This window comes from Pleurodeles waltl, chromosome 6 (assembly GCF_031143425.1).
Source record: "Pleurodeles waltl isolate 20211129_DDA chromosome 6, aPleWal1.hap1.20221129, whole genome shotgun sequence".
In the NCBI taxonomy this organism is placed as follows: Eukaryota; Metazoa; Chordata; class Amphibia; order Caudata; family Salamandridae; genus Pleurodeles; species Pleurodeles waltl.
Window position 1 is genome coordinate 65,558,696 of NC_090445.1, and position 72,089 is coordinate 65,630,784.

Below are 72,089 nucleotides of genomic sequence, written 5' to 3' on the forward strand. Positions count from 1 at the left end.
TAACATTGGGCCTGACTTAGATATTGGTGGATGAGTTACTCCGTCACAACAGTGACTGATATCCCGTCTGGCAAATTTTAAATCCCATAGGAGATAATAAAATGTAGGTTTTGGCAGGAGTAACCTCTCCACCAATATCTAAGTCAGACTCATTATGCCTTCTGCAATTGATAGTATACAAAATTACGGGGGTCATTCTGATTGAGGCGGGCGGCGGTAGCCGCCCGCCTCGCGGGAACCGCCATATGGCCGCTCCGCGGTCGAAAGACCGCGGAGGCCATTCAGGCTTTCCCGCTGGGCTGGCGGGCGACCGCCAGAAGGCCGCCCGCCAGCCCAGCGGGAAACCCCTCCCCACGAGGAAGCCGGCTCCGAATGGAGCCGGCGGAGTGGGTATGTGCGACGGGTGCAGTGGCACCTGTCGCGTATTTCAGTGTCTGCATAGCAGACACTGAAATACAAAGTGGGGCCCTCTTACGGGGGCCCCGCGGCACCCCCTACCGCCATCCTGTTCCTGGCGGGAGACCCGCCAGGAACAGGATGGCGGTAGGGGGTGTCAGAATCCCCATGGCGGCGGAGCGCGCTCCGCCGCCATGGAGGATTCACAAGGGCAGCGGAAAACCGGCGGGAGACCGCCGGTTTTCCGCATCTGACCGCGGCCGAACCGCCGCGGTCAGAATGCCCTGCGGGGCACCGCCGGCCTGTCGGCGGTGCTCCCGCCGACCCTGGCCCCGGCGGTCTCTGACCGCCGGGGTCAGAATGACCCCCTACATCTTTTTACAGCATGGGCAAAGTCAACTTAGATCTATTATGCAGTTGAGTTGGGCATTACAAGTACTAAGGGGCAGATTTAACTGCCTCTTTCACCACAGGAGTGTCACTGCTCCATATTTACAAAGAGGTGTAATGCCACATTTTCTAGCGTTATGCCTCCTTGTGAATATGGGCCCCCCTGATGTAGTTTTCTGCATCAGAGGAGCATGCAATGGGTGCCACAGTGGGCGTTCCACCCCAACACCCATTGCTTTTGACGCTGCCTCAGATTTATGAGTTGATGTAAACCTGAGGCAACGCCAAAAAGTAACACCACCGGTAGAAGAAGCAAAATGCCATGGATGATTGTTTATGTGCAGGAAGGTATCCCTTCCTGCACATAAACATTCTAGCCCCTCAACGCAGACACGATTGCACTATGGTGCAAAGATGTTTGCGTTGTCTCAGGCAGCCTAATTTAGCACCTGCGCAGGTGGAAGTGGAGGGCTGTGCTGTATTCTTGTATATACAGCGCATCCTTGCATTTCAATAGCAGCACAGTGCAGTGCTGCTATTTTTGCAGCAGCATTCCGCCACTTTGGCTGAGATCAGGGCCTAAATTCAAACTGCGTGCCCTGGAAGCACATGAATGCAACTGAATTGTTCTTGCCTTTTAATTTGACAAGTAAACAACAAATATTGGAAAAGAAAAATGCTGTATTCACAATGCTTAGCATAGAGCAGTTAGAACAATTGTGCCTTTCGCAGTAGCTGAAACATCATCAGCAGTATATCTAATGCATGGAGTCATGTCATGCCTTTTCCAGTATGCAGATGTGAAGCTTTAGGGGAGAGTTTTATTCACAGGCGTGGGAATTACTCTCTGATTACAAATATGTGAGTGGGAAAAAAGAGGATTTTCATTATGGAAAGGAATGCGAAACCTTTCTAGGCCACTCCATGACTTGTAAACAGGTGCCATTGCACGGAGTTTGTAACGCCTCTGTGGCAAATCTGACATGTTACTTGAAAGGAGTAGCAGTTCCCTTGATTTGGTCAGTGTTCCAGTTACCTTCAAATGGAAGTTACTTGATGTTGAATGATCAAGGCTGTTGCGGGATGAGAAAAGGTGTCTCCTGTGTGGTTTGTGTTTCTCAAATAGTGACCTTGTGTAATAATGTGCTCTTTCCTCCCGAGCATGAGATTAGGGTAGCTAGCTTGTAACCTTCCATTCCTACGTTTAATGTTAATTTTGACAAGCTGAGGGGCTGAAAGCACTACTGTTTCAGAAAAACCTGGTGCATTCATATACTGGAGAAACCTTTGAGGTGCAAGTTGCAAGGTTGTCCTCTGAAATAAAATCGCTTGTAAACACCAACCTTCCCTGACGGTTCAGTAAACTTGTGAGTCGCATCTTTAATATGTCTAACACCATGGGTGCTGTGCACTTTTTAAAAGTAATTGGGGCTGGTTTTTGCAGTACTTTCCAGACTGTTCTCAGAGTGATTCCATCTTTTATACACTCCTTGTTTTTGAGTGTACTTGCAGACATACAACTTGGGTTATTTGTAATTGGAGGTATTTTGGTGCTATTTTTGCTGCTTCGCAATGGATGTCCCAACTCAAGGCCAAATGGTGATGGAACTACATTACGTCCAGCTGAGTTGTGAACACATGTAACAGTACCTTGGAGTACTTTGCTGGAGGAACTAAATGAAAACTTGTCCTTGTCCTTTCAACCAGTATGGTTCTATTGTGTGCAGCCTATGTTCTGCTGTCTTTGGTGCCCTTTCAAATGTGCACTTGATGTCTCTTTTGCAACACAATTGATACAATATGTGGACATGCATCATTCTATTTCGATATGGATAATGAGGCTACAGGATTCCGTTATACTGGTTCTCCTACTGCGGGCACTGTACTGGATGCTTCAGCCTATGCGGTGGCTGAGGCTATTGACCATGTTTGTTCCTTTGACTTGGTCACCGAGTCTATTGTGGTTCTGTTGCCCGTGGGAGCAGGATCCATGCTGCATCCATTGACATTCATAACATGGATAACATCTTGGAAGCCTCTAGTGATTTTTAAATGTGTACTTAGTTTTAACGAACTTGTTTTGATTAATTTCATGTTTTTAAATAGCTCATTTCTAACACAGCTTGTTTGCTTTGCTGGTTGGAGTGAACATTTTATTACTATTATCCCTTTATTGTATGGTTCTATCAGGATCTGTCTTGCAAGGGGAGGGTGTAGTGAGGCCCTCTTGGACCCAAGTTGATCTCCATTTTTAGCTTCATTATAGATTTTACATTTTACATGTTTTAGCTACATCACCTTTCAGCAGTGGCATTTTACACACTATATTGTTCTAGAAATATATTGTATGAGTTGCGTTTTTTTAAGTTAGCCTTTCTTGACATATAATTGTAAATTCTGTTTGAGGCTAGGAATGCAGTACACAATATCTTAGGGGGTCATTACAACCCCGGCGGTCGGCATTAATTTGGGGGTAAGTACTGCCAACAGGCTGGCGGTAATTAATTTGCCTAGAGGGGCTAACCAAGAGAAGCACAGTGTTAAGTCCTTAGCCAATGTTAACAAAGCCTCCCAGCTAAGCACCCTGCCTAGCAAGTCGCCGCATGGTCAGTGTGACATCTATATGATGAACATACCCAAGTTGAGACATGGTTCAAGGGAACTAGAGGCTTCAATGAAGAATAAAGTAATTCACTGGATAAGGGGTGTGAAAAAATGTAGGTCTGTTATATGGGATGATTTCATAACTGCCCAGAGATTCACAAGTGTTTCCTCAGAAACTGACCTCATAGGGTTGCAGCTGAGCAGTCAGAGTTTAGTAAAGGGCCTTTTAGCTCTTGACACTTTTTCTCAAGTATCTCTTGTCCAGTCGATCCCCCTTCCAATGGCTAACCGGTTCTTCAGAGATAGACCTAATTTAAGATCTTCTCCCAAATCATGTATCACAAGACGGGGACTTATGAGTAGTCCAATTTCAACCTTAGATTGACGTAAAGCCCCATCAGTAGAGGTAGGGAAGGACGACATTTCTGCCATAAAGCCCTTAGAATTATGCGATCCAGATACCCTACCGCTGGGCACTGTGGGACTAGAGACAGGAGTAAGTTAAAACGTCCATGTAGAATGGAGGTATAGTGGAACTACTCCCCCCAAAAAGTGAATAGTGAGATTGTCCAATACTGGGGTCAGCAATGAATCTTCAATTAATCTTTTATCATGGAATGTGGCAGGTGTGTCATCTAAGATAACTAACCCAGAGTGGTGTAGTTTTATGGATCAACAACATATTATCTTTTTACAGGAGACAAGGGCCCCCTCCTTAATTCACCGAGCAGGATACTGGTCCTTTCAGAAGGCCGCACTTCCATCTCCATCTGGCAGAGCATCTGGGGGCTTATTAATTTGGCTTAAACATGATCTGTTTAACAAGGCAAAGGAGTTGCCCTCCCCCTCAAGGGATATATTAGCAGAGGAGGTCGTGTTCAGCGGCCCAAGGGGGCCAGTTCGCATAGTACTCGTAAGCATATATATTAGGCCTGGCCCGCAAAAGTCTCAGACCGGACAGATAAAAATGCTAATAGATTTTTTGAACTATTCGTCTGGGGGGCAGGGCTTACTTGTTGCAGGAGATTTTAATATGCAGTTGATCTGTGAGGTTGACTTTCAGCAAAATTCAGTTTACCCGCCCCTGGGACAGATCAGGTCCGGTCCTATTTGTAATAGGACCATCAGTGGTAGTAATAGACCTAGTGGAGGACTTGACAAAAGCAATGGGGCTTAGAATAGTCAATGGGAACACAAAATCAGATACCCCTGCGTCGTCTACGTATAGGAAAGGCTCATACAAGAGCCGCCTAGACTATGTTTTAGTTGAATATTTTCTTTGGAATTCTCTCATTGACATGGCATTTCTTCCACGTGATGAAGGCGATCAGTTAGCTCTCTGTACATCTTTTTCAATTTCCCCATTTAAATGTAGTTTACTTTTCAAGTGGGTGAAGGGTAGCGCACTAGTTGCGACAAATGATTATAAAAATGTAAGGTGGAAAATGGTGGCTGATGATGTGCACTTTCAGGCCTCAATATATAAAGTGGTGAAATCAACGCTTTCCCCTATGAAGCATATCGACTTGGTACCGGTTGACTTAATTAATTTACATAATATTATGGTCAACCAGCTAAGGCCCCTCTTTCAGGTAACCAGGAGGCGGGTAGAAACTACGGCCGGACCTTTGAGGTGGTATACTAGCTCTTGTCGATTGGCTAAATCACGGCTTTTGGAAGCACTGAAGGCAGGGAGTTCTGGTGCGATAAGTGCCTCCAGGTCTGCATATAAAGCAGAACTGAAAAACGCAAAAAAAGAGTGGGAATCCAATCAATGGAAGGCTTTGGTAGATGCTTTAAAAGCAAAGGACTCAAAATTGTTCTGGAAGTTGGTGGCAGACAAAGGTCACTCTGACAACGTGGAGACATACCCAGTAATTCAACTACCACTTTGGGTATCATATTTTGGAGCAGTATATAATGTGGCTCAAAGTAGTAGTCTTACTGTCCTGTCACCCCTTGAGGGGCCCTTCCATCCACCTTTTTTTGGGCTAGCTAGTGCACCTAAATTCGATCTGGCTCCATTTTCCTTAAAAGAAACAACGTTGGCACTACAAACGCTAAGCAAAGGGTAGGCCCCAGGGATAGACGGTATTCCAGGTGACTTGTATCTGTCCCGACCTAGAACCTGGTCCCTATATTTAAACACACTTAGCAATGAGATTTTGAGAGGCGGTGGGCTTCCTTCCACATGACAAGGAGCTATTATAATTCCCGTTTTTAAAAAGGGCGCTAGGGAACTTCCTTCCAATTACAGGCCAATAAGTTTAATTGATATCAGCCATAAAGTTTTTTGCAAGCAAATTTTGGCTAGATTGCAGGTGTGGATTGAGGACTCATATATCCTCTCTGGCCTCCAGACAGGTTTTAGGAAGGGCGTGAGTACTATCGACCAGGCATTTAGGTTCAACCTCCTTTGTTGGAAACATCTGACATTAAATAAGGGCTACTTGTATGTGGCCTTCATTGACCTCAAAGCTGCGTTTGATATGGTCCCAAGGGATTTACTGTGGAACACCCTTGAATCCTATAAGTTAGACAGCGAGTTGTTGAAATTGCTTAGGTATCTCCATGAGGGCACTTATGCCCAGGTACACTGGTCCCAAGGTGGAGATTTGACAGAAACTATACCAATTGACAGGGGGGTCAGACAGGGGTGCGTTCTGGTCCGCACGCTGTTCAATCTCTATATTAATGATGTGGTTGACCAGCTGATGCACTGCAATCATGACGCCCCAAAGGTTAGCAGGGGCTTCTGTCCCTATTTTAATGTTTGCAGACGATACCTTACTGATTTCACGAACTCCAATGGGCCTTCAAAACGAACTTGAAGCCTTTTTTAAATTTTGTGTAAAGAGGGGCCTAGAGATAAATTTTTCTAAGACTAAATTTATGGCTTTTAATCCTCATAAGTCTTTTAGGGGGAAAATGACTCTAGCAGGCCAACCGATAGAGCGAGTTAAGCAATTTGATTATTTGGGGATTAGGATATCTGATGACCAACGGTGGTCGGCACAGATTGAGAAGAGTGTGTCCACCCTACGACAGAGGACAACTGTGCTAGCTAGAAAAATTGCCAGCACCACGGAAGGAGAAATTTCACCTGCTATCACAGTATACAAGGCAGCCCCCGTGGCTGCTTCAATCTATGGCGCTGAATTATGGGGGCACTGTAATTCTAGCTGCTTGATGAAGGTGGAAAATCGCTTCATGCGTAATTTTCTGCGCTTACCGACAAGTACTCAACTCACACCCCTAAGACTGGACTTATCCCTAAATGAGATCCATAATGAGGCCGCCTTAAGACCCCTTATGTATTGGGTCCCCCTCTGGACATCCGAATACTTGTCCCTCTATCAAACAGCAGTTGCTGAACTCTTAGCGGACCGTGGTGTGGTAAAAATTCCCTGGTTTAAATAGATACGTGCCAACTAATCAAAATGGACAAGGTGTGGAAAGACCCCCATAGTTTAACGAAGGAAGTAAAGGCACGGATAAGGCGGTGTTACTGGGAGTTCATTTTGAGCCAACTTTGGTCCAAAAAGGACCATGGTAGCAGGATGCTACAGTTCTTGGACCACAAGTGTAGTCCCAAGTTTGAGGCTTTTATGGACAATATCAATCCCCCTTTGCCAATTCATTATTTATTAAATTCAGACTAGGGGTATTGCCTCTTAACACATTTACTGTAAGATGGTGCAAGGAGGCTCAAAAATCGAGATTCTGCCACTTCTGTCCTGAGCAATCTGAGACATTGGCCCATTTTATGTTTTTTTGTCCTAGATATTTGGTGCCCAGGAAGAAGTGGATAATCCCCTTATGTAGATCAATGGGGATAAGGAAACATAATATATCCTTGCAAATTCTTACTAGTGACACAAGAGACAAGGTGGTCTTTGCCGTTGCCAAGTACCTACAAAATGCTTGGGCCATAAGAATCAGAGAATACACTGCTGACCGATTGGATTAGCTATAATTACCCTAGGCTGCAGTTGACTACCATGGGCATGAAACCACAAAGGCTTGTTTGTTAAAGAAAAAGGAAATTTGGCCTTAGTTTTTGCATTGTTGCTATAACTATATGTGTATCAACAGCTTATTTTCTATCGTAGGAAGAGGTAGACTATTTTATGGAATCAATTTTAGGCAGGGTTCCAGGTCTATAAAATGAGACAGTTGTCCTGTAATTGTTCTAACAAATGAGTTTTTAAATTTTAATTCAGCATAACTATTTGTTTCTCTTTTTAATGTTCTTGTGGAATTTGTGTTTTTTTATCATTTATAATCTTATTGTATGGTATTGTTTGTTATTTATTGTATACTTTTATGGCTTTCAGCCGAAATAAAGTTATTTATTGAAGTCGGGATCTCTGATGGGAGAGGGGAGTGGGGGTGTTGTGTGTATGTGGGGAGGTGTGTGTGTATGTTTTGGTATGCGTGCATGCGGATGCGAGTCACATAGGATGCATGCATGAATGAGTGATTGTGAGTGTTGTGAATGCATGTGTGTGACAAGGTATGTTGGTGTGTGTTGCGGTGTGTGGGTATGTATGTGTGCATGCATGGGTGGTGGTGGGTCTGCATGTGTGCATGTGTGTATATGGGTGCACGTGTGGGTGTGTATATGTGCGAGGGGGCAGGAGTGGGAGGGGGAGGGTGGTATGAGGACTCTGGGGAGAGGGTGGGGGCTGGGGGAGACCCCTATGAGTGCCACGGAAGGGATTACCTGGCACTGATAGCGCCTACCGCCATGGTTTTCACGAAAACCATGGCAGTAGGCCGGGTTGTAATCCTGAGGTTGGGATTGTGATGGCCACCGGACTGGAGACCGAAGTCTCCAGCCCAGCAGCCACTACCACCCTGGCGGTCGGTGTGTTAAAGTGGTGGTTTTGGATGGCGGTAACCGCCATGGTCCAACTCACATTTTATTTTACTGCCGGCCTGTTGACGGTATTACCGCCGCTTTTTCACCGACCGCCAGGGTTGTAATGAGGACCTATATCTCCCTGACTCAGCCAAAAATCCGAACCCAGGCCATTAACTCCTCCACGTCCACTGGGCCAAGTGAGTTACTCTGCTGCCAAGAAGGGTAGCCAATGCTTTCTCACACTGTACAGGCATTTAACAGGGCTTGGCTCAGTTCCTGAGAAAGGAAGAGCTGGGGAGGAAATATGCATGTGCTAATTAACTCTTCACACCGCATCATGTTTGGCAAGCCCACAGAAACAAAGAAGAAGGCCAGACCAGAATGGTTTCCCCTTTGTAGGTCTACTGGGAAAGGATCAGGCAGCTGTGTCAACTGGGGACAGGGCTTAAGCTCTCCGGGAAGGTTATTCCATAGTCAACTTGATGCTGCTATGTTGAAATATACCAGAATTCTATGCAGGAAGGTTGATGCAGGGGTGGCACCCTAGGATTAGGCAAAAATAGACTGTCACTTAAAAACTCCTGAGCAAAGGAGAGACACTTGGGAAGACATTGGACTTGGGGCTGCAATGCATGACCTGCTGGAAGGAAGAAGATCCCTGCATGTCTGCACAGATGGACTTTGGGACTTCAGCTGGCACTCAGGATTTGGATGGATCTCTCCAGACCCAGTGGCTACTGGCCCCCATATTGCCCTGAGGAGATAGGGGAATGGATCTGTTGAGGGACTGGGGGCGGTTCCTCTGGGTCTACTGTTGACTTCATACTGATTTTGCTGCTGGGCACAGATGTCCTACATTATAAACAATGCCATGGGACCTGGCGAGGACAGCAGGGAGGGTGTTCTGCTTGTTGGCTGTGGAGCAGCTGTGGAAGATGTTCTGCAAGCAGGAGAGGGCATCAGGAGCCCAAATCTGGAGAGCCTTAATGATCAAACAAAAATGTAGAGGCCAGGAAGCATGATGAAAAAGCTCCTGGGTCTAGAGCTGGTCCACACAACTCAAAAACAAAAAATAAGGTAAATCAGCCCTAAGGAACCAGAACAAACAGAATCTGAATCTTAGTCTCCCAAGGGGACCAGGCTGGAAACCAGTGCATAGTGCTTTGATGTGATTTCTACCTGATGGTCGTTGTAACTTCCTTTCATTAAATTTTGATGGGGAGTGGGTGTTAGTAGGGTTCCCTCCATGAGCAGCTCTTGGTCCCAGAGACCCCTTCCATGGGAGCCTGTCAGACTCCAGTTGTCAAGGGCGAACTCATCCCTTATAAAGCCAGTAGGCCTGAAAATTAATAATTGAACTCTATGCATGGACATCAATTAGAGATTACCATGGTTCACAGTACATTTGCATTCCCAGCACAGGCCTTGCAATCCCTGGCTCTGAGCTATCATGTTACACCAGAAAACAAAATGAAAATAAAACACAGCTCTTAAAGAGATATGCTTATGTTCTTTCAATAAACAACTCTTCTTCAGCCAGTTAATATGTAGCTAGAGGCATCTGAAGAGGATACGCGTGTTGGGAACGTGTGGGGCTTATTAGCCCCTTACTCAGTGCTTAATTTGTGCTATCGGTTTCTGGTGTTCGGCACCGGTACTTAATTGTCAGCCCCATTGCTTGTGACAGTCTGCCACATGGTAGTGTTGTCTGCATAATTTATATATATATATATATATATATATATATATATATAGGCTCTGAGAGCCTTGAATAGTTGAATAGTTTGAATTGTCTCACATGTAGGACTCTGATGGTTAATAGTTGTGTTGGCAGTGTCATTGGCAGCAGGGCCGGGTTTAGGGCGGTGCGAATGGTGCGGCTACACTGGGTGCTGACCTGGATTGGGGGGCACTGACCTCAGGGGGGCGCTCTGTTTAGCAATAACTTAGAAACTTGCGATTGAAAAGCACCTAATGAAAAGTTTCTTGTGCTTTCAGGAGGCAAATTAAAATGTCAAGATACCTCTGTTCCTGCTAGGGAGAGAGATGGGAGTTTTGTCTAGTGGCAGCTTTGACTCATCATAAAGTAGTGTATAGGGTCAACATGCATGTTGCAAAGAATGTAACTATGTTTTATGTGGCTAGCTGAGTGGATTAGTAAAGCCAGCCTATACAACAGCTTTTAAAATAAATGAAATGTGTGTGAAAGTGCGGCTATGGAGGGATGACAGTCACATTTGCCAGTTAGTAGTGAGTGAATCTGAGGAGCTGGTCATGGGGGAAGGGGTGACAAAAAAGACTTTCGCACAGGGTGCTAAAGCTGGCTCTGATTGGCAGCACTGGCAGGGGCAATAGGCCCTGGCACTTATTTTGTTACAAATTAAGCACCGTCCTTACTTTTCACCTAGCCTCCCTCATGCCTCCTATTGGGTACTGATGGTCTAAGAGGGAAACGGCAGAAGGATCAAGGATTCATAGGAGACCTAGGTAAGGAGCCCCAGACTTTTCTGGTAAATCTTATTGTTTGCTTAAAAGTGTTTTGTACTGCTACCCGTGCCTGTTTACTGTAGGCTCTCTGCGTTTCAGGCAGCTTGGCCTTTTTAAAGTGTCATTTTTTAGCAGTGACTGTTTGAAATTTCCCTTCTAGTTTGTGGCACAAGTCTGCATAAAGCCCCCCTCCTTTCAAGTAAAAAGGCTACACACACCTCAGTGGCTGACCATAGTGTGTTTAGGAGACTGCTTAATCTGTTTCTGTGATTTCGATTGTGTTTAGAAACTGTCTGCATCACTTGTTTTTGCCTTGAAAAGTCAAATTTCTGAGTGCGCAACAAGCAGTATTTCAGTGTTTATTTACAATCTCTCGCTTACCTGGAAAGTAGACTCTGCTATCTTGGACGTGTGGATTCAGCCTGTTCTGTATCCAAGGAGATTCTGAATAGAGCAGCAGCTCCCTTTTCCCTTCCCACAGGGGCTTGCTGGTTGGCTCTCTGAGACCCAGGCAACCTGAGCCCTCCTCTCACACCTACCCTGGCCCTTTAAGTTTGTCGAGGGAACCCCAAGACAGCCACATGCATTTTGTGAGCCCAGCTTTTTCCCTACGCCCTAATGCAGCCCAGTGAACAAGGATTCCTAGGAAACCTAGGTAAGGAGCCCCAGACTTTTCTGGGAAATCTTATTATTTGTTTAAAAGTGTATTGTACTGTTAGAAGTGTCTGTTTACTGTAGGCTCACTGTGTTTCAATCAATCAATTGATCTTTATTTCGGCCAATTTGGCCCTAAAAGATGTACACAAAAAACACACGTATGAACATATAAAACCATAAAGGAAAAGTAAACAGGAAACACATCAAATAAAAGACCATACAATTAAAATAAAAACTTAAAGTTAGATAGGAGCCTGCAACTTTAAAATACGGGTGCGAATATGCCAGACATTGGTAAGGAATTTGGCTAGTGCAAACACAATTGGACCTGAAACATCAGTTTTTAAAATTCTGTACACCGGGAGGTACTCCCTAAAACCAAGGTTTCTAATAAGTGGTAGGAGCCAATATTTCCTGGCGGCCTTGTAAGTTGGACAAAACAAGACCACATGCAGATCGCTTTCCTCTGCTCCCACACATGTCGGACATAGCTTGGTGGATGGCAGTGTTGACCAGGAGCAGGTGTAAGATCGCAGAGGCAATGTGCCATATCTCCATTGGAGAAATATCTTCCTGGCCAGCACAGGAGACATAGCATCCAGAACCCTCTCCAGGCGGTATGAGTCCTTGCTTTGCGCGAATACAGATGTTAATGACCCCTCATTCTTGCAGTCTAGGGCCATAGCTAATTTCTGCTCGTGGTAAGCACTGACCAAAGCTCTTCGTGGGATCCTTAGTGAGGCGTTAGCTGGATCCAACCACAGGTCAGGGAGGCCCAATCCCATACAGGACTTTTTTATATATTTTATCCACGGGATCTGTAAAGCTTTAGGGTGGGTTAAAAACTCCCTCAGTTCCGCCCTATAAGAAGAGAGTTCTTCGGTGCTCCATAGCCTTCGCCAGAAGACTATGGGTCTGAGACCTAATTCATCTGCTATTGGTCTCAGACCCAGATCCATCCTCAGGGGGAGGAGCGGAGTACTGGACGGGAGTGCTACTATCTGTCTAATGAAGTTGTTCTCAGTTATAGACAAACTGCGGGAAACTGTGTGACCCCACAGTTCCGCCCCGTACATCAGAGCTCCTCTAGCCTGTGCCTTGTATATCTGGATAAGCGGCCCCAGCGGTCGATATGTGGAGCTTCTCATCAACCGAGCAATGCCGCCAGTGGTCTGCACTAATTTAAGATTGACCCTAGTCTGGTGAGTTCCCCAAGACATGGTTTCATTCAACGTTACACCTAGATATTCAAAGGTGGAGACTCTCTCTAAACGTAAAGCTCCCAGTAAGGGGTTCGGGCGTGATCTTGGGGTTGGGTTCATAACCATAAACTTGGTTTTATTAGCATTTATTTCCAACCCCCTATCTGTGCAAAAAGCCACAAGAGAATCAAGGATCCTCTGTATCCCCATGGGAGTTTTGGACAGCAGCAGGGTGTCATCTGCAAACATGATTGCAGGCACCCTGCTGCCATTCAATTTTGGGGCATCAGTGTATTCAGTTCCATTGAGGTGGGCGATTACCCCGTTGACGAAGAGGCAGAACAGGGTCGGTGCCAATACACAGCCCTGTCTAACCCCCCTGTCAACGGGGAATCTGTCCGTTAATTCCCCGTGTTTCCCGCACCTGACCCGGGCGTAGTTATTATGGTGCAATCTCTTTAAAGTTATCAGGATGTCTGGGGGGACCCCCATCTCAGCCAGAACACTCCAGAGTTTCCCTCTGGGCACGAGGTCAAACGCAGCCCTCAGGTCCACAAATATAGTGTATAAACTACCCCCTTCCACTATTGCTGCCCTCCAATAGATAACGTTCAGACGAAAAACCTGATCCACTGTAGAAACTCCCTTTCTAAATCCCGCCTGATACGGACTGAGGGCACCCGTTTCTTCCACCCAGTCCTGAAGCCGATTCAGCAGTATCCTGCCAAACAGCTTCTGTGACACGTCAATTAAACTGATTGGTCTGTAGTTGGCAGGGAGCAGGGGCGAGCCCTTTTTAAATATAGGAACCACCTCTGCCCCCAGCCAAGTACTCGGAATTTCCATGCCACACAAAACTCCATTAAACACTGCAGCCAGATAGGGGGCCCAAACACCGGGCTCCTGCTTGAACAGGTCCCCGGGCAGGCCGTCCAATCCTGGCGCCTTTCCAGCTTTAAGTCCCATTAGTGCTACCTTCACCTCCCCCACTGTTATCAAGTCCCCGCCATACTCTACCAGTCCAGTACCGAAATCAATCTTAGTTTCTCCCTGCTCGGAACTGTAGAGAGACTGGAAGTGTGCCTGCCACACCCCTGCTGCAATATTTGGTTCTATTGCCGAATGGAGATTCCCCGACCCCCCGTTTACTACTCTCCAAAACATTCGGTGGTCTCTTGTTGCGAGGGAGGAGGTAAGCTCCTCCCACTGGTTCTCCTCCCATTCGGTTTTAGCATGGATGACCAGTTTTTTATAAGCCCGTCTACTTTCTCGCAGCTTCTCTCTATCTGTTCCCTCCTTGATGCATCTGAGGAGTTCTCCCTTTGCCTTCCTGCAGACTGCATTGTACCATAAGGAGTTATGTTGTTGGATCCTCTTCTGATTCTGGACCCTGGTAAAAAGCTCAGAGGCCGCTCCCTTTATAAGGTCCTCATGAGCCTGATATAATTTCTCATGATGGACTATATTGCCCACATCGTTGGCTAGCTCTCCCACTTTTTCCAAAATGGGGATTAAACCTGCGTAGAGCTTTGAAAGTTTCACTTGGCTCGTAGCTAGTTTATCCCACCTGATTCTTCTCCTGTTATTGTCTAATAGTAGTTCAGGTTTAGACCCCCCCATGGTTGTTATGGAGGCCTTTGGCCCAGGATGGCTAAGATCGAGTTCAAGGGCGTTATGGTCACTATCCAGTCTCTCCACCACCCTAAAGTCCAGGATAGAAGACCAGTTCACTATCTGTACAAGAGCATAGTCCAAGCGGGACTCTCTTCCCACTCTGTTGTACGTGGTTTTGCTTGGTACATCAGACTTAATACGTCCATTGCAGGCTCTAATTCCATGCTTTAGGGTGAGAGCAGTAATCTGCAAAGCCACAGGCGTCCATGCCTTTGGAGAAGGTGCTACAAAAGGGGGTACTGACCACCTGAACTCTTCTTCCATGGGAAATCCCTCTACGAGACCGATCAACGGCTCGAATTGGGAATTTAAATCCCCTCCCACTATGTAAGGGATATCTCTTGGCATTTCCGCTAAATATACTGAAAGCTCCTCTATAGTGGGGGATTCACGCGAAGCTCCCACTGGCCTGGAGTAAATATTTATCAGGGCAAGTTTCGCTAGGTTCGGCCAGGCTAATAAAACCACTAGGATATCATCTGATGGCACCGGTAGGCGTGAAGCCTGACATCCTAAGTGGGAAGCCACCCAAGTTGTGAGTCCACCAGAGGGGCGGCCCTTACCCTCCCACCTAGCCGAGATGGAAAATGACTCGTAACCTTGATGGTTATAATCTTCCCTTGCCCAAGTCTCTTGGAACATGCAAACATCCCCGGACTCAATGTAAGTTATCCAATCTTGGGTGCCCAGTTTGCTGGCTAAACCAGCCACATTCCACCAAATTAGTCTCATGTGCGCTGGAGAAGCCACAGAACAGATTGCAGGGATGGAGTGGGGGGAAGAGCCAGTACCAAAGCCAGAAACTACACCAATTACTCTAACAGGGTCATTTTCAGAAGTGGATTCAGCCAGATCAGGCAGTTTGCTGGGACCATTATCCAAGGTCACAGGATTTAAGTTCGGGTTTGGAGGCAGTCAGTCCACACCATCCAGACCATTCAGACAGTTAAACCGATTATGGTCCAAAAAGGGAGTCTCCGAAGGTCGATAAACTGGACGTGGAGCATATCCCCTATATCTAGATCTTCGTTCCACCCTTGTCCAGTTACCTTGTGACAAGTCATGGTGCAAGAAAATAGGAGGGAAAAAGAAAGAAACTGGCAAAGTCTGTATGGTAGAATCCAGTGATCTATTTGACCCAGCACAAATGTATAGTACTGTTCCAGGGTCTCGAAAAGACACAATGATACAGTCCCCTGCTATTGATTTCCCCGACTTCCCCAACCATGGTACCCTTCTTACCATAATGATCTCATTATTGAGGTGAGCTGGAAGAGGTCTATTCCAATTCAACCATTTAATGGTTTTCCTCTTGAGTGAGTGATAGTTCTCATTTTCACCCAATTCTAGAGAGGGAACACCAGCCAACACCACCATGAGGCTGTTAGCCTCTGGTGGTAGGTCGGGTCCTCGTGGTCTAGGGGCAGGCTTACCAGGGAGTATACGTTGGAGTGCTGGGCCATCTGTCTCTGATGGTAGGATGGTAGAATTAGTAGGTAAAATTGGAACTGGGATAGCCATAAGTGGCTGTAAAGGAGGGGTGGCAGTAGTGCCCAGGGGAGGCCCCGTGTGGATCGGTGGGTTTTGTATATTGGGGAAGGTTCCTATTGGTAGAATGGACTCAGTGGTTCTACTCTGTTTGTTGTGCAAAATTTTTAGGGTGGTTAAAGTTGCCTCCAGAGTGGTCAGCCTGAATTCTATTTTCTGCAAGCTCTCGCTAATGGGCAACAAGAGTGATCTAATTAAAGATTCAATGCTCCCCAAAGAACTGTGTTTCAGACAGCTTGGCATTTTGAAAGTGCTGTCTTTTACCTGTGACTGTTTGAAATTTCCATTCTAGTTTGTGGCAAAAGACTGTATAAAGCCCCCTCCCCAGCTTGTTTAAGTAAAAAGGCTACATACACCTCAGTGGCTAACCAGACTATGTTTAGGAGACTGCTTAATCTGTTTCTGTGATTTAAATTGTATTTAGAAGCTGTCTGCATCACCTGTTTTTGCTTTGAAAAAGACAAATTTCTGAGTGCATGACAAGCAGTATTTCAGTGTTTTTTTACAATCCCTCCCTTACCTGGGAAGTAGACTCTGCTAGCTTGGAAGTGTGGATTCAGCCTGTCTGTATCCAAGGAGATTCTGAACAGAGCAGCAGCTCCCTCCTCCCTTCCCACGGAGGCTTGGGCTTCAGTTAACTTGGCCCTTATATAAGTTTCTATTGGTTGCTGCATATGGTGTTGTGATAGGTTGTTGGGGGTGGTATTTCTAATGGCTTAAGGATTAGGGTTGGGTTTGTGATTGGTACTAGGGTTGAGATTCCTATTGGTTCGTGTTTTTGTGGTTGGGCTTGTGATTGGTACTAGGATTGAGATTTGTATTGGTACAAAACCGCCGAGGGACCGCCGTGCTGAAGACCGCCAGTGCAGGCGGTTTTCCGCTCGGCGCATTATGACTGCTGGCAGCTCTCCGTCCTTTTCCAGACGGAGAGCCGCCAGCAGCCATACTGGTGGTTGGCGGGGAAGTGGAGGTTGCTCCACCTCCACTGCCACGTCAACAGAACACCGCCCACCGAATCATGTTCTGTGATTAGGCGTGGCGGTGTTCTGTTGACGGGGTGCTGGCGGCGGAGCAGCCCCCATGGATCCTGTCCCCTCCCGGAGGATCAACGGACCAGGTAAGTTGATCGTCCGTTAGGGGAGGGGGTCGTTGTGTGTTGTGTGCGTGCATGGGGGTGTGCGTGTGAGTATGTAGAGGAGGTGTGTGAGTGCATGTATGCATGCGGGGGGTGTTGTGTGGATGGGAAATGTGTGCGGGTCGGTCTGTGTGCATGTCTGTTTGTATGTGTGTGGGTATGTGTTGTTGTAGTGTATGTGTGCGTGTAGGGGTGTGTGTCTGTGCATGTTGGGGGTGGGGAGGGGGTGTGTGTCTGTGCATGTTGGGGTTGGGGTGGGGAGGGGGGTCCTGCCACCTTTAGGGGGTGGCAGGGGGTGAGGGGAGTGGGGGGAGGATTTGGGGTGGGGGAGGGGGGTGAATGATACCCCTATCAGTGCCAGGGAAGGCAATAATTATTTTAACTTTTACATAAAGATGTGGTTATTCATGACTGCAAGGCCATGGTGTGTGATGATTACTGACTCCTATTGATTACTAATATTATTGATTGTTATTGATTATTGATCTGCATGTACGGAATATATGGTGGGAAAACCTCTAAGCGATTCAAAAGGTTCATCGACCTTTTCGCGTCTCCTTGTAAGTTTATTTATTAAGGTCCGATGCGCTAACAATACCTTCAATTGCATTCTGGCTAGTGGCATAGCGTGGATGCCACGGGCTGCGGTCCAAGCAAGAAATCTTTGTCAGCTTTTGAGGTAAGTATATGCAACAATTATGAGGGTGTTCAGAGGGCCCAGTGCCACTGCACCTGCTGCACCAATGTTAGCTGCGCCACCGATGCTGTCCTTTTATTGAAGCACACATTTAGTGGAAACAACAAATAAACCTGGGTGGAAAGATGACTGAGGTGGTGTTTTCATTGTGCAGCAGATGCCTGTCTTAGCCATGAGAAAGGGCAACATGAAGCAAATCCATGTACGGGGACCCCTGATAGCCTCCTCTTTTGACTTTTCACCTCCTGCTATGTGCGCCCTGTGATATGCTGTAAGATGTTGATTTTGCATTATTAGTTATAGCACTGGAGTATGGTGTATAGATACTACAAAATATTTCCAGTGGATTTCAGAGCGTCTGATTCCTTTAAAATGTTTTTTTATATGAACCTTGCTCAAACAATTATTTCTATAACATAATACCCATAGGCCCTGTTGGCAAAGGTAAACTGGTTGTTAACTTAGGTTTATGACCGAATTTCCTTTCAATACGGAGGGTTTCACAAAGTGATTCCTGGAAGGCGTGAGCCCGTTTACGGAAAGGAGATCTCTACCACTCCCTGCCGTGCTTGTGCCTACCGTGCAAATCGACTGAAAGGGTGGGAAAAGGGCTATTTTAAGGCATACTTTACCTTGAAACACTCAAAAACATTGAATTTTGTTCGCATTCTCTTACTACGATCAAACATGTTTCCATCCTAGAAATGGGATGGGTGTTAAATCAAGGAGAACTGATCAACCTCGCATTCTAAGCGCTGTCAAGGAAGGGGTTTTTTAACTGGTAAAAAAGTTTCCACTCAGAAAAAACACAAAAAAGTGCATTTGCAATAGGGACTGCATTCCCACTGAACAGAGTTTTCCATCACGGAGAACTCTGTACTACGGGGATGAAAACAAAATTTAGGAATCACGATGGTCAATGGAATCCAGGTGGAAACAATGCACTAGGTGAACTGATTTCTGTCGGAATTGCTGAATTCAGAAACGTGTAATACATTTCCCTGGCCCCCCCAGTACTACTTTTTCATGAATAGGAAGGACCCCATGTGTTTGCTTAGAAATATTAATTTTTCAGTGTCTTTCATAAAGGTGCATTATTGTTCCAAAAGTTATGTTAGCCTTTTCGATAAGTGCATTCGCACGTTTTTTAGTTTTGCATCAACCTCATGTTAAAGTACTCCTTGTTTTCTGATATTTTCTCTTGAAGTCGTTTCTGGGGTCCTTTTAACTGGGAATGGTGTGTGTGTAGGTTGAGCTTTAGATTATGTGACCACATATTCATTTAAAGTTGGACCATTATTCTGCAGCGGAACTCACGTTGTCCAGTTATGAGGTTTTCTCAGTTCTGCATGAGTAGAAAATGTGTGAGCATGATACTCATAAAATATTCTGTGATTAACCTAGAACATAGTTTTGTGGCAGTTTAAAGGACCATGTCCAAAGGGGGTGGAGATAGTTTGTGATGAGAGCATGTCCCATACTTCCTCCTGTTTCCTAGTCTGTCACACGTGAAGTAAAAAGCCTATACCCTCCTTCATTTGCTGGTTGAATGTCTGGAAAATAGCCCATTTTAAAATAAAAAGGAATCATTTAAGCTTTTATTGGAGCACATCATTAGAAAAAAATAAAAACTGTAACTTTTAAGTTTATGTGACATGAACATGTGTTTGGTGAGGTAGCTCATTGGGCTAATGTTGAAAGAGCTGAATTAAAAGTCAGCAGTTCTAACACACTAGGTGCATTCAGCTTTTCATCCTTTATTATCTTCCTTACCATGATACCCACACAAACAATATCCAAAGGAGCTCAAATCTGATAATGTTAGGAAACAAATGGTTGATACTTCAGTGTGTTTTTATCATATTCTGAGCAACATTGTTAGCTCTCATTAGAAATGTGTCCATGCTGTATCGTGACCTCTAGCAGTGCTCAAAAGACTCAAGCACCGTGAATGGAATGATGCAAGGATATTCAGCACTTCTAGCAAAGTAGTCAATTCGCCAAAGGAGCCCTCCCTTTCAGCATCAGAAAAGGCAATGATTCTGTTTACTTTCTTGTGATATGTGCCACTCTAAATCCGTGCCTCCTCTTACTGAAGCACAGACCCCTTTTACAACTTTGTTGTCAGTTATGTAATACCTCAGGATGTCCATTCCAGGGAAGTGTTTCACATATGCTAAAACCAAGTGCCTTCAGGCTCATGGTCTGTTTCTATTTTCCTGAACATGAAGTTCCACTGCCTCACCCAACTAAAGGATACACATGCAGGCTCTGGGATACACATTTCCCCTGCCAAGGCTCAATCTTAGTGCAGCACTATCTCACTGACATTCAGGCCCATCTACTGTTCTAGTCTCAGTAACTGTCTAGCCTCACCTTTAGTACAGGTGCATCCTCAAAGATGTGTAACCCCCTGCCAAGACAGCTGCGAGCACAGCTGCATTCTCAGGTACATGCAGATTTCCTTCCTGAATCACAGAGAAGTAATGTGATACAAACCTAAGGGGTCTGTAGAGATGCATTAACAATGTGTGATGGAAAGAATAGGACCCAGCTACATCCAGGATGAAGATCAAGCCTAGCATTATGGGGGTCATTATGAACTTGGCGGTCGATACCACCATGCTGGCGGTGGCGGAAATTTCCCGCACCGGCATGGCGGTCTTGACCGCAACATAGAGGGGACCGCCACAGGGGGCCCTCCAAAACTGCCAGGCTACTGCCGCCAGGCTGCCTGACGATGACAGAATTCTTCATCCGATAGGGCATAAAGAACCCCTGTTCCACCAGCCATTCCTTGGCGGTTTCACCCTCCAGGAAAAGGCTGGCAGAAGGGGTGCTCCATGGCCCTCCTGGGGGCCCCTGCACTGTCCATTCACTTGCCATGGGCAGTGCAGGGGCCCCCGTGTACAGCCCTATCACGCAGGTCACTGCCCAATTTAAGGGCAGTGATTTGCCCGACAGGTGCTGCTGCACCCGCAGCACTGAGGCATTGAAGATGGCTCCATGTGGAGCCGTCTGCAATGTCCAGGCCCGGCATTGTGCTGGGCCGGTGGGCGGAACTACTGTTTCCGCCCGCCGGCCCAGCGGAATGTTGTTTCCTGCCATGTTCATAATGAGGGCCTATGTTTTGAGGCCAGAGAGGGAACAGAGGAGATCACTGCAGTTTGCTTTGTGTACTCTACAACTGATGGATTCAAATCAGAGCCTGGCCTGCTCAACTTTTCTTCTAATGGGGTCATTAATGTAACAGCTAGGTTAATTGAGAATAAACTACTCTTCAAGCACAATGAGGTCACAGTTTCCTTTGCCTGCTATTTCCCTGAGAATTTGTTGTCTTGCTGCCTTGAGGCCTGTGAGAGGTCTTATTTTACCATGACATTATGATATCCACCACCCTCGTGCCAACCATTCAAAGCAAATCTACTACCCAATGACATGCCCACACAGCCCCTGCTGCTGCCTTACCCTTACTTGCCCTTTTACAGCCCTTTTCCCACCTGAATTCAGCCCCACACATGCCTGGTGAGAGTCCTCTGCCTGGTGAGAGTCCTTTTCCCATCTATCTCATGCCTCATACGCCCCTGGTGCAGCTCTCTGTGCCACCTCTTGATCCAGCCCTCTACCCATCTGGCTGTGCCTCATATGCCTCCTATAGTGGCAAAATTCCTATTGCCATCTCAAGCGTGAGGGAAAGAATCCGTGGTCCCATGATATATGTTTAAATCTTCCTGTAGAAATAAATAGAGAGATGAAAATGGATAGAGAAATTCTAGTTTAAAAAAATCCTTTCTACTCACGTTTTCCTCACTGTGGACGCATTTCTAGCCCAGATGCCACTGTTGTTCACAACTTAATTCTTGATATAGAATGGGTATGAGATAAAAATGCAAAAGAGAACTGTATTTTTATCTCATGTTCTCCCTATGTGTGGCGCAGTTTGAGAGACTTTAAATTACACTGATTCAATTCATCCATTGTTTCCATCATACCAGATCTGAGTGACAGTAGTGAAATGGTTTTCAACTGTGTTGCCTATATTTGCCAGACACCCTGTGTGAGCTGCAATTAGAAACTTTGATAATGTTGTGACTGGGAACCTAGAGTCACATGAACAATTTATGTAATACAAGTCTATTGTAAACTTCAAAGCGCTTGATTGTGCTCTGTGGTGTGGTGTGTTTGTATCACAATACACCTGCCACTGAGTGTCCGTAAGAGGAAGGAGCTGGGTAGAGTAGCTCTCTATAAGCTGCTCAGGGCAGGAGGCCTCTCTACCAATGAGCACGGTTCTTGATTTATTTAGGCCCATATTTATACTTTTTGACGCTAAACTGCGCTAACGCAGTTTAGCGTCAAAAAATTTAGCGCCGTCTAACGCCATTCTGAAGCGCCATGCGGGTGCCGTATTTATGGAATGGCGTTAGCCGGCGCAAGCAGACCGGCGCTGCCTGGTGTGCGTGGAAAAAAACCACGTAGACCAGGCAGCGCCGGCGTTGGGCAAAAATGACGTTAGGGCGTCTTAAAATGGGGCAAGTCAGGTTGAGGCAAAAAAATCGCCTCAACCCGATTTGCGCCATTTTTTTACGACGCCCAGACGCCATTTCATGACTCCTGTCTTAGTAAAGACAGGAGTCATGCCCCCTTGCCCAATGGCCATGCCCAGGGGACTTGTGTCCCCTGGGCATGGTCATTGGGCATAGTGGCATGTAGGGGGGCACAAATAAGGCCCCCCTATGCCACCCAAAAAAAAAAAAAATATATAAAAAATTATACTTACCTGAACTTACCTGAATGTCCCTGGGGTGGGTCCCTCCATCCTTGGGTGTCCTCCTGGGGTGGGCAGGGGTGGCAGGGGGGGGTCCCTGGGGGCAGGGGAGGGCACCTGTGGGCTCATTTTGAGCCCACAGGCCCCTTAACGCCTACCCTGACCCAGGCGTTAAATAGTGGCGCAAATGTGGGGTTTTTTGACCCGCCAACTCCCGGGCGTGATTTTTGCCCGGGAGTATAAATACGACGCATTTGCGTCGCCGTCATTTTTTTAGACGGGAACGCCTTCCTTGCATCTCATTAACGCAAGGAAGGCGTTCACGCAAAAAAATGACGCTATTTGCCAATACTTTGGCGCTAGACGCGTCTAACGCCAAAGTATAAATATGGCGTTAGTTTTGCGCCGAATTTGCGTCGAAAAAAACGACGCAAATTCGGCGCAAACGGAGTATAAATACGGGCCTTAGAGTTTTGTGTCATCTTAAACTCCTTTGTTTTATGGTGAAAAGTCTAACCATAGAGCAGACTCCACAGAATTTCCTCCACCTTAGTAATATTATTGTGCAGCAATTACAGCCCCTGACAAACCTCAACAGCAACATAGCTAATATCTTTTTAGATCGAGCATAAGCCCTCTTGTATACTTCTGTGAGCTTACTGCCCATTCATTTGTTGTTTCAGTGTCATTTAAAATCCCTGCTTGCTTGTGGTCAGTCATGCCTCTTTGTTCCTCCTTTTTTAGTTTGAGAGCAGGGACTAACTACTGTATAACTAGGCTTTGTTGAATTAATCTATTCTTTGAGAGACTTTTTTTCTTGGTTTCATGCACTTGTTTGATGAAGCTTCCCTTTTCATTTGTAAAGCATTCTTTCTCTGACCTTAGCTCCAGCTCTGAAAACAAGACTGTAAATCATGCTGTTATCTGACCAAGATCAAATGCCAGAGGGCACCTGTTTGTGCCCCAACCTCTTCATCACTGCTTGCCCCTCCTAACATATCAAAGTATGGCGTGGCTTTTTTTAATTTTTTCCTTAACATTTGCAGGATGTTTAGTATCCTGCTGAGAGGGAGACTGGAACCCAGTACCCCAGTTTAAAAGTCAGCCGCTCTAGCTGTTAAGCCACAACTACGGGACTGATTCTAGCAGCCAGCTTATTGATTTGAGACTAACTCTGCTGCGATGGCCACAATAAATATAAATAATTCTGAAGAGGCTCCTCGTACTCAGGATCGCCATTGGGCAAGCCAATTTCCATAAGTAATTTTAAATATATATCTGTTTATCTAATTAGTTATTTTATCCCATTCAAAACCTCTTATTTTACTCACTTAGGAAGTTGTTATTTCTCAAGGCGGAACCATTGGTTTAGCAATTTTATTTGTTTTAGCTTTTTGACTGTAGCTGCTCCGGTCCAGGGTAGGCTTTCCTGTCACTAAATCTACATTAACAAGAGACTTTACTGTGGTGACACGTGCTTTTTACCGTGCCAACCCTTTCCAGCAGGGCGTGTGATCTTGTGGGTGTATATCATGAAGGGTAAACTTTCACGAACGAAAAGGCAGTTTTGAAGTAAATTATGCATGGCACCATGCAGGGGACCCCGCTACTCCGGAGCATGGCAGCTTTTGAACGTTCCCTGGAACGCATCCTGAGGTTTTCAGACCTGCATGTTAGTTTCATGGACGCTTCCTTTGAGATTTGCGAAAGTCGCTACTTTCGCTTGCATTGACTGTTGTAAAACGTGTACTTTAAGGTCAGCATAACAGCTCATTAAGCGTCTTAATGTTGATATGTACTTTTTCGTGCCATGGAGGTTAGTACTAAAAGCCGGCTTTTTAATCAAAATTATGCTGACAAATTTGTCTCTCATCCAGAACTATGAATGTGTTTTTTCTTTAGTTTTGCTCACTTTTTTAATTCAAGCCAACGTTATGAAACACATTCATCTCATGGATTTCTAGGTGAAGGTACACGTGCTTTAGGTATGAATGTGCCACGTAGTGGAGAACCATTGCACATCTTAATATTCTATAAAGCGAGGTGAGTGCCGTCGCTCTTTTTGTTCTTACCTTATGCCTTCGAATACTGTCTGCTTTTAAAACCAAAGTCAGTGCATCCAGCCGGAATGCTGGTACCATTGGGTTAACATGATGATTGTATATGCTTTATTAATCTCTCCTTATTGCAATTATGACCATGGTTCAGGCCAACGTAACATCCTTACTACACTATGACTGTTTGAACACTTGATATGTTTGGGTGACCCTTGAAGTTTATTTTTCTTGTTACTCCTCCGTGGCTGCCTTGTGTCTTGTTTGGGAATTGTGTTAGCCAGCCAGTAACTCCGATGGTGGGGTGGTGAAAGTGGTATTCTAGTGGAATTAACATGGCAGATTTAAATTAGGATGCTAAATGGCAACTGTTGGAAATGGCCTTTCTGCAGGGTTACCCCTAAACTTTTTGCCTTCCTCCTCCTATTTTTCTGACCTCATTTTTGCTTTCTCTAGGACTCTGCGCACTTTACCACTGCTAATCAGTGCTAAAGTGCATATGCTTTCTTGCTAAAACATAGTGATATTGGCTCATACCCAATTGGCTTATTTAATTTACTTGTAAGTCCCTAGTCAAGTGCACTACATCTGCCCAGGGCCTGTAAATTAAATGCTACTAGTGGGCTGCAGCACTGGTTGTGCCACCCACATAAGTAGCCCCCTAACCATGTCTCAGGCCTGCCATTGCAGGGCCTGTGTGTGCTGTTTCACTGCAACTTCGACATGGCATTTAGAAGTAGTTACCAAGCCTTAAACTCCCCTTTTTCTACATATAAATCACTCCTAAGGTAGGCCCTAGGTAGTCCAGAAACCAGGGTGCTATGTAGGTAAAAGGCAGGACATGAACATGTGTGTTCTATATGTCCTGGTAGTGTAACACTCCTAAGTTCGTTTTACAGTGCTGTGAGGCCTGCTCCTTTCATAGGAAAGCATTAGGGCTACCCTCATATACTGTTTGAGTGGTAGATTCTGATCGGAAAGGAGTAGCCAGGTCATATTTAGTATGGCCAGAATGGTAATAGAAAATCCTGCTTACTGGTGAAGTTGGATTTTATATTACTATTTTTAAAATGCTATTTTTAGAAAGTGAGCATTTCTCTACACTCAAATCCTTCTGTACCTTACAATCCACGTCTGGCTAGCTTTAGTTGACAGCTCCCTTGTGCATTCACTCAGACAACCCCAAACACTGGATACTCAGTCGCACTTACACACATCTGCATAATGAATGGGTCTTTCTGGGCTAGAGGGTGGAGGGCCTGACACTTACATGTGAAACGACTGTGTCCTGCCCTCACACAATGGACTGCCACACCCCCTATTGGGACCCTGGCAGAAAGGATGGACCTGAAAGGGGTCCTTGTGCACTTCTAAGCCACTCTTTGAAGTCTCCCCCACTTCAAAGGCACATTTGGGTATTTAAGCAGGGTCCCTGACCCTACCAATGAAGACACTTCTGAAGTAAGACACTTCCTGGGAAAGAAACTCTGCACTAGAACCTGCAACCTGCCAGGAAGAACTGCCTGGCTGCCCAAAGGGCTCACCTGTCTGCTTTTTTGCAAAGGACTGCTGCCCTGCTGTTACCCTGCTGCCTTGCTTTCCTCTGGCTGTGCTGAGAAGTGCTCTCCAAGGGCTTGGATAGAGCTTGCCTCCTGTTCCTTGAAGTCTCAGGGCCAAAAAGAGTTCATCGCTGCAAAGAACTCCTTGTGCAGCGAAAATTGAATGCACAGCTTTCAAGAAACGATGCATAGTCTGCATCATGATGAGAAAATCACTGCACGCCAAACCGGATCGACGCAGCATGACTTCCCAAGTGGAGATCGATGCAGCACCAGTGTTGCGACCGGAACTTCGACGCACGGCCCACTGGATCGATGCATAGCCATGCTGGTACGACGCTGCCCGACTTCCTGAGAAGAATCGACGCAGTGCCTGCCGTGCAACAGAAATTTCCCTGCATCACCCACCTTATCGATGTGGCTCCTGTGACTTCCTCCTGCATGCCCAGGATTTCTTCGCATTATCCCCGGGGTGTCCAAAAACCCCGCAACCCGAAGAGGATTCAAGACAACGCGCCTGAAATCAACACAAAGCCTTCCCTGAGTGGAAAATCATTGACACATCATCTGTGTGCGCCCAGATAAACCAACGCACACCTCCCCGTTCTCCATGCATCTCCTTCTCTGTGGTCCCTTGCAGAGAATTTATTTGAATGCAAACCAGGTAGTTTGTGCTTGCAAGAGACACTTGTTGCTTTTTAAAGACTAAAGACTCTTTTTTTTATAATTTTCTAAATGCTATTTCAATGTGTACTTATTGAAACTTGATTGTTTTGACCTGCATTTAACCAGATACATATCCTACATTTTTCTAAACACTGTGTGGTGTATTTTTGTGGTGTTATACTGTGTTATTGCATGATTTATTGCACAAATGCTTTACACATTGCCTTCTAAGTTAAGGCTGACTGCTCAGTGCCGCGCTACCAGAGGGTGGGCACAGGATAATTTGGATTGTGTGTGACTTACCCTGACTAGAGAGAGGGTGCTTGCTTGGACAGGGGGTAACCTGACTACCCCATTTCTAACCGCAACATTATAATTTTTTGCTGCAGAAAAAGGAAAAAGACTAAATGGGAGTGATTTAGTAATATGCAGGGCCCCTGGATTTCTATGCCAGGAATGTATCAAATTATAAGGCAGGGTTGACCAATTTATGTGGCAAGAAAATCCAATTAGGCATTTATAGCACCAATAGCTCTAACTCTTGCAAATGCGAGACCTATTGCATTGCAAATGCTTATTTTATATATGTACCTCTAAACATTTAAAACCAATGAACCACTGTCTCGCAGTTAAGGATAAGCTGAACGGCATAATTTTATATGCTGTTACCTGTTAAAGGAAAAAAATGATATTTTGCTGTGTTTTACCACCATTCAAGCCACGCCACTGAACCCACTTCTGGTGTCATCGCCCTCCGCACATCTGGGTGCACTGCTGTGTCTAACTAATGCTGGTGCAACATTCTGTTCATGAGGGAGGGAGCTCAAACAACACTTCCTCCTCATTTACAAACCCTATGGAAAGCATCTGGTTTTCCTACTTAAAGGTTCCAGGCAACTTTCAGACATGCTGTTAATAGAGGCTGCAAACTCAACAGGAATTTGGAGGCCTCCAGTGACCTTTCAGGGAAATATAACACTAGAAGTAGTGCATACAGAGCAGTTTCTGTCTCAACAATCCAGAAAGCACTTTCGCCCTCAAAAGGAGCATGGAAAGCACATTGTAAATGACCATACAATATTAAGCAACAAAATAAGGAAGATTGCTTAATGTTTTATCACAACTCCCTGTTGGCTCCCTTACAGACCGTGATGATGTGTTCATTCTTCTACATTCCGCATTCAGTGTTCTAGGTAATAGACACATGAAATGTAGAGCTATGAAGGATGTCGACTGTTCTAAGAGAGGCAGTTTCTGTGAGGGGCTGTTAAAGACTGTGGCCAATAAAATTCTCTCTTGACTTAAACTTCTTGTGTGGTGTGCTGTGTATTTCCACACTGCTACACAAACTTGTCACAAACACATATTTTTAGAGCAAGGATTTGGCTGCTCCTACTTACAAAACGCAGGGCTTTCGGTTATGTGTCACTTTTATTGATTTTTTCAGACACCTTACTAAGCACCGGTAGCACGTTAAAAGTGGTCACTGAAAATCCTGGGCTACTTTCTCTTTAAAGACAATCCTACCTTTCTTATTTACAAAATGCTGCTAGTAATACTCCATATGGGTGAATTAATGTATTGATAAGGTCAGTGTGAAATCTGAGCACTGCATTTCCATTCCTAATGGGACACCCAGTGGACTAATATGCCTGCTGTGTGTAACTGCTGGTGTAGATTGTGATGATGTGGACCTTTATGGAATAATATGGGTATTGAAAACCAGGAGACAGAACATTCTTGATTCCAGCACTGGCATATCAGGGTCTAGACCAGAGGTCTTCAAACTGGGGGGCGGGCCCCCCTAGGGGGGCCTGAAGTGATCCCAGGGGGGCCCCAGACTCTGGCCAAAATAAATATTATACAGATAACAGGCCTTTGTTTTAAGCAGAAGCATGTTATTGCAGTTTTAAAAAGGTAACAGTACTTAACTGCAATGTTTAAATAGGGTTAGACATATTTAAACATTGCCATGTTTATAAAATAATTGTGAAAAATTCTGAAGGGGGGGGCCCAATGATTTTTATTTTTGAACTGGGGGGGCGCGGCATTGCAAAGTTTGGAGACCTCTGGTCTAGACTGACATGCAATAGCACTGCTGTGTGCAGATTCATTGGACTCAGGCTATTCAACAGAGCTGCTATGGCAGAGATGTGTGTGGGAAACAGGAGTAGTAGGCATTCTGCAGACAAGGCCTGAGCTGCACTAGTAAAGGTGTGAGTTACAGCACTTAAAATAGCAGGGATCTGTGGTAGAATTAAGGTACAAAGAAAACTGTGTTTGGATATCTACCTGGAATCCTGAGGGTGCTTCGAGGAAGGATCAATGTGCCCAGCTGTGTGCAGCTCCCATTGTTGGCAGAAGACTGAGGGGCTAATTTAAAAGCCCCTTGAGCCCCAGTAGCATCACTTTTTTGTGACACTGCTGCTGCGCAAGCAGCTCCCTACAGTGCCCCACAAATACGTCTGGTATAATGTATGCAAGGTGGGCATTTCCACGTTAAAAGTCACTTAGAACTGTCGCAGTGAATACATTTCCCTGTGCCATTCTGCACCTTCACAGGGTCACTTTTTTAACGCCTGCTCAGAGCAGGCGTCAAAGTGAGACTGGGCTTTGTAACATGGGACCCTCCTCGCATTACTGGATTGGGGTCAGATTATCAATGCTATTCCAGCACTCTGCCACTTTTGCACCAATAGATGCGTGAGAATTTCTGGTGCATCTGTAGAATTGTACACCATGGAGCGCGGTATCATAAATACAGCACTACCATGGCATCGTTAAGGGGTCTGGGGCTGGTGCCAGGAAACTGGTACATCAATGCTGATGTGCCAGTTTCTTGTAAATGAGGCCCGAGTGCTTCAGTCTATTGCTTGCAAAACTTACAGAGTTTTTGCAGCAATGCTACGGAGCATGATGAAGGTGCATAGGTAGAGCTGTGTGTGAGCATGGTATTGTGAATTATCAGTAGTGCAGCAGGATTGTCAGCCAGGTGGGGTTTGGGAGCTAATTTAGGTGGCACCTCTTGCATACCACTGACATCTATTCCCCTTTGGTCTAATTATAGATACTGGGTCAGTCCCACTGCCATTAGACAGACTTTTCCCTTGCCATCAGAGCTTGATGAAGGTGGCCATGATCATACTACGCTACCATAACTCATGGACTGCTTTCTCCGTTTACTCTAGGACCAGTGCTTGATGTCCAGTTCAGGGACCCACACCACAGTGACTTCTGTTTCGCCCTGTTGTATTCTGGAAAGACCCAAAACCTCTTTGCATATGCCTATCTGGGGAATTGTGATTCTGGCACTGAAATTGGTATATACCTTGGGTATTGTATGCAGGTGTCGAAAAGTGTGCTTAACTGAATCATCAATGAAACTTGTAAGTTGTCACATTAAGCAAACCAATAAGTCAAGCCCTGGTATATCTGGCCGCTGGCTAGAAAACAAACTATTCAGCATACTAGGGGCAGTGCCAAGTAATATTTCAGCAGGATTGGGATACTGTTCGAATAGTTATGCCTTACTCCCGTTTATAAAGGATGAAGAAGGAGAGCCCACGAGAGAGAGAGAGATCTGCTTTTCAAGGTTTAAGGCACTGGTTGCAATGATTTCTAGTCCACTGACTAAAGAAAGCCTATGGAGTGAAGCATTTTCTAAGGGAGGCGTAATGTAAGAGTCCTGCTCAATAGGCGAGTAGTAGCGCAGGCTCCATCACAATTTCTTCCATTATAGCTGCCCGTTTTGTATCTGCGTTGTGTGATTGGGACAGCTTGTGCTGCTGCTGCCTTTCCTTTGTCTGTTCTGGGATAATGAAGGACGCCTTCTGCCATACAGCCCAGACTGTGTGCCTGAGGACAGCTCCTGGCTGCATTGTGCATAGACATTTGGGGCTTTTTCTGGGCTGTCATTGGATATCGGCTGACTGCATATGATATCTGCCCATGGGAATGTAACGTCTTCATCTCTAACATATCATGGTAGCAGTCCTAATTAGTTTAGGCTTGGTTACTATAACAGAAATACCTTCCTTAACCACTTTTTTTGAATATGATTAATATTAAATTTGTTTAATTGTGCAGAGAGTTTAGTTTTAATTCAATGGTACCACGCCCTGTGATGTCATCAGGATCCAAGTCACAAACATCACATTCTGTATTGCACCAAGCCTGATGTTGTGTGATGTCACTTCCCGTGATGTCAGTGGGTCAAAGGGCAAGCGATGTCACTTCCGCTACCCCTAACATTTTGATGAATAGACGTCCATGACTCTAAGGTCTTGTGTCTGTGCATAGCAATAGGAGTACTGTAAGTTACGATTACAGCAACTGTTCTGGGGTATCACCGAAGATATTTCCATCTGCCTATTTACAGATGGTTGTAAACTAATGCATAGTATTTAGTAGTCAGTGTATAGTAATGTACTTTTTGTAAGAAAAAGCGCTGACTAAACAATGATTATTTCAGTGTGGTTGTCTACCAGCGAGCTGAAGCACTAGTCCCCACCACTTCCCATGAGTAGGCCCTGTTGTACTCAGCTTCCCTACCTTGAGAGAGTCACGTACTACAATGGGGTATTTGGTTCCCAGGAAGGAGAAAGTTGCAGACGTATAGATTGTGAAGGACGCAAATCCTATGCCACTAACAACCCAATTTCTTATAATGGTCTATTATAGATCTCAAAATTACACTGAATCAATACATATAGAATTATTTAGCTCACAGTTGCGTTTTCAACAGAAAGCAATTATTTTTGTCTTGGATTTTTAAAGTTCTAAATATGAACCAGGCCTGTTTGCTTTGCCAATGTTTATTGTTGTGGGCATCAAATATTATTATGGCATAGTTATTGCAGATTTAATTAATCACTAATTCTCTAAATGATGTGTCATAACTGTGCCAACGAAGGTTTTGCCGCCATAGGAGTGGTAAATTATTGTGCCTCCACTCACCCCCTAACTCCACCCTTCATTTCACAGGACATCCACCACTATAGTTCCTATGTCCCTTCATTTCATTCTTGAAGGTTCTTGTTTTTTCCCCCTTTCTCCTTTTTACTGTTTTCTCTCCGTCTTTCCCCCTTTGTGTTTTTTTTCTATAGCTCTGGATCAATGTCTGGTTAGGAAAAATATGTAAAAACAACAAGTGATGGACGGAATGCTGAACATTGTCAAACATTCACCCCCAGTCACAGATCTGGGTTTAATCCATCGTTTTTTTGCTGCCCATGCCATTCCAGTTTGAACCTAGCCATATGCAAATCAGTCTTGACCCTGTTCCCCATGGGAACAGTCCAGCCCGAACTGCTAGGCCAGGTCTTCCCTGGACTGGAAACAAGCATCCTGGGACCGGTTTCGGGGTTTCACCCCTCATCAGCCAGGCTAGCCTGAATCCAGTGGCATGGGAAGCACGGGACCCACGTCTGGGCATACCCTTCCCACGTAGGGCGAAAAATGCAAAAACAACAAGTGATGGACGGAATGCTGAACATTGTCAAACATTCACCCCCAGTCACAGATCTGGGTTTAATCCATCGTTTTTTTGCTGCCCATGCCATTCCAGTTTGAACCTAGCCATATGCAAATCAGTCTTGACCCTGTTCCCCATGGGAACAGTCCAGCCCGAACTGCTAGGCCAGGTCTTCCCTGGACTGGAAACAAGCATCCTGGGACCGGTTTCAGGGTTTCACCCCTCATCAGCCAGGCTAGCTTGAATCCAGTGGCATGGGAAGCACGGGACCCACGTCTGGGCATACCCTTCCCACGTAAGGCGAAAAATGCAAAAACAACAAGTGATGGACGGAATGCTGAACATTGTCAAACATTCACCCCCAGTCACAGATCTGGGTTTAATCCATCGTTTTTTTGCTGCCCATGCCATTCCAGTTTGAACCTAGCCATATGCAAATCAGTCTTGACCCTGTTCCCCATGGGAACAGTCCAGCCCGAACTGCTAGGCCAGGTCTTCCCTGGACTGGAAACAAGCATCCTGGGACCGGTTTCGGGGTTTCACCCCTCATCAGCCAGGCTAGCTTGAATCCAGTGGCATGGGAAGCACGGGACCCACGTCTGGGCATACCCTTCCCACGTAGGGCGAAAAATGCAAAAACAACAAGTGATGGACGGAATGCTGAACATTGTCAAACATTCACCCCCAGTCACAGATCTGGGTTTAATCCATCGTTTTTTTGCTGCCCATGCCATTCCAGTTTGAACCTAGCCATATGCAAATCAGTCTTGACCCTGTTCCCCATGGGAACAGTCCAGCCCGAACTGCTAGGCCAGGTCTTCCCTGGACTGGAAACAAGCATCCTGGGACCGGTTTCGGGGTTTCACCCCTCATCAGCCAGGCTAGCTTGAATCCAGTGGCATGGGAAGCACGGGACCCACGTCTGGGCATACCCTTCCCACGTAGGGCGAAAAATGCAAAAACAACAAGTGATGAACGGAATGCTGAACATTGTCAAACATTCACCCCCAGTCACAGATCTGGGTTTAATCCATCGTTTTTTTGCTGCCCATGCCATTCCAGTTTGAACCTAGCCATATGCAAATCAGTCTTGACCCTGTTCCCCATGGGAACAGTCCAGCCCGAACTGCTAGGCCAGGTCTTCCCTGGACTGGAAACAAGCATCCTGGGACCGGTTTCGGGGTTTCACCCCTCATCAGCCAGGCTAGCTTGAATCCAGTGGCATGGGAAGCACGGGACCCACGTCTGGGCATACCCTTCCCACGTAGGGCGAAAAATGCAAAAACAACAAGTGATGGACGGAATGCTGAACATTGTCAAACATTCACCCCCAGTCACAGATCTGGGTTTAATCCATCGTTTTTTTGCTGCCCATGCCATTCCAGTTTGAACCTAGCCATATGCAAATCAGTCTTGACCCTGTTCCCCATGGGAACAGTCCAGCCCGAACTGCTAGGCCAGGTCTTCCCTGGACTGGAAACAAGCATCCTGGGACCGGTTTCGGGGTTTCACCCCTCATCAGCCAGGCTAGCTTGAATCCAGTGGCATGGGAAGCACGGGACCCACGTCTGGGCATACCCTTCCCACGTAGGGCGAAAAATGCAAAAACAACAAGTGATGGACGGAATGCTGAACATTGTCAAACATTCACCCCCAGTCACAGATCTGGGTTTAATCCATCGTTTTTTTGCTGCCCATGCCATTCCAGTTTGAACCTAGCCATATGCAAATCAGTCTTGACCCTGTTCCCCATGGGAACAGTCCAGCCCGAACTGCTAGGCCAGGTCTTCCCTGGACTGGAAACAAGCATCCTGGGACCGGTTTCGGGGTTTCACCCCTCATCAGCCAGGCTAGCTTGAATCCAGTGGCATGGGAAGCACGGGACCCACGTCTGGGCATACCCTTCCCACGTAGGGCGAAAAATGCAAAAACAACAAGTGATGGACGGAATGCTGAACATTGTCAAACATTCACCCCCAGTCACAGATCTGGGTTTAATCCATCGTTTTTTTGCTGCCCATGCCATTCCAGTTTGAACCTAGCCATATCCAAATCAGTCTTGACCCTGTTCCCCATGGGAACAGTCCAGCCCGAACTGCTAGGCCAGGTCTTCCCTGGACTGGAAACAAGCATCCTGGGACCGGTTTCGGGGTTTCACCCCTCATCAGCCAGGCTAGCTTGAATCCAGTGGCATGGGAAGCACGGGACCCACGTCTGGGCATACCCTTCCCACGTAGGGCGAAAAATGCAAAAACAACAAGTGATGGACGGAATGCTGAACATTGTCAAACATTCACCCCCAGTCACAGATCTGGGTTTAATCCATCGTTTTTTTACTGCCCATGCCATTCCAGTTTGAACCTAGCCATATGCAAATCAGTCTTGACCCTGTTCCCCATGGGAACAGTCCAGCCCGAACTGCTAGGCCAGGTCTTCCCTGGACTGGAAACAAGCATCCTGGGACCGGTTTCGGGGTTTCACCCCTCATCAGCCAGGCTAGCTTGAATCCAGTGGCATGGGAAGCACGGGACCCACGTCTGGGCATACCCTTCCCACGTAGGGCGAAAAATGCAAAAACAACAAGTGATGGACGGAATGCTGAACATTGTCAAACATTCACCCCCAGTCACAGATCTGGGTTTAATCCATCGTTTGTTTGCTGCCCATGCCATTCCAGTTTGAACCTAGCCATATGCAAATCAGTCTTGACCCTGTTCCCCATGGGAGCAGTCCAGCCCGAACTGCTAGGCCAGGTCTTCCCTGGACTGGAAACAAGCATCCTGGGACCGGTTTCGGGGTTTCACCCCTCATCAGCCAGGCTAGCTTGAATCCAGTGGCATGGGAAGCACGGGACCCACGTCTGGGCATACCCTTCCCACGTAGGGCGAAAAATGCAAAAACAACAAGTGATGGACGGAATGCTGAACATTGTCAAACATTCACTCCCAGTCACAGATCTGGGTTTAATCCATCGTTTTTTTGCTGCCCATGCCATTCCAGTTTGAACCTAGCCATATGCAAATCAGTCTTGACCCTGTTCCCCATGGGAACAGTCCAGCCCGAACTGCTAGGCCAGGTCTTCCCTGGACTGGAAACAAGCATCCTGGGACCGGTTTCGGGGTTTCACCCCTCATCAGCCAGGCTAGCTTGAATCCAGTGGCATGGGAAGCACGGGACCCACGTCTGGGCATACCCTTCCCACGTAGGGCGAAAAATGCAAAAACAACAAGTGATGGACGGAATGCTGAACATTGTCAAACATTCACCCCCAGTCACAGATCTGGGTTTAATCCATCGTTTTTTTGCTGCCCATGCCATTCCAGTTTGAACCTAGCCATATGCAAATCAGTCTTGACCCTGTTCCCCATGGGAACAGTCCAGCCCGAACTGCTAGGCCAGGTCTTCCCTGGACTGGAAACAAGCATCCTGGGACCGGTTTCGGGGTTTCACCCCTCATCAGCCAGGCTAGCTTGAATCCAGTGGCATGGGAAGCACGGGACCCACGTCTGGGCATACCCTTCCCACGTAGGGCGAAAAATGCAAAAACAACAAGTGATGGACGGAATGCTGAACATTGTCAAACATTCACCCCCAGTCACAGATCTGGGTTTAATCCATCGTTTTTTTGCTGCCCATGCCATTCCAGTTTGAACCTAGCCATATGCAAATCAGTCTTGACCCTGTTCCCCATGGGAACAGTCCAGCCCGAACTGCTAGGCCAGGTCTTCCCTGGACTGGAAACAAGCATCCTGGGACCGGTTTCAGGGTTTCACCCCTCATCAGCCAGGCTAGCTTGAATCCAGTGGCATGGGAAGCACGGGACCCACGTCTGGGCATACCCTTCCCACGTAGGGCGAAAAATGCAAAAACAACAAGTGATGGACGGAATGCTGAACATTGTCAAACATTCACCCCCAGTCACAGATCTGGGTTTAATCCATCGTTTTTTTGCTGCCCATGCCATTCCAGTTTGAACCTAGCCATATGCAAATCAGTCTTGACCCTGTTCCCCATGGGAACAGTCCAGCCCGAACTGCTAGGCCAGGTCTTCCCTGGACTGGAAACAAGCATCCTGGGACCGGTTTCGGGGTTTCACCCCTCATCAGCCAGGCTAGCTTGAATCCAGTGGCATGGGAAGCACGGGACCCACGTCTGGGCATACCCTTCCCACGTAGGGCGAAAAATGCAAAAACAACAAGTGATGGACGGAATGCTGAACATTGTCAAACATTCACCCCCAGTCACAGATCTGGGTTTAATCCATCGTTTTTTTGCTGCCCATGCCATTCCAGTTTGAACCTAGCCATATGCAAATCAGTCTTGACCCTGTTCCCCATGGGAACAGTCCAGCCCGAACTGCTAGGCCAGGTCTTCCCTGGACTGGAAACAAGCATCCTGGGACCGGTTTCGGGGTTTCACCCCTCATCAGCCAGGCTAGCTTGAATCCAGTGGCATGGGAAGCACGGGACCCACGTCTGGGCATACCCTTCCCACGTAGGGCGAAAAATGCAAAAACAACAATGCAAAAACAACAAGTGATGGACGGAATGCTGAACATTGTCAAACATTCACCCCCAGTCACAGATCTGGGTTTAATCCATCGTTTTTTTGCTGCCCATGCCATTCCAGTTTGAACCTAGCCATATGCAAATCAGTCTTGACCCTGTTCCCCATGGGAACAGTCCAGCCCGAACTGCTAGGCCAGGTCTTCCCTGGACTGGAAACAAGCATCCTGGGACCGGTTTCGGGGTTTCACCCCTCATCAGCCAGGCTAGCTTGAATCCAGTGGCATGGGAAGCACGGGACCCACGTCTGGGCATACCCTTCCCACGTAGGGCGAAAAATGCAAAAACAACAAGTGATGGACGGAATGCTGAACATTGTCAAACATTCACCCCCAGTCACAGATCTGGGTTTAATCCATCGTTTTTTTGCTGCCCATGCCATTCCAGTTTGAACCTAGCCATATGCAAATCAGTCTTGACCCTGTTCCCCATGGGAACAGTCCAGCCCGAACTGCTAGGCCAGGTCTTCCCTGGCCTGGAAACAAGCATCCTGGGACCGGTTTCGGGGTTTCACCCCTCATCAGCCAGGCTAGCTTGAATCCAGTGGCATGGGAAGCACGGGACCCACGTCTGGGCATACCCTTCCCACGTAGGGCGAAAAATGCAAAAACAACAAGTGATGGACGGAATGCTGAACATTGTCAAACATTCACCCCCAGTCACAGATCTGGGTTTAATCCTTCGTTTTTTTGCTGCCCATGCCATTCCAGTTTGAACCTAGCCATATCCAAATCAGTCTTGACCCTGTTCCCCATGGGAACAGTCCAGCCCGAACTGCTAGGCCAGGTCTTCCCTGGACTGGAAACAAGCATCCTGGGACCGGTTTCGGGGTTTCACCCCTCATCAGCCAGGCTAGCTTGAATCCAGTGGCATGGGAAGCACGGGACCCACGTCTGGGCATACCCTTCCCACGTAGGGCGAAAAATGCAAAAACAACAAGTGATGGACGGAATGCTGAACATTGTCAAACATTCACCCCCAGTCACAGATCTGGGTTTAATCCATCGTTTTTTTACTGCCCATGCCATTCCAGTTTGAACCTAGCCATATGCAAATCAGTCTTGACCCTGTTCCCCATGGGAACAGTCCAGCCCGAACTGCTAGGCCAGGTCTTCCCTGGACTGGAAACAAGCATCCTGGGACCGGTTTCGGGGTTTCACCCCTCATCAGCCAGGCTAGCTTGAATCCAGTGGCATGGGAAGCACGGGACCCACGTCTGGGCATACCCTTCCCACGTAGGGCGAAAAATGCAAAAACAACAAGTGATGGACGGAATGCTGAACATTGTCAAACATTCACCCCCAGTCACAGATCTGGGTTTAATCCATCGTTTTTTTGCTGCCCATGCCATTCCAGTTTGAACCTAGCCATATGCAAATCAGTCTTGACCCTGTTCCCCATGGGAGCAGTCCAGCCCGAACTGCTAGGCCAGGTCTTCCCTGGACTGGAAACAAGCATCCTGGGACCGGTTTCGGGGTTTCACCCCTCATCAGCCAGGCTAGCTTGAATCCAGTGGCATGGGAAGCACGGGACCCACGTCTGGGCATACCCTTCCCACGTAGGGCGAAAAATGCAAAAACAACAAGTGATGGACGGAATGCTGAACATTGTCAAACATTCACTCCCAGTCACAGATCTGGGTTTAATCCATCGTTTTTTTGCTGCCCATGCCATTCCAGTTTGAACCTAGCCATATGCAAATCAGTCTTGACCCTGTTCCCCATGGGAACAGTCCAGCCCGAACTGCTAGGCCAGGTCTTCCCTGGACTGGAAACAAGCATCCTGGGACCGGTTTCGGGGTTTCACCCCTCATCAGCCAGGCTAGCTTGAATCCAGTGGCATGGGAAGCACGGGACCCACGTCTGGGCATACCCTTCCCACGTAGGGCGAAAAATGCAAAAACAACAAGTGATGGACGGAATGCTGAACATTGTCAAACATTCACCCCCAGTCACAGATCTGGGTTTAATCCATCGTTTTTTTGCTGCCCATGCCATTCCAGTTTGAACCTAGCCATATGCAAATCAGTCTTGACCCTGTTCCCCATGGGAACAGTCCAGCCCGAACTGCTAGGCCAGGTCTTCCCTGGACTGGAAACAAGCATCCTGGGACCGGTTTCGGGGTTTCACCCCTCATCAGCCAGGCTAGCTTGAATCCAGTGGCATGGGAAGCACGGGACCCACGTCTGGGCATACCCTTCCCACGTAGGGCGAAAAATGCAAAAACAACAAGTGATGGACGGAATGCTGAACATTGTCAAACATTCACCCCCAGTCACAGATCTGGGTTTAATCCATCGTTTTTTTGCTGCCCATGCCATTCCAGTTTGAACCTAGCCATATGCAAATCAGTCTTGACCCTGTTCCCCATGGGAACAGTCCAGCCCGAACTGCTAGGCCAGGTCTTCCCTGGCCTGGAAACAAGCATCCTGGGACCGGTTTCGGGGTTTCACCCCTCATCAGCCAGGCTAGCTTGAATCCAGTGGCATGGGAAGCACGGGACCCACGTCTGGGCATACCCTTCCCACGTAGGGCGAAAAATGCAAAAACAACAAGTGATGGACGGAATGCTGAACATTGTCAAACATTCACCCCCAGTCACAGATCTGGGTTTAATCCTTCGTTTTTTTGCTGCCCATGCCATTCCAGTTTGAACCTAGCCATATCCAAATCAGTCTTGACCCTGTTCCCCATGGGAACAGTCCAGCCCGAACTGCTAGGCCAGGTCTTCCCTGGACTGGAAACAAGCATCCTGGGACCGGTTTCGGGGTTTCACCCCTCATCAGCCAGGCTAGCTTGAATCCAGTGGCATGGGAAGCACGGGACCCACGTCTGGGCATACCCTTCCCACGTAGGGCGAAAAATGCAAAAACAACAAGTGATGGACGGAATGCTGAACATTGTCAAACATTCACCCCCAGTCACAGATCTGGGTTTAATCCATCGTTTTTTTACTGCCCATGCCATTCCAGTTTGAACCTAGCCATATGCAAATCAGTCTTGACCCTGTTCCCCATGGGAACAGTCCAGCCCGAACTGCTAGGCCAGGTCTTCCCTGGACTGGAAACAAGCATCCTGGGACCGGTTTCGGGGTTTCACCCCTCATCAGCCAGGCTAGCTTGAATCCAGTGGCATGGGAAGCACGGGACCCACGTCTGGGCATACCCTTCCCACGTAGGGCGAAAAATGCAAAAACAACAAGTGATGGACGGAATGCTGAACATTGTCAAACATTCACCCCCAGTCACAGATCTGGGTTTAATCCATCGTTTTTTTGCTGCCCATGCCATTCCAGTTTGAACCTAGCCATATGCAAATCAGTCTTGACCCTGTTCCCCATGGGAGCAGTCCAGCCCGAACTGCTAGGCCAGGTCTTCCCTGGACTGGAAACAAGCATCCTGGGACCGGTTTCGGGGTTTCACCCCTCATCAGCCAGGCTAGCTTGAATCCAGTGGCATGGGAAGCACGGGACCCACGTCTGGGCATACCCTTCCCACGTAGGGCGAAAAATGCAAAAACAACAAGTGATGGACGGAATGCTGAACATTGTCAAACATTCACTCCCAGTCACAGATCTGGGTTTAATCCATCGTTTTTTTGCTGCCCATGCCATTCCAGTTTGAACCTAGCCATATGCAAATCAGTCTTGACCCTGTTCCCCATGGGAACAGTCCAGCCCGAACTGCTAGGCCAGGTCTTCCCTGGACTGGAAACAAGCATCCTGGGACCGGTTTCGGGGTTTCACCCCTCATCAGCCAGGCTAGCTTGAATCCAGTGGCATGGGAAGCACGGGACCCACGTCTGGGCATACCCTTCCCACGTAGGGCGAAAAATGCAAAAACAACAAGTGATGGACGGAATGCTGAACATTGTCAAACATTCACCCCCAGTCACAGATCTGGGTTTAATCCATCGTTTTTTTGCTGCCCATGCCATTCCAGTTTGAACCTAGCCATATGCAAATCAGTCTTGACCCTGTTCCCCATGGGAACAGTCCAGCCCGAACTGCTAGGCCAGGTCTTCCCTGGACTGGAAACAAGCATCCTGGGACCGGTTTCGGGGTTTCACCCCTCATCAGCCAGGCTAGCTTGAATCCAGTGGCATGGGAAGCACGGGACCCACGTCTGGGCATACCCTTCCCACGTAGGGCGAAAAATGCAAAAACAACAAGTGATGGACGGAATGCTGAACATTGTCAAACATTCACCCCCAGTCACAGATCTGGGTTTAATCCATCGTTTTTTTGCTGCCCATGCCATTCCAGTTTGAACCTAGCCATATGCAAATCAGTCTTGACCCTGTTCCCCATGGGAACAGTCCAGCCCGAACTGCTAGGCCAGGTCTTCCCTGGACTGGAAACAAGCATCCTGGGACCGGTTTCAGGGTTTCACCCCTCATCAGCCAGGCTAGCTTGAATCCAGTGGCATGGGAAGCACGGGACCCACGTCTGGGCATACCCTTCCCACGTAGGGCGAAAAATGCAAAAACAACAAGTGATGGACGGAATGCTGAACATTGTCAAACATTCACCCCCAGTCACAGATCTGGGTTTAATCCATCGTTTTTTTGCTGCCCATGCCATTCCAGTTTGAACCTAGCCATATGCAAATCAGTCTTGACCCTGTTCCCCATGGGAACAGTCCAGCCCGAACTGCTAGGCCAGGTCTTCCCTGGACTGGAAACAAGCATCCTGGGACCGGTTTCGGGGTTTCACCCCTCATCAGCCAGGCTAGCTTGAATCCAGTGGCATGGGAAGCACGGGACCCACGTCTGGGCATACCCTTCCCACGTAGGGCGAAAAATGCAAAAACAACAAGTGATGGACGGAATGCTGAACATTGTCAAACATTCACCCCCAGTCACAGATCTGGGTTTAATCCATCGTTTTTTTGCTGCCCATGCCATTCCAGTTTGAACCTAGCCATATGCAAATCAGTCTTGACCCTGTTCCCCATGGGAACAGTCCAGCCCGAACTGCTAGGCCAGGTCTTCCCTGGACTGGAAACAAGCATCCTGGGACCGGTTTCGGGGTTTCACCCCTCATCAGCCAGGCTAGCTTGAATCCAGTGGCATGGGAAGCACGGGACCCACGTCTGGGCATACCCTTCCCACGTAGGGCGAAAAATGCAAAAACAACAATGCAAAAACAACAAGTGATGGACGGAATGCTGAACATTGTCAAACATTCACCCCCAGTCACAGATCTGGGTTTAATCCATCGTTTTTTTGCTGCCCATGCCATTCCAGTTTGAACCTAGCCATATGCAAATCAGTCTTGACCCTGTTCCCCATGGGAACAGTCCAGCCCGAACTGCTAGGCCAGGTCTTCCCTGGACTGGAAACAAGCATCCTGGGACCGGTTTCGGGGTTTCACCCCTCATCAGCCAGGCTAGCTTGAATCCAGTGGCATGGGAAGCACGGGACCCACGTCTGGGCATACCCTTCCCACGTAGGGCGAAAAATGCAAAAACAACAAGTGATGGACGGAATGCTGAACATTGTCAAACATTCACCCCCAGTCACAGATCTGGGTTTAATCCATCGTTTTTTTGCTGCCCATGCCATTCCAGTTTGAACCTAGCCATATGCAAATCAGTCTTGACCCTGTTCCCCATGGGAACAGTCCAGCCCGAACTGCTAGGCCAGGTCTTCCCTGGCCTGGAAACAAGCATCCTGGGACCGGTTTCGGGGTTTCACCCCTCATCAGCCAGGCTAGCTTGAATCCAGTGGCATGGGAAGCACGGGACCCACGTCTGGGCATACCCTTCCCACGTAGGGCGAAAAATGCAAAAACAACAAGTGATGGACGGAATGCTGAACATTGTCAAACATTCACCCCCAGTCACAGATCTGGGTTTAATCCATCGTTTTTTTGCTGCCCATGCCATTCCAGTTTGAACCTAGCCATATGCAAATCAGTCTTGACCCTGTTCCCCATGGGAACAGTCCAGCCCGAACTTCTAGGCCAGGTCTTCCCTGGACTGGAAACAAGCATCCTGGGACCGGTTTCGGGGTTTCACCTCTCATCAGCCAGGCTAGCTTGAATCCAGTGGCATGGGAAGCCAATATGTGCCTGTCCCCAAAAAATGAGTACCTGTTGGACCTACCTGCAACCACTTGCTCAAATTAAGCACTGCAGATTGTGGAAATGCCACAATCTCCAATTTATCAGACTCCACAGTGACTCCCATTGTGAACATCCTTGATGCCACAGCACAGCTCATCAATGGCCCAAAGAAATATAACCTTATTACTTCTATGCTGATGGAAGGTCTCTGTCTCCCATTTTCAGTCCAATCAATCTTCTCCAAAACCAGTTTCATCATCTACAAATCTGTCACAACCTGCACCCCTGCTTATCTTTCAGAAAAGCTCACCATCTCTGGTAACTCTCAACTCCCCCACAGTGCGGATACCATCTGAGTGAAGACAGAGAAGTGGAAAACGAAAAAAAACTAAGCAACAGCTCTTTGCTGCATTTTAGAATGGAAAAGTCCTCAGCATGGTAAGAGACTTGTACCCCTGCCCTGCATGCCCAACTGTACTGTTGTCTGGATTCTTAATGCTGATTTTTGTCACAGGCAAACATGGGTCATGCGTGTGTGCCATGATATAGGCGCGTCTAATGGATTGTGGTGATATTGGAGTGGAAGGGGGTCCCAAAGTGCTTCCCTCATAGTGGTGGAAGGCTACCGCCTTCCCCAGGAGTTAAGCAGCACAATATTGGAATTGAGACTGGATCATAGCGATACAGGCTGACATAATTGTGCCTAAAGAAGGACTGCTTTAGTCCACACAGTGAGAACAATGGGGAAAAATCCTTTACCACTCAGTCAAAACAACGACCTACCTTTGCAATGCAGTCACTACCATGAATGCGATGTTATCACGCATTGCTTTACCACACAAGTCATTACAAAGACTTAACTTAGAGGGCGCGTTGTTGCACTGGTGTTGGAGTTTTAAGTCCAACACCTTCCCTACTGTTGCATAGACTGGAGTTGGAATAGTATTTAGTTCAGCACCCCCTAAAGCAAGTCGCTGTAACGACTTGAGTGGTAAAGTACTGTGTGGCAATGTTCCAGTTGTGGTAGAGACTGTGTTGTAAAGACATGCGGGGTAAGTGCATGCAGGGTTGAGACGGACGACCAGAACAATGCTGCAGCTATTAGCAGTTCAATATGTTCTTTCCAGTTCAATTTTACTATCAAACCACATCCCTAAGTATTTATATTTTTTCACCCACTTCTGTTTTGTTCTCTCAAAGAAATCAGTTGTTATTTGTATTACCTTTTCTCAGCAGCAAAGCCTTTGTATTTACTAACAGCTTCTTCCTAAGGTAGTATTCATGGAATACCTTCAATTTCCTTTGCAGGCCTATTTCTGTTATGTCCATTATTACAAATTTGTCTGTATATAAAAGACCATCAGGTTTGTAAGCCGTTCATTTTGAGGCGTAAGCCTGCTGCTTTGTGAAGCATTTTATGCAAATCTGCTAGAAATATGGACAATATTAGTGGGGTGGGCAAAATGTCGCCCTGGTGCAGACCATTCTTGATTTTTATTTTTCAAGTTAGTATACCATCCGTATCTACTATCACTTGTGCTATTCTGACTATGTAATTCCTAAAGAAGTAAAATCAGATCCTTTGGGCTATCACGATTTTTCCATAATAAATTGTGGCACAAAAGTCTAACAAGCAACAAATCAATTCCCCCTTTTGGTCTTCAGACTTTCTTGCCATCGCCCACAGGTGAAAGTAGTGATCTAATGTTGAGTGATCTTTTTTAAAACCTCCTTGTTCTACGACAATTATACTGGTTACTTCTACCCAGTCTTTCAATAATTGCAAAAGTATTTTTGAAAACAATTTTCCCTCTGCAACTAATAAGATGATCAGTGGTAGGTTTTGGGAGCCGGGGCATCCTCTTTTTTATGTAAAGGTCTTATAATTGCTCCGTTGCAACTGTCTGGGAATAGGCCGGACTCTAGGAGTCTTTGATATATTGCCTAATAACATTTTCCCTCTAGTCTGCTTTTGTTTTAATCTTAACCGCTGGAAGATTGTCTGTACTTGACACTTTTTTTAGCTTTCAAATCTGTATTGTTTACCTAATCCTCTAACAGAATTTGAAAAATCTCTTTTCCCCTATAAAATGTTCCCTTGTGAGCAGTTTCTCACTTCTATCCCTGTATACTTCTTCTAGGTGACTAATATGTGCCTCTTCACCGTCCAGACATCTCACTTTCTCGGCGCCCTTCCTTGTTCCATTCCATAGTAATTGCCACAGCTTCCTAACATTTTTTTGCTGCAATTACCTCTATCATTACACATTGCGCAAGTTGTTTTCTACCTCATGGGCTTTTTAATCTTAAGATTTCTCTCCTATTTCCTCACTTTTCATTTTAATCTTTAATATTTCCTATCATAACAAACATTTCTCTTTCTCATGCCTATTTACATTTCTTTTCTTGTTTCACACATTACCATCTAATTTAACCTTTAGAGCGTGAACAACTTGAATTATTATTCAATCATGGCACTTCGAGAAATTATCAGGTTCCTCATTCTCTTTGATTACATCTTGCTTCTGCTGGAAATTGCTCAAAAGTGATAAATGATTATCAGTGATTCTAGAAGTGAGTCACCTGGGGTGTTCCACTTGCAGGGGGATGAGTTTTTACCTTTGATATGTTACCGCCATATTTAACTCTAAATGCAATGGCCAATGGCAGTGGCCACTTCCTACTATTTTTAAGACCTTAAACTTCTCACTATAAAAAATACCAAGTGTAAACAAAGATGTGGTCTATTGGGCACCCCTGGTTTTCACAGTGAAAAGTTTGTCTAGCTGGGAAATTGGAATTAACACGAATATTTACACAAAATAGTCCAAATGATTGCACATTTTTGGGGATACTTGCCAGACTGCTCGTATATGCAGATTACCATATCTTTATTTATTAAGTCACTGTTTTTTGTGGATCCAGGTTATGGTTAAAGTCCCTTGATTGTAATATTGTCTGAAATGTTTTGCACTTTTTCTTTCAAGATCTTCCTTTATAAGATGGACTCCATAATCTTCTGCATACAATATGTGGATATATACATTAATGACTACTATAAATTCCTTTTGCATATTCTTTCCATACATTTCTACTAATGAAGCCGAGGTCCATTTTTGATCTATGTTTAAGACATTCACTTGTTTTGCCACTTTGGTCAAAATCAATGTTATTAGCTTTCCTGAGGGGCGACCTTGAACTGTTTGTTCAGATTTTTTTCAATCAGGAAAAATCCTTCAATTATTCTAGGCTGTCCGCACAGTCACCTTTCATATGGACACATATTTCTAAAGTTGATAATTTTCTAAACCCGCCTATTTTTCACAATTTCACCAACAGGCTGTGCAAAGTTCTATCCTCCTAGTCAAATCTTTCACGCACCCATTTCCCCCAGCGGCTGAAAACCAGGAGGACACCAAGGAGGATGGCACACCCTCGTGGTTATTTTCATTCCTGGATGTGACCACCTGCAAATGTGCAATAACCCCGAACTCATTACACAAAGGAGGGTGGGGTTTGTATTTCGAGTGCGACATTTTCAACCTTAAGGGTGTACATGTGTGACATTTCTATGCCTCAGTTATGACACTTTGACATTTTATCATGAGTAGAACAAAACAGAAAGGCATTTTTTACTTAATCACTCGGCATTCTGTTTTTTTAGTCCATTCTTTATCTTATGATGGGAAATATCATAAGTTCTATGCCTCAGGCAACCTAGTAAGTAGTCTATTTGCAAAACTGCATTCTGTGTAAAACACCTGTGAAAGAGCAGCATTTTTTAAAATGAAAGAATGGGAGGAACGTGCAATGAATGCCCTTTGTGAAAACTAATAACATGAGCCTGTCAAGTGCACACCCAGCTTTATCTTATCTTTATCTTTCATCACAGAAACAACACACGTTCCTCGCAGCTACACCATCCCTCTTCAAACAAAAATGTGGAAGGACACCACTTTTAAAGTAATGGGTATTTAATTCATAGCTGAGTCCGCTTGGTTCAATACAAACACAAACTGCAACCCCCCAGAATGCACAGAGCTGGAAAGGTTGAATTCTCCTGACCGGAAGAAACACGGGAAGCTAAAATAAAATATATCTGGGGTTATTACAACTTTGGAGGAGGTGTTAATCCGTCCCAAAAGTGACAGTAAAGTGACGGATATACCACCAGCCGTATTACGAATCCATTATATCCTATGGAACTCGTAATACGGCTGGTGGTATATCCGTCACATTTGGGACGGATTAACACCTCCTCCAAAGTTATAATAACCCCTATAGTGTTTGCGCAGTACCAGTAATCCAAAACAAATACCTCATACATTGGAAATGTGCCCCACATCAACGAATCACAATTAAGATCGCAGAAAGTACAATGCAGAATGTTACAAAACTATAATTAACTCAGTTTATGCTCAGTACAAAAAGGTCAGTTATTGGTGTGACACAGGGCAGATGTATGGCTCTCTCTGCTCTTGCAAGCACAGTCTCTTTTACCTGTTAAAGACAAGTGTCAAAGATAAAATAGAGATTGCTTCTGTCATATGAAGCAGCTGGGAATCAAAGGAACAGATTAACCGGGCCTGTTTATGCTGGCCCTGTCACTACTTGATACCTATTATTAATGTTGACAGTATTCTTAATCCATTGGATTCAGGATAATACCAAGATGCTTTGAGTGGGGTTCATGTCACGAAGAGTAAGGACCCTGTGAATAAATCCTGGGCAACATTTCACATTGGTCTCGAACAAATAGGGAGTAAGGTGATAGACTGAAAATAGTACAGCAAAGACGAGGGAATCCCTTCATGGTGCAACATGAGAACTGCTGTATGACAGGAAAAGGGCAGGCGGTGCATTCCTTCCTTTTCCCAGTGGTTGGGCACAATGTGCTGCCTAGTCCAATGCAGGCACACTTGCTTCATGGTACAAGGAGCCTGCATTGTAAGGTGGATTGTTTTTGTGCAGGATGGGGCACCTTAGTCCACAAAAACAATCCTCTGAAGCATCCTCTTTTGATGTGTGCTGTACAATGCAGCACACATAGGAAGATGAAAAAACAAGATTAAATAAACATGTTTCTCGTTGTTATGCCTCACCTGTGGAGGCCTAGCACTCCCAGCTCTAGCACTTATGGTTAATATGGGAATGCATCAAATTGAATGGGTGTTGTGTGGGAACACCCACACACCGCCCATAGAACACCTCTCTGGGGCAGAGTGACACAACGCAGCGTACTGCGCTGTTTTGCATTACTATGGATTTATCAAGCCTCTCAGGGCCACTCAAGATGGCCTTGTCTGGCTTGATGAACCATATTTAAGTGTTGTGTTGCTTTTGCACTCCATTGCATGGTGCAAAAAAGGTGCAACCCTGTGATAAATGTGCCCCTTAATTTTGTGAATAATAATCTTACTGGTACATTCTTGCATTTTTCTCTAGCTGCGCTCCATGTCAATGGTCGCTGAAGTCTCCCATAAAAATCAAGTTTCTGTTTCAATTAATGAGGCCAGGACTTAACTTTTAACAGATGAATATGTTTTGGTCCAGGTCGGCCTCGCACAAGCACCTTGGCAGAAGATGTCTTCTGTTTGGTGAAGCCGTGCATGCTAGCTGTGACAGCACCTGGGCCAGCGATACCCAATAACAGTTAATATCAAGGTGTGAAGGAGGAGCCATCTCAGCCTCTGATGAGAGCAAGTACACGAATTGAGGGCTGTGTGCCGGTGGGGGGACTAACCAAGTTAGGCAGTATGCAAGTAACATCATGGCACATATGGCATCACAGCATAGCATCACAAGAAGTGACATCACAGGAAGTGGCATCACAACCCACGACTTCACAGTAGGTAACATCAAAAGAAGTGACATCAGATTTTAACACCTCACACATATGTTTTGTAGGTCTCTCATTAGTAGACTTTAGGGCATTGCGAGATTTAACAAATGAAATTTTGCATCAAGGATGTGCCAAAAAAGTGATGAAACCCAGATGCAAGATGTGGGCCTCAATTTATACACTTAGGGGCCCCTTGCACTGCCTTAGCACCACCATAGCATCATTTCATGATGCTAAGACGGCGCTGAGGTGACCTTTCCCCTGCCACAGATTTACAAAGTGACACAATGCATGTATTGCACCACTTTGCAACTCTTTGCACCACATTATGCCTGCGCCAGGCATAATGTATGCAAGAAGGGTGTTCTGACGCAGGGAGGCCCGAAAAAATGGCACAGTGAAATTTACTAACTTTCACTGCGCCATTTTTTCCATCATTTTTAACACCTGTTCAGGGCAAGCGCTAAAATGATGCACCCATTAAAATCAACGGACCCTCCTGTGCTTTTTGCTGCACTAATGTCAAAATTGTTGAAGCTAGTGCAGCAAAGCGCCACAACAGCATCTGAAATTCTTTCGCTGTTGTGGTAGCGACTGCCAAGGTGCGCCATATTGGAAATACAATGCGAACATGGTGTTGTTAGGTGGGGTAAGGACGACACAAGATAAGTGGTGCATCAGGGCCAATGTGTCACTTTCTCAGGACTATGGGGGTCATTCCGACCCCGGCGGGCGGAAACCTCCAAAAGACCGCACCGCGGTCAAATGACCGCGGGGGTCATTACAACTTTCCCGCTGGGCCGGCGGGCGATCTCCAAAAGATCACTGAAAATCCTTGTGGGGCCCTGATAGGGGGCCCCTGCACTGCCCATGCCAGTGGCATGGGCAGTGCAGGGGCCCCCAGGGGCCCCACGACACCCGTTCCCGCCAGCCTCTTCCTGGCGGGAAGGGGGTCGGAATCCCCATGGCGGCGCCGGTTCCCCTTTTCTGACCGCGGCTTTACCGCCGCGGTCAGAATGGCCCGGGAAGCACCACCAGCCTGTTGGCGGTGCTTCCTCTGCCCTCCACCCTGGCGGTTTTGAAACCGCCAGGGTCGGAATGAGGGCCTATGACTCTTATTTTTTTAAAACACTGCCATAAAGAGATTGGCAACAAGGAGAATGTGGCAGTAAATCTTTTTCTGCTTAATTGTTTGCAAGGTCTGCATTTTAAAATATCTCACAGGGTTAAGGTAACAATAATAATAGTAAGATTTGTTTGAAGGGTAACACATTTGTGGGGAGAGATCTGTGTTTCCCCAGTTCTAAATCTGTTAAGGTGACATGTTGTGTCTTTTAAGTCTTTATTAGCATTCACCCCAGGTTACAGCGCAACAGCACATCTTCCCCAGGTTGGGTTCTCCATCCGAATGTCACTGTTGCCCCTGGATACCCCAACATTCCAACACCATGTCATGATGCTTTAAAGAAACAATATACATAAGTTACAACAGAATCAAAGTAGCTTAGCCGGTTAATGGATCTCCTGCAAAACGCATCATCTAGCATGCTGATGACAGATTTTTATTTTATGTAGTTGGGTAAGTGTGATACTGCTTTTAACACTGTGATTCTTTTGTTACTTGCAGGCCATAAACTGCAATCCTTCTAATAGGGCACAGCGAGCTATGCAGGACATCTTGTAACCCTCACTGTCTTATGTAACAGGTCCTGTACATTGATTTACTCTTTTATATTATATCTTGACAATGTATAAAGTATACGTCTGATGTGAAGTGCTCTGACACCCTGAATTGGGATTGGTAGAGCTATAAAAGCAATAAAACAAAATAGTGGTATTTAAATTATTTGTGTAAGTAGTAGGACGGATCTACACATCTGCAACTCTTAGAGTACATACATACCTCTTATATGCAGGGATTGAATAGAGCAAAAAGCATGCCTCTCTCAAGTACTATGAAGTGATAAGCTGTACAGCTTTGTTCCCCCCGTGCATCTGCATGTAAGTGTGAGTCTCAGATAGCTCCATGCCAGGATAGTGGAACATTATGAATTATGATGGTTCCTTAAATTCGACCTTCATTATGGGCCCAGCTGGAGTCTGAAATATGAAAGTCCATTCTCTACCTGCATGTTTCTGCTGGGTAGAAAGCAGACAACATAAAGGCGGTGCTGAATGTTATTTCCTGGTGTCTGAAAATTACACAGAGACAAGTTCAGCATATTTCTGTAGGGTTCACTTGTTCCAGGGTGGATGGCGTCCATCCCTGTACCCGCTTGTACCCCCAACCTGTGCCCTGGCTGTGTTGCACTGCTCATCACAGCAGGCATAAAGTTTACAGTCACAGGAAGGACCAGGATGTCGCCACTTGGGAGAACAGACAGAGGGGGTCCTCAGCAATGAACAGAGCCCACGCACAAGACGGTAGCACCCGCAGAAGTCCTTGAACATGGGTTCAAGAAGACTGAACATGGCGGTCGTCTCAACACTACAAAAGAGGGTCCCACGTAGCCGGAGGTCAGCTCAGGGAGTTGAGCAATGCAGGACGGAGTGCTGGGGACCTGGGCTTGGCTGTGCACGAAGGATTCCTTGGAAAGGTGCACAGAAGCCCTAGCAGCTGCAGTTCACGCTGTGCACAGGATTACTGTCTGGAGAGGGGAGGCAAGGACTTACCTCCTCCAAATTTGGACAGTTGGACCACTGGACAGTCTGGGTCACTTGGGTATACCACCTGTGTTCACGCTCGTCAAGATGAGAGGGGACCCAGAAGACCGGTGAAGCAGAAGTTTGGTGCCTGCAGTAGCAGAGGAAGATTCCGTCGACCCACGGGAGATTTCTTCTTGGCGTCCAGTGCAGGGTGAAGGCAGACAGTCCTCAGAGCATGCACCACCAGGAAACAGTCGAGAAAGCTGGCAGGATTAGGAGCTACAATGTTGCTGGTAGTCTTCTTGCTACTTTGTTGCGGTTTTACAGGCGTCCTGGAGTATTCAGCGGTCAATCCTTGGCAGAAGTCGGAGAGGGAGATGCAGAGGAACTCTGGTGAGCTCTTGCATTCGTTATCTGAAGAGAAGCACACAGGAGAGACCCTAAATAGCACTCAGAGGAGGATTGGCCACCAATCAGGTAAGCACCTATCAGGAGGGGTCTCTGACGTCACCTGCTGGCACTGGCCACTCAGAGGCCTCCATTGTAGCCTCACACCTCTGCATTCAAGATGGCAGAGGTCTGGGACACACTGGAGGAGCTCTGGGCACCACCCCTGGGGTGGTGATGAACAGGGGAGTGGTCACTCCCCTTTCCTTTGTCCAGTTTCGCACCATAGCAGGGGCTAGGGTATCCCTAAACCAGTGTAGACTGGTTTATGCAAGGAGGTCACCATCTGTGCACTTCAAAGCATTTTCAGAGGCTGGGGGAGGCTACTCCTCCCCAGCCCTTAACAACCATTTCCAAAGGGAGAGGGTGTGACACCCTCTCTCAGAAAAATCCTTTGTTCTGCCTTCCTGGGACTGGGCTGCCCAGACCCCAGGAGGGCAGAAGCCTGTCTGTGGGTTGGCAGCAGCGGTAGCTGCAGTGAAAACCCCAGAGAGCTGGTTTGGCAGTACCCGGGGTCCATGCTGGAGCCCCGGGGATGCATGGGATTGGCACCCCAATACCAGATTTGGCATAGGGGGACAATTACATTATCTTAGACATGTTACATGGCCATTATGGGAGTTACCATTGTGAAGCTACATATAGGTATATACCTATATGTAGTGCACATGTGTAATGGTGTCCCGCACCCACAAAGTCCGAGGAAATTGCCCTGAACTATGTGGGGGTACCTTGGCTAGTGCCAGGGTGCCCTCACACTTAGTAACTTTTCACCTAACCTTCACTAAGTGAGGGTTAGACATATAGGTGACTTATAAGTTACTTAAGTGCAGTGTAAAATGGCTGTGAAATAACGTGGACGTTATTTCACTCAGGCTGCAGTGGCAGTCCTGTGTAAGATTTGTCTGAGCTCCCTATGGGTGGAAAAAGAAATGCTGCAGCCCATAGGGATCTCCTGGAACCCCAATACCCTGGGTACCTAGGTACCATATACTAGGGAATTATAAGGGTGTTCCAGTGTGCCAATTAGAATTGGTGAAAATGGTCACTAGCCTACAGTGACAATTTTAAAAGCAGAGAGTGCATAAGCACTGAGGTTCTGATTAGCAGAGCCTCAGTGTTACAGTTAGGGACTACACAGGGATACACCTACAGGCCACAACCTATGAGCACTGGGGTCCTGGCTAGAAGGGTCCCAGTGAGACATATAAAACACACTGACAAATAGGGTTTTCGCTATGAGCACTGGGATCCTGGCTAGCAGGATGCCAGTGAGACAGTAAAAACACCATGACATATACTCAAAAACAGGCCAAAAGTAGGGGTAACAAGGCTAGAAAGAGGCGACCTTCCTACACATTGTGACAACGTTTGTGGCATGATATTGAAAAATATAGAGCTGTATGTGTTATCAGCTATCACAGCACTGTGCCTGAAAATTTGAATGCTTTTTTGGGGGTTTCCCTCTTTTACCACCATCTTTCTAATGGAAGTAAATAGCCTGAAGCAGTGTAATACTCTTCTAATATTTTTTTTAAGCTGAGAGAATAACACAATTAAATGCTAAACCACATATTTCTGCATTAATGGAATGAACCTATGTTTTGATTTCATTTCAAAGCATTGAATGGCGATGAAGGTGTTTAATGTTAAAAACAAGTTGAGAAAGTAGTGCTTTGAGAAAGGCAGCTGGTTGTTGATTTATGACGAACAGTACTTTTTGCTGTAGATAATTTTTTGTAGAGTGTTTTCAGTTTTTGACAGATTGAGTGCTGTGCACCAATGGTTTTTCATTGTGTGACAGAAAGGCGATGTCTCCTCACCCCTGTAAGTATGGGAAGGCATGCAGCCCACCCCTGTAAGCATGGGAAGGTTGTTGGTTGGAGTCATGGATGACTTTAGGGCAGTGCGACTGGTGCAACTGCACTGGGCGCTGACCTGGGGCGGAGGGCACTTACCTCAGGTGGGGGCTGTGTGTAGCAATAACTTACGATGTAAAAACACCTGTTGTAGAGTTCGTTGTGCGCCCGGCTATAAGGCAAGAATAAAATGTCTAGATAACTCTTGTGATTAATGTTCCTGCTAGAAAGAACGCATACTGTGTGGGTCACAGTTCTGTATTTTATGTGGATAATGGAGTGGATTACTTGTTTTGTCACACAGATGCTTTTGTTATTGCAGTTCATTAGATAAAGCCCTAATATAGAACAGTGACTGTTGCAAACTGTCATCAAGGAGCTGCATGCAAACTGCATAAAATAGGTAGGACGTTTTGTGTTTTTTCACAGTCTTTCATTATCTATTCCTAATGTTGCTAAAAAGGGTTTGGTTTGGTAAATATACTTGTTTATTAGTAAAGACAGCCTTTACTAGTGCTTTAAAACAAATGAAATGTAGGTGAGAGAGGGGTTATAGAGAGATGAGGGGCACTTTTGCCCTTTGGCAGAGATGGAATCTGTGGAAGATGTCATGGGGTGTCGGGCACCAAAAACTATTGTGGCATTGGGCGCCGCCAGTGCTAAAACTAGCCCTGGTTGGAATGACCTCTGTGTAGTGCTAAAGCTGAAGTTTAGTGATGGCCTGGGAGGTGTTCTCTGGTCATGGGTCAGTGGTGTATGTGTGCGGGGGGGGGGGCAGTGGGCTGTGTGCGTCTGTGTTGTGTGTGTCTGTGTGTGTGTATGGCGTGGGATGTGAGTGTGTGGGGGGGCAATGGGGTGTGTGTGTTATAGATAGATAGGTAAATTTAGGCGGTCATTCTGACCACGGCGGTCGGCGGTCGCCGCCCGCCAAGCGGTTCCCGCCGAAAGACCGCACCGCGGTCAAAAGACCGCGGCGGTCATTCCGGCTTTCCCGCTGGGCGGCCCGGCGGGAAAGCCCCTTCAACAATGAAGCCGGCTCGGAATGGACCCGGCGGAGTTGAAGGGGTGCGACGGGTGCAGTGGCACCCGTTGCGATTTTCACTGTCTGCTAAGCAGACAGTGAAAATCTTTGTGGGGCCCTGTTAGGGGGCCCCTGCACTGCCCATGCCAGTGGCATGGGCAGTGCAGGGGCCCCCAGGGGCCCCACAGCACCCGTTCCCGCCATCCTGGTTCCGGCGGTGGACACCGCCAGAAACAGGCTGGCGGTAAGGGGGTTGGAATCCCCATGGCGGTGCTGCACGCAGCGCCGCCATGGCGGGTTCCCTGGGCCAGCGGGAAACTGGCGGGAAACCGCCGGCTCCCCTTTTCCGACCGCGGCTTTACCGCCGCGGTCAGAATCGCCAAGGAAGCACCGCCAGCCTGTTGGCGGTGCTTCCGCCGCACTCCGCCATGGCGGTCATGGACCGCCAAGGTCAGAATGACCCCCTTAGTGTACATTTTCCAGACACACGTGATGAAAAGCCATACAGCAGTTTTAAAGTGAAACTAATGGAATAAGCTGAGTCTGCCACAGCACACAAAAGTAGTAATTCTCATATGGCGTGAATTTTGCATGTGCTGATAACAACATTCCTTAATTTGTCATAGAAAAGGCATGGGCAATCTGATACCCGGTTCTCCACTGGAAGGGGCGGGAACTCACAGTGCACATCCATCCTGACCTGCACCATTACCTCACCCAACGCTCCTTCAATTTATGAAAATGTTCAAGACGCATCTCTTCAAAGAACAATGCACTGCAAAGCAGTAACACTCCACAAACCAGCTACCGCTCCCTCCCGTTGACGTTATGCTTCTCTTTAACCTTGTGCAGCACTCCGCTGCCTTTTATCTAGTTGTGCACTTTAGAAATACCATATACATACATACTCACTATTGAGACTTCCATAGGTCTCCCAAGGACTCCCCCACATTGTCTTCCACCAGGCACTGAACTCAGTGACCCTACACAAATATTTTTACTATGTTTGATTTCATAGGCTGCAATGTTGCTTGATGTATAATAACAATGTATTTGACATTTAGGGTGTGCGTGACAACTAACTTACCTCTTTACTAATGGCACTGTTGTCGGGGGTGGGCGTGGGTCAGTGGGTGGTGTGGGTGGATTGCAGGAATCTTCCTAAATTCAAACTCAGTGGAAGCTATCACTTTTAAGAAATGCCTCTCATACTTAGAGGAGACACGTCAACATCTTTAAAAAATGAATAGTTTTGAATTGTGAAAAAATGTTTATCAAATCTTTAAGTGATGATTGTCGCACAGGTTACATGCAAACCATTGTCTTGGATCAGCTCATGCAGGGGCGCTTAGAGCCAAGCCAGACTCGGCTTGGCTTTTGCTCAACTCTCCCTGCTAATTTGTTGGCTCACCCACCTTCAATGAATATATGGGTGTCTCACAAAGAGTCTCAGACAGGCAGCTGTCTTGTACCAGAGCAGACAACAGGAGATAAGGATGGGGGATACCGCACATCTCTTCAGCTCAGGAGATGCCATTGGCCACTCTCTGTGTCAAGGTTTTACTAACGTGAAGGCCAGAGGCTGACCTTCTAAAACAGGTCTGAGTGGGGTGAGCACGAACAACCCTTCACTGTTCCATTGAAGACTTGGTTGGTTCAAATCTAATGTAAAACTAGGGGAAGTGTGAAAGGAGCAAATAGTGCAGGGACATGCTGAAGGAACACAGGTCCATACTATCTATTTCGGTTGCCTTCGTTCTTAGGGCAAAACTCGCACTGGGAGATCCCTCAACTTGGGGTACTTAAGCCCTCCAGGTATACACCACACACACACACATCTCACACCAACGATGGCCCTCAGAGACCCCGATGTCATACAGGGACAAAAAGTCAATTTCAGTAACTAATAACCTGCAGTTTGCAATTGCCAGTAGACATTCATGAACAACGCGCAACTGCTCCAATGTATCGTGCTCACGGAAATCTGGGACACTGTCTCCACCCTCTCCACTGACACTGCCTTCATTACCGAAACTTGGCTCAACCCCACCTCGAACCCTGACTTTGCCACCACAATACCTGACAGCTGCAAGATGATACACCAAGACTGTACAACAAACAAAGGGGGCATTGCTATAATGTTCAAGGAAACCATCCGATGCACCAGCACCAACGATGAGCCCACGCCTCTCATGGAACACCTTAACTGCCAACTACAGACCAACGCTAAGACCATGACAAGAGGCACCCTTGCATACAGACCTCCGGGGCTCCAACCCGCTTTCTGCAACGCTATCTCCAACCTCATCAGCCCCCTAGCCATTGACTCCCACAACTACGTCTTGCTCAGCGATCTCAATTTTCACGTCAAAGATCTCAACAACACCAATTTCATCACCCTCTTTGAGAACCTCAACAACATTGGCCTCCCCAACTGGTCACCCAACCCACGCACAAAGCCAGACACACACTCAACTCCATTTTCACCTCCAGCGAAAGAATCAAATTCAGCCACATCACAAAACTCACCTAGACCAACCACACCATCATTCACCTCACCATCTCCAACACTCAGCACACCCTCACCAAGTGCCACAGCTCCTCCCAACACAGCTGGGGCAAGATAACTGAGATTCAGTGGACGCAGGTCTTCAGCACCATCCAACCCAAAGCTTCAGCAGATCTTGTTCAGGCCGTCCAGAACTTCTCCACATGGATCACCAAATGCGCTGACAGTCACCCCGCTGAAACTAGCAAAAGCCAACAAAACCTCAAAACAAACCAGCTGGTACACCCCAGAGCTCAGAACCACCCAGCACAACTGCTATCAACTCGAGAAACAATGGCGGTCTACTAAGACCCCCTGCAACAGAGCTACTCACAAAGCATCCCTAAGCAACTACTATCTGTGCATCAAGGAAGCCAAGAAAGCAGCCATCACTGCCTGCGATGATACTGCAGCCAACCACATGAAAGAACTCTTCAAAATATTCAAGGATTTCTCAAACCCAACAGCCACAGAGAACACTATCTACTCCTCTCAAGAACTTTGTGACACCCTCTCGGACTACTTTCACAGAAAAATTGCCACCATCTACAATTGTGATTCCCAACCCACCACTCTTAACATCAACAGACCAACCAACACGGACCAGCAGAATGGTCACCACCTGGTCTCCGCTCACAACTCAGACTACTACAGCCATCATGTCCTTCACCCACTCCAGTGAGCCCACCAACCTCTGCCCCCACCATACAAGCACGAAACTGAACAAGATCCTCAACATCCCCATTTCCATCTCCACAACAACCTTCCTGGGCAGTTGGAAACACGCAGAGGTCAGACCCCTCCTAAAGAAACTCACAGCCGACCCCAGCGATCTCAAAAATTACTGACTGATCTCCCTGCTCCCCTACCCAGTCAAGGTACTCTAGAAAGCCATCAACCAACAGCTCACCCAATACCTGGAACAAAACAACGTACTTGACTCCTCACAATCTGGATTCCGTCCCAACCACAGCACTAAGCCTATGCTGATTGCTGCCACAGACATGTCAGAACTCTCCTTGACCACAGATAAACCGTGGCCCAACCTCTCCGCTGCATTCCATCTGTCTCCTACCAAACCATCATCAACAGACTCTACAACATTGGCATATAGCAAAACACCCTCAAGTGGATCGCCTCGTTCCATGCAGGATGCACTCAGAGCATTCGGATGCCCCCTTTACCTCCACACCAAAAGACATTATATGCGGCGTAGCCCAATGATCATCCCTCAGCCCCACCCTGTTCAACACCAAAATGCCCCCCTCGCAGATGTCATCAGATCCTTTGGCCTCAACATATTCTTCTACGCTGATGGAACTCAACTAATCTTCTCGCTCACTGAGGACCCCTCCACAGCTAAAACCAACTTTTGCAATGCCATGACCAAAGTAGACAACTGCCTCAAACTCAACTCTGACAATTACTGATCTTTGGGAAGGACACTTCTGTCTGGGACCACAGCTGGTGGCCAGTAGAACTCAGACCTCCTACCACACAAACAGACCATGGACACAACCTTGGCATCATCCTCGACAGCCAACTGACAATGAAACGACAAGTCAACACAGTGGCCTCCTCCTGCTTTCACACCCTTTGCATGCTTCGCAGAATCTTCAGATAGATCCCAGTCAACACCAGAAAGACAGCTACTCAATCCCTCATCACCAGCTGCCTCGACTACGGCAACACTATCTATGTCGAAATCTCCACACAGCTCCTCAAAAGACTCCAGACCATACAAAACACTTCCAGTCAGACTCATACAGGACTTACCCAAAAAGACCTCCATTACCCCCAACTTAGAAACCTCCATTGGCTCCCTATCCAGATGAGAGGCCAGTTCTAGATCCTCAAGCATGCCTACAAAGCTCTACACGATCAAAGACCATCCTACATCCACCACCGACTGAACTTCTATCTGTCCCCAAGACACCTGTACTCCTCCTCATTCACCCATGTGCACACTCCCCACATTCGTCACAGCCGCAGCAGGAGCCGCTCCTTCTCCTACATCACCTGCTAGAACTGGAACAACTTTCCCTCCCACCTCCGAAGAGCATCCTCACTGGCGGACTTTAGAAAGAAACTCAAGACGTGGCACGTCGATAGAGACACAGCACCCTTAGCACCGAGATACCCTTAGGAGTGACAGTGCTGCGCTATACAAATGCTGATTGATTGATTGAGGCCTTAACTTGTGATGTATGTTGCCACTAGGTAGTTATAGTTAGGACCATGTTTTCATAGAAAAAACATTTTTTGACTTTCCTTTATCTTTGGCACCTTTTAACAACTCTTCATGAAATTCTCAAAAAAGTGCTGCGGTGAGTCTTGTTGCGCATGTAAAGATTTGGGCTGTTCCGTCAAGCGGAGGCCGAGAAAAAAAGGGCTCAACAAGCATTGAATTCCCCATGTTAATTCCTATAGTATCACATAGCATCCTTTAGGCACAACTACAGACCGAACCACTGGACAGTATTGCACCAAATTTGGCAGAAACCTAGCTGTCAGTGCACAGATTACACTTTTGCTTATTTGGTGTAAATCCATTCAGTAGTTTTGGAGATATTTAGGGAAATTCAACTTTGTATATGTTGGACGTGGCCCTTTTACAGGGTCATTCCCCAAACCTTTTGCCTTTTTCCTCCTTATTTTTCTGACCCTTGCTGGCTAACGTTATGACTCTGAGCATTTTTTCACTGCTAATCAGTACTAAAGTGCATGTGCTCTCCCTTATAAACTTGGTATGATTGACTTACACCTATTTGGCATATTCAATTTACGTATAAGTCCCTTGTAAAGTGGCACCTCTATACCCAGGGCCTGTAAATTAAATGCTACTGGTGGGCCTGCAGCGCTGCGTGTGCCACCCACTGAAGTAGCCTTTCAAACCTGTCTCAGGCCTGCTAGTGCAGGGCCTATGTGCGCAGTTTTCTGCCACAGGGACCTGGCATCTAAATTTACTTGCCAGGCCCAGAACTCCCCTTTTACTACATGTAAGTCACCCCTAATGTACAACCTAGCTAGCCCTATGGGCAGGGTGCAATGTATGTGGAAGGCAGGACATGTGCCTAGTAATGTGGCCTATCCTGGTAGTGACAAACAGTCTATTTGGTTTCTCACTGCTGTGAGGGCTGCCTTCTCATAGGATTGCATTGGAAATGCCCTGCCTTCTGTGTAAGGGGTATTGTCTGATTTATGAGGGGTAGTGTAGGCATGTTTGGTATGGTTGTAATGGTAGTGAGAAATGCTGCATACTGGTGTAGGTGGATGTTTTATTATCATTACAGAAATGCCACTTCAAGAAAGTGAGCATTTCTCTGTGCTTATGACTCTGGTGTTTTGCAGCTTGACTCCAATCCACGTCTGGGCAGAGTGACAGGTGGGCTTTGTGCATACTTTTCAGACAGCCTGGACACATGGAGGGTGGAGGTGTCACAGAGGTGCATCTGCATACTGAATAGTCTTCCTGGGCTGGGAGAAGGGAGAGGCGGGGCACACCTGCATTTGTAAAGGCTGTGCCCTGGCCTCACACAATAGGGTTGTTTACCGCCAACTGATGTTTGGAGCTTGTGCTGCAGGAGAGAGGGGGCACTCCCAGGACCAGTTGTAACTGGCTGGAAACTCCTCTCCCCTTCTTTTGTAAAACACACTGTAAACTGAGTATATGTACAGGGGAATTAGCCCCACATTTTAGACATTCTTGGGACTCCAGGGACTCTGCTGGAACTGGACACAGGACGCTGCTGAATGGACTCACCAGGACCCACCTTGGACTGCTGCTGCTGTGCTGACCTGTGACCTGCCTGGTCACTAATAGGAACTGCCACCATCTGCATCCCTTGTGCTGGCCTGTTGCTGGGTCTGCTAGCCCTGTGCTTCCCCCCTTTCTTGTCTCCAGGAGCAGGGTGCTATGGCCCCTGACCCCTGCAATTGCCGACAGCACGAAGAGTGCAACAGCTGGGCCCTCCTGGAGCATAGGGAAGACCCCTTGCTTGGAAAGAAGATAGCGCCACGTGAGCACTTCCTCTGTAGTGCTAGCGCTTCAGAGGGCGCCTCCTTTCAAGTTATGGTGTCTTGAGGGTGCCTTTGTTGTCTTGTGCTGCGCTTTGGGGAGCGCTTGTGCCTATTTTCAAAGTTTACCGCTGCGACCCGGGCCCCTGTCAGCTGCCCGGCGCTGGGAAGCGCTCATCGGGGCTTGATAATCACCACCACGGCCCGATCAAACCTAGGACGTCTACGTGCGCTCCGGATTGTGCCCCCGGGGCACTGGAGTATTTCGAGGCTCTTATTTGTGAGCCTCGTCACCGCAGCGGCCCGGGGAGAAGGGCTCAGGACAGGCTTGTGCACCACATCATGAGCACCAAATAGAGCGATTGGGAAGCCTCACCGGAGGCCCCCGCTCTACCAGGCCCCCAGTGACATCAAGGAGCTCAGGTGGAGAAGGAGGCATCAACGGAGGCTCTCCGCCCTCGCCCACTTTTTGCACCACACGAAGATCGCGGTGGGTGAAAGCCTCATTGGAGAGGTCCCCGCACCGCAGGGTCTCTCGGTTCCCCCCTTGTAGACGGGGGTTTCATTCTGCTTTTCCCCTCCTCCCTTGTGGGAGGGCCTGTAGCGGCCCGGGAGGGAATCCAAGGAATCACAGGCCCCATGAGGGGCCCCGATCAAAGAACCAGAGGGGGAGCGTACCGCCCCCTCCTTCAGGATCAACACGTGGCTCCCGTTTCATGCAGAGGAGAGCCAGGGCCCCCCTTGTCTGCATCTTGGCACTGGAAGTGCCCACCTCATTGAAAACAGGTACTCTTTCCTGATGTTCCTATTATGGACTGGCTGGAATTGTTATGCTATCCTGTTTTATAGCGTGTGACATATATATGCTGATTTTCCTTTTAGTGGCCTGACAGGCTTATATGTGTTTTAGGACTTGCCATAGGTTTTATAATGCTCTTAGTATAGGCATTTATTATATTTCCATGATAAGTGCATTTATTTATTTTATGTGATTCCTGACTACTGCTTATGTTGAAGAATCCTGAGTACTTACGTGTTCTAATGTGACAACTGCTTATTCTTGCAGAGTATTAGTAACCTTTGTAACATTCTGACAACTGCTAAAGTAGCAGGGTACTACTGACATGTAATGTTTGGTCTAATTATGTTTTGTGCAATACAGTTTATTTTTACATAGCTCAGTGTTGTGTTTACTTTGTGGAGTGTATATTGCGTCACGTGTTTTGTGTGTGTTGTGCAAACGCTTTACACATTGCCTCTGGGTTAGGCCTGACTGCTTATGCCATGCTACCAAGGGGGTGAGCAGAGGTTATCTTGGACATGTAACTCCCTTGCCCTAACTAGAGTGGGTGGGTTCTGACTGGCTTAGGTGCATACCCTAGCCAACCAGAAGCCCCATTTCTAACAGTATTCCTCTGGCCGTGAAGTATTCACAAACAAAGACGAGCTAATGCAGGGAAATGCACAGCTCTGATTGGCTGGCAACACTTCAAACCAGGAAGTGTTGGCAGCCATCTTGGGACACAGCCTAAGTCGAATCTCAGAAAAAAAGTTTTAAAAAAGGAAAAGGGGGACATGGCAGGGATACCCTGGCATCTTAGCACTGGTGGGGTGTCCCAGAGGGACCCCCCCCCAGAGCAAAAACGCATTTTTCAAATTATTTTTTTGCCGCCAATTCGTGATATTTGCAAATTTGTGGCAAAAAATGTCAAAAGCACAGACTCCCTCGCTTGTTTTTTTATAGGCCCCCTGGTAGGCCTGGTCCCAGGGGCATTAAACATTTTGTGTGGGAGGCTCCTGTCCCCCTCACAGCCCCAGGGACCACCACCTCCCCAGAGCTTACATTTTAAAAAATGTGGGAGGGCCCATGCCCCCCATAGCCCTGGGGACCACCACCACCTCCCCTAGGCTGTGTTAATTATAATCTGTGGGGGGCGCCTGACCCCCTCCCTCAGTCCAGGAACCACCACCCCCTGGGGCAAAATGTAATTTATTTGTGGGAGCCACGCAGCCTCCCACTGCCCTGGGGACCACCACCCCCCGGGGCAAATATTTAAAAAAAGAAAAAAGAAAGTAGGTCACTTTGGGACCCCCACATCCTGAGGAACACCACCCTCCCCGCCGGGCCCACGTAGCCCCCCACTGCCCCAGGGACCACCACCCCCCTTGTAGAGCCACTGATGGCCCACCCCCAGGAAATAGCTGTTTGCTGTGGTTTGGGTGCAGCTCTGCAGCTGCCGCCAAGCCACAGCAAACACTTTGGGTTTTGACAGCAGGACCTGTAAAGCAGGTCCCGCTGTCAAAAGCTGAAGCTTTCATCTCTGTCCCCTGCACGCATGCTTGTTGAAGCAATGGCTCAGCGAGGGAAGCCTTAAGGCTTCCACCATTTTATTAAAAATAAAAAATAAAAAAATAAAAACATAAATAAGGAAGGACCACAGGGGAGCCCTTGAAGGATCCCTCACGGTCCCAGATAGCACATAAAGGGCTGGAAAACAATAAAAAAAGAAAAAAGAAAAAACATCGCTCAGAGACTTTGTGGTTTGGGTACAGCTGAGCTCATTTCTATTTTTTTAAATTACTATAATTAAAAAAAACAAATACTTTTTAATTTTAAAAATAACTCATTTTAAGTATATCAGACATCAACGCCCAAAAAACGGTATCTCTCTCCCTCTCACTCTTTCGCTCTCTCTGTTTCTCTTTCAATCAATTCACCCACTCACACACCAACTCAGACACTTACACACTCACTCACAGACCCACTCAAACACTCACGCACCCACTCACACACCCACTCAGACACTCATGCACTCACTAACAGAGCCACTCAGGCCTTATGCACTCACTCACAGCCCCAGTCAGACCCTCATGAACTCACTCAGACCCACTCAGACAGTTTTGCAACCACTCACACACCCATTCAGATCATCAAACACCCGCTCACAGACCTACTGACACCCTGATGCACCCATTCACAGACTCGTGCACATACTGACGCACCCACTTAAAAACTGATGTATGCCCTCTCACAACCATACAGACACTATGACAGGCACTCTTACCCCCTATACAGCCTCTCACACCTCCTCTCACACCCAGAGAGGCTGTGGCCGACTTCTGCCGTGCAATGCCAAAGGGCTGTGCAGAGCATCAGGTAGGATTGTTAGGGCGGTTGGCTGCAGGGACTAGCTGAAGACCAACCCTTACGTGCAATCACTACTGCACACAGGACACAGGAGAAGGCCGTGCACAGTGCAAGGTTGGGTGCTTATAGGGAGTTGGCCTCGGCCCTGTGGCTAACCGCTGCCACGCACGGCCTTGGTTGGATTTACGTATAGCAATGAAAATTATTAAATGCTAAAAAAAGCATAGAAATTCACTGAAAAAAACAAAGGTTACACAGAGGTTATAGTTAGGTTCTGAATTTATGCGTCCAAAACCATAGCAATTCAGCAGTTATAGTTAGAGTTCTTTCAAGTAACTAAAACTTCTGGAACTTTCTACCTTAATTTAGTGTTCCCATGGTTAGAGTTATGGCAGATTTCTTTAGACTTGGAGTGGTGCAGACCTGTTCACACCTTTTTTGCTCTGTGTGTTTAGCTTCATACTAACACCAGTTTCCTTTCTTTTTAAGAAATCTACTGAAGTTTTTATGATGCTGATACCTGCCTTGCTTCATTCCTTAACCCCTAGAGCCCTTTAGCTTTAATTTTCCTATTTTAGTTAGAACTTGAGATACATGGTTTTAATTCCGTTCATGTCTAGAAGGAGCAATCCAAATTCCTTTAAGGAATGTCAATTTCTGTTTTTTAGTATGTGTATTGCTGTGACAGGAATTTCTGCATGCCTTATGCTATTGAGTTGATTCCAGCACTTCAGCTTGTCTGTTCTAATTCTGTACCTTTACATTCTGATTCTGCTCTTCGCATATATTGGAGTGGTTACTAATTTGTAATAAACCTACTAAACTTTCCATATTGATTCCTGGTCCTTATTGCTTGGCCAAATGGGCTTCATGAGTTTGAAATTGTAAATCTGTTCCTAATTCCCTAGGCCTCCCAGTCGACTAAAAAGGTCCATCAGATGGAGACCACTGCCCGCTTCCATGCGTGCTCACTCAATACTATCAGTCAATAGTGTTGTGGGCTGTCTTTTGCTGAAGCAAATTTCCACTGAAGTGTAATTATGTCTTTTTCTGCTCACTGCCACACTTTATAGATTTTATGGGAACAGAATTAACAGGGGATAAAAGTCATGCTCCATGGATGTAACTTCACTAAAACGGCTGGGGTAACGGAAGTGACACCACATGTCATTAATGCATACATTCTTTCATCTGTCTTTCTCACCTGCTCCAATCTCTTTCTCATCTCTCCTGGCTCCTCCTCTGTCTCAAGCATCTTTCAAACTGAAGTATCTTTGTCAATGAAGTATCTTTCTCACTGATCTTATATCTCATGTCTTTCCCTCTGTCATCTGATTGTCTTGCCTGTTCTCTTTTTCACCTGTCTGCCACCTCCCTCACTCCCTTGTCTGTCTCCCACTACCCTGTCTCTGTCTCAATTTCACCTCCACATTTCACACCTTTCCTTCTCTTTGCCTCTCCCTCAATAGCATCTTTCTAACCTATCTTACCACTCTCTCTCTCTGTCTCTCTGTCTAAACTGAAAAACTGCATTTTCTCCAAAACAGATCTATCACACCTCTCTCAAATGTCTCTTTCCTTTCCGCTGTCACTTTCACACCTGTCCACCCCCATCTCTCACACCTGTATTTCTCACCTGTTTCTTTATCGTGCCTTTCTCATACACCTGTCTTTTCTTCTGTCAGAGCTGTTTCAACAGTATCTCTATCACCTCTCTCATCTGCCTCCCCCACCCTCTTCCTCTCCTCCCTGAACAGGCTCTTTCTCACTAGTCTCATCTCATTCACCTGTTCATCAAAAGTGTTCAAAATATGCAACATTTTTCTACACTTAAAATGTTCTCCCACTTACAATAATGGCTGTATTTTTCACTGATAAATATGGAACGGTGTCAAGAAAATTAACCGAAGAGTTAACTTTGTTTATATGGATTCCGTCAATCCTCAATCATTTACATCTTCTCCCATTTACGAACACCAGACATCTTGCTCCCAGTGGCCTGTAGACATGTTGCCACAATTATGAAAGAAAAGCATGTTTGTTTAAATGGTAGGAATTGTAAGTGAAGAAACATGCTTCATAAAACATTAAGATGTCCTAAAAGCGGACCGCCAAAGATGTGGGGAGGACTCCACCGTCCCTCCCAAGCATATTACAGTGTTCCTGCCAGACTGACCGGCGGGAACATTGTAATATGTTTTCCAGACTTGTCTCCTTTAAGGGAGCTGAAGCCAATATCATAGCACACCAGCACCAATGGAATGCGCACTGTCTGCAAAGATATTATTCGTAACTTACCTTTGTGAATACCGAAACACACAGTAGAACCAGACTGGTTTTAAAGAACAAAAAACAGTTGTCATTTAGTTCCTTCATCAAACACACTCCAAAGTGCTGCATCATGCATTCACGACACAGCTGGACATTTGCTAGTTTCACCAGTCTGCTTTGAGATGGGACATCCATTGCGGAGCAAAAATGCCAATAACAAAATACTGCCAATTAACCCCTTCGCTGCCAGGGCTTTTCCCCCTCAGGTGCCAAGCCTTTTTTTGACTATTTGGGGAAGTTCACGCTTAGGCGCTCATAACTTTTTGTTCACATAAGCTACCCACGCCAAATTTGCGTCCTTTTTTTCCAACATCCTAGGAATTCTAGAGGTACACAGACTTTGTGGGTTCCCCAGAAGGAGGCCAAGAAATTAGCCAAAATACAGTGAAAATTTAGTTTTTTTCAAAAAAATGGGAAAAAGGGGCTGCACAATAAGGCTTGTGGTTTTTTCCCTGACAATGGCATCAACAAAGGTTTTGCGGTGACTTGAATCAGAAAACCCAAGTTTTCAACACAATTTTGGCATTTTACTGGGACATACTCCATTTTTACATTTTTTTGTGCTTTCAGCCTCCTTCCAGTCAGTGACTGAAATGGGCATGAAACCAATGCTGGATCCCAGAAACCGCAACATTTCTAAAAAGTAGACAACATTCTGAATTCAGCAAGGGGTAATTTGTGTAGATCCTACAAGTGTTTCCTACAGAAAATAACAACTGAAAAAACAAAATATTGAAATTGAGGTGAAAAAATCTGCAATTTTTCTCTACGTTTTACTCTGTAACTTTTTCCTGCAATGTCAGATTTTTTAAAGCAATATACCGTTACGTCTGCTGGACTCTTCTGGTTGCGGGATATATAGGGCTTGTAGGTTCATCAAGAACCCTAGGTACCCAGTGCCAATAAATGAGCTGCACCCTGCAGTGCTTTTTCATTCTATACTGGGTATACAGCAATTCATTTTCTGAAATATAAAGAGTGAAAAATAGCTATCAAGAAAACCTTTGTATTTCCAAAAAGGGCACAAGATAAGGTGTTGAGGAGCAATGGTTATTTGCACATCTCTGAATTCCGGGGTGACCATACTACATGTGAATTACAGGGCATTTCTCAAATAAATGTCTTTTTTACACACTCTCTTATATTTGGAAGGAAAAAATGTAGAGAAAGACAAGGGGCAATAACACTTGTTTTGCTAATCTATGTTCCCCCAAGTCTCCCGATAAAAATGATACCTCACTTGTGTGGGTAGGCCTAGCGCCCGCGACAGGAAATGCCCCAAAACGCAAAGTGGACCCATCACATTTTTTTAAAGAAAACAGAGGTGTTTTTTGCAAAGTGCCTACCTGTAGATTTTGGCCTCTAGCTCAGCCGGCACCTAGGGAAACCTACCAAACCTGTGCATTTATGAAAACTAGAGACCTAGGGAATCCAAGATGGGGTGACTTGTGGGGCTCTGACCAGGTTCTGTTACCCAGAATCCTTTGCAAACCTCAGAATTTGGCTAAAAAAACAAGTTTTCCTCACATTTCGGTGACAGAAAGTTCTGGAATCTGAGAGGAGCCACAAATTTCCTTCCACCCAGCGTTCCCCCAAGTCTCCCGATAAAAATGATACCTCACTTGTGTGGGTAGGCCTAGCGCCCGTGACAGGAAATGCCCCAAACACAACGTGGACACATCACATTTTTTGAAAGAAAACAGAGGTGTTTTTTGCAAAGTGCCTACCTGTAGATTTTGGCCTCTAGCTCAGCCGGCACCTAGGGAAACCTACCAAACCTGTGCATTTATGAAAACTAGAGACCTGGGGGAATCCAAGATGGGGTGACTTGTGGGGCTCTGACCAGGTTCTGTTAACCAGAATCCTTTGCAAACCTCAAAATTTGGCTATAAAAACACGTTTTCCTCACATTTCGGTGACAGAAAGTTCATTCCCCCAAGTCTCCCGATAAAAATTATACCTCACTTGTGTGGGTAGGCTTAGCGCCCGCGACAGGAAATGGCCCAAAACACAACGTGGACACATCACATTTTTTCATAGAAAACAGTGCCTACCTTTGGATTTTGGCCTCTAGCTCAGCCGGCCCCAGGGGGGGCAGAAATGGCCTAAAAGAAATTTGTCCCCCTCCCCCAACCCCCCCCCCCCCCGGGTGCGACCCTTGCCTACGGGGTCGCTCTTCCTGCGTGACATTGGCACCAAAAAAAAAATCCCCGGTGCCTAGTGGTTTCTGCCCCCTTGGGGGCAGATTCACCTAAAATCAGCCAATCTGCCCCCAAGGGGGGCAGAAATGGTCTAAGTACAATTTGCCCCCCAGGGGAGCGACCCTTGCCTAATGGGTCGCTCCCCATCTCTAAAAAAACAAACAAACAAAAAAAAAACACCCACAAAAAACTGCCCTGGCGCCTAGAGGTTTTGCCCCCCCCCCCGGGGGCAGATCAGCCTAATAATAATAAACAAAAAAAAACACAAAATAAAATTTGCCCTGGCGCCTAGAGGTTTCTGCCCCCCCGGGGGGGCAGAAATGGCCTAAAATAAATTTACCCCCGCCCAGGAGAGACCCTTGCCGACGGGGTCGCTCCCCCTGCGTGACATTTGCGCCAAAAAAAAAATCCCCAGTGCCTAGTGGTTTCTGCCCCTTTGGAGGAAGATTGAACTAAAATCTGCCAATCTGCCCCCAAGGGGGGCAGAAATGGTCTAAATACAATTTGCCCCCCAGGGGAGCGACCCTTGCCTAATGGGTCGCTCCCCATCTCTAAAAAAACAAACAAACAAAAAAAAAACACCCACAAAAAACTGCCCTGGCGCCTAGAGGTTTTGCCCCCCCCCCCCCCGGGGGCAGATCAGCCTAATAATAATAGGCCGATCTGCCCCCGGGGGGCAGGAATGGCCTAAAATAAATTTGCCCCCTCCCACCCCCCCAACTCCCCCCCCCCGGGAGCGACCCTTGCCTACGGGGTCGCTCCCCCTGCGTGACATTGGCGCCAAAAAAAAAATCCCCAGTGCCTAGTGGTTTCTGCCCTCTTGGGGGCAGATTGACCTAAAATCGGCTAATCTGCCCCCAAGGGGGGCAGAAATGGTCTAAATACAATTTGCCCCCCAGGGGAGCTACCCTTGCCTAATGGGTCACTCCCCATCTCTAAAAAGACAAACAAACAATTTGCCCTGGCGCCTAGAGGTTTCTGCCCCCCCTGGGGGCAGATCAGCCTAATAACAATGGGCCGATCTGGCCCCAGGGGGGCAGAAATGGCCTAAAATAAATTTGACCCCCCACACCCCCAGGGAGCGACCCTTGCCTACAAGGTCGCTCCCATTGCGTGACAGCGCAAAAAAAGATCCCTGGTGCCTAGTGGTTTCTGCCCCCCTTGTGGGCAGATTGACCCATAATCGGCCAAACTGCCCCCAAAGCGGGCAGAAATGGCCTAAATACAATTTGCCCCTCCAGGGGGAGCGACCCTTGCCTAAGGGGACGCTCCCCATCTGTAAAACAACAACAACAAAAAATCCCCGGTGCCTAGTGGTTTGTCGGCCTAATTACAATAGGCTGATCTGCCCCCATGAGGGGCAGAAATGGCCTAAAATAAATTTGCCCCCTAGGGGAACGACCCTTGCCTAAGGGGTTGCTCCCCTTACGTGAAAAACAAACACACAAAAAAACTCCCTGGTGTATAGTGGTTTCTACCCCCTTAGGGGTAGATTGGCCTCATAGAAATAGGCTGATCTGCCCCCAAGGGGGGCAGAAATGGCCTAAATATAATTTGTCCCCTATGGGAGCGACCCTTGCCTAAGGGGTCGCTCCCCACACCTTAAACACAAAAGAAAAAAAAAAAAAAAAAAAGTATCCCTGGTGCCTAGAGGTTTCTGCCCCCCCCCCCACTGGGGGCAGAAAAGGCCTTCAAAAAAAATGCCCCCCTGGGAGCGACCCTTGCCCAAGGGGTCGCTCCCTTATGTCACTTTCAAACAAAAAAAAAACAACATCCCTGGTGTCTAGTGGGGCTTCAAAAGCCGGATTGCAAGCAATCCGGCTTTTGAAACCCTGGGAGAGACTTCAAAGGGAAGGAAATACATTTCCTTCCCTTTGAAGCCTCTCCTTGCCTCCCCTACGTGATCAAAAGTGAAATGCTTTGGGGGAGGCTCTGTGATTGTCAGCGCGCGCTTGCGCGCTGACGTCACAGGGGGGTGGGGGGGCTGGGGGTTGAAGGGGAAGGGATTCCCCTTTCAGCCCTGACCTGGGGGGTGGGGGATCAGCCCTCGGGGGGAGCGCTAGCGCTTCTCCCGAGGGCAGTATGCAGGATGTAATGGCTCCGTCCATGGCTCCACACGGGCGCTGCCATGGACGTAACCATTACGTCCATGGCGGGGAAGGGGTTAATACCAATGCAAGTGTTATGCCTCCAAAACACTCGAAAACAAAGAATAGATAACTGATGGTATCACTTTAAAAACAGTCCTGAAAGTGCTGACAAAATCATCCGTAAACATTTCAAAATAGTGAAGAACACCTGCTGAGTTGGAAGCCTTAGAAATGTGACTCACAAGTTCACCAACGTGCCTTCAAAAGTTGGTATTTAAAGCGACTGTGCCTTGGTGGATAACCTTGCTACTTGCAATTAAAATATTTCACGGGCAGATGTAAGCGCCATGTGTTTCGCAAACAATAATGCTTTCAGTCAGCTCAGCTTGTCAAAGTTAACAATAAAGGTAGGAATGGAAGGCTACAAACTTGCTACCCTAATCTCATGAGTGGGGGGAATAACAAATTACCACAGCAGGTCACTATTTGAGAAACAGAAATCACATACGGGGAAACTGCTCTCATCCCACAGCAGCCTTGATCACTCAACATTAAGTAACTTCTATTTGAAAGTAATTGAAACTAGCAATCAAGCGGTTGGGAATTTCCTTCAAGTCGCATGTTAAATTAGCCGCTGACACATTACAAAGGCGCTGCAATGTCACCTGTCTACAAATCATTGAGTGGCTTACAGAAGTTTCACAATCACTACCACTAAGAAAGACTTCTTTTTTCCCGCTCATACATGTGTAATCGAATGGCAGGTCCCACACCTCATGAAAAAAAATCTCCCCTAAACCTTCAAACATGATGTGAATTGAAATGTAGTGATTGACAGGGAACTAAGTCCATGTACTAACCACACCGCTGATGGTGTCTCAACCACTGTGAAAGGCAACTTTTCTAACTTTCCAATATTTAGCATTGTATATGTTTCATCTTTCTTAGCCATTATGTGTGTGTGAGTGTTAGGTTTAAGGACACAAATAACTCTGTTGAGTTCACGTGCTGTCAGCACCTGCAATGTCCAACTCAACTTCATGATGGATCTAAGCTGACTCTGTCTATGTTGTAAAAATTATATGTCATTTTGTATAACATCAATTGCAGATGGCACAATAACAATTAGTG